This window comes from Nesoenas mayeri (genome assembly GCF_963082525.1).
Source record: "Nesoenas mayeri genome assembly, chromosome: 1".
NCBI classification, from domain to species: Eukaryota; Metazoa; Chordata; class Aves; order Columbiformes; family Columbidae; genus Nesoenas; species Nesoenas mayeri.
In genome coordinates this window covers 146,980,243-147,052,331 of record NC_137541.1, presented here as the reverse complement: position 1 = coordinate 147,052,331, position 72,089 = coordinate 146,980,243, and the positions used below count along the sequence as shown (strand labels likewise).

The 72,089-nt window shown below is 39.8% G+C and overlaps 1 protein-coding gene across 1 annotated transcript; it reads right to left on the bottom strand.

Moving 5' to 3' along the window:
* Window positions 1-18,715: 18,715 nt before the first annotated feature.
* LOC308052758 (uncharacterized protein) lies at window positions 18,716-63,234 on the bottom strand (the record flags this gene model as incomplete). The annotated part of the gene is made up of 22 exons (XM_080363372.1): window positions 62,824-63,234; window positions 61,930-62,161; window positions 59,714-59,903; window positions 58,517-58,691; window positions 57,280-57,345; window positions 52,690-52,810; window positions 49,599-49,744; window positions 48,036-48,179; window positions 46,791-46,955; window positions 45,599-45,947; window positions 35,091-35,208; window positions 32,381-32,479; window positions 32,018-32,087; window positions 28,161-28,404; window positions 27,615-27,801; window positions 26,624-26,786; window positions 24,539-24,604; window positions 23,866-23,986; window positions 21,637-21,785; window positions 21,198-21,341; window positions 19,610-19,771; window positions 18,716-19,107 (listed from the first exon to the last, which is right to left on the bottom strand). Exons 1-22 carry the CDS (start codon window positions 62,912-62,914, stop codon window positions 18,716-18,718), a joined length of 3,594 nt encoding a protein of 1,197 aa, XP_080219498.1. The 5' UTR covers window positions 62,915-63,234.
* Window positions 63,235-72,089: the final 8,855 nt, after the last annotated feature.

Here is a 72,089-nt window from a genome sequence, read left to right as displayed (position 1 = left end):
TGTAGCCCACAGAGAGCCCCTGTGGGGGCAGGGTCCTGGCAGGAACTGAGGTCATGGAGAGGAGCCCACCACTCACATTGGAGCAGTCTGTTCCTGAAGGTTGCACCTCATGGAAAGGACTCACACTGGAGTAGTTCATGAAGAATTGTAGCCCATGGGTAGAGTCCACATTGGAGAAGTTTGTGAAGGATTGTCTCCCATGGGAGAGACCTCACACTGCAGCAGGGGAGGAGAGTGAGGAGGAAGGAGCAGCAGGAACAAAATGTTTTGAACTGCCCACAACCCGTGCTCACCATCCACCTGTGTTCCTTGGTGGAAAGAGGTAGAAGGGTTGGGAGTGAAGTTGAGCCTGGGAAGAAGGGAGAGGTGGTGGGAACATGGTTTTAGTTTTGTTTTATTTCTCATTATCCTATTCTGTTATTAATTTGCAATAAATTATATTCATTTCCACAAGCTGAGTCTCATTTGCCCTTGATGGTAATCGGTAAGGGATCACCCTGTCCTTATTCAACCCATGAGCTTTTCTTAGTATTTCCTTCCCCTGTCCTGTTGAGGGATGGGGAGTGACAAAGCAGTTCAGTGGGCACCTGGCAGCCAGCTAAGGTTGACTGGCATGGCAGGGTACTACACAACAGTAGGTGAGGACGTGCATGTGGGCAGAAAAGGATTAATAAGAATTCAAGTGTCACAAAGCCATCAATATTTTCATCATACTCATCTTTCTCTTTAATCTCATCAAGGCAGAGATATTAAGTCTCTTACCAGATCTGGGCCCCTCAGTTCAAGAAGGACAGGGAACTGCTGGAGAGAGTCCAGCGCAGGGCAACAAAGATGATTAAGAGAGTGAAGCATCTCCCTTATGAAGAAAGGCTGAGGGAGCTGGGTCTCTTTAGTTTGGAGAAGAGGAGACTAAAGGGGGACCTTATTAATGTTTACAAATATATAAAGGATGAGTGTCACAAGGATGGAGCCAGGCTCTTCTTGGTGACAACCAACAGTAGGACAAGGGGTAATGGGTTCAAACTGGAACAAAAGAGGTTCCACTTAAATTTGAGAAGAAACTTCTTCTCAGTGAGGGTGACGGAGCACTGGAACAGGCTGCCCAGGGAGGCTGTGGAGTCTCCTTCCCTGGAGACATTCAAAACCCACCTGGACATGTTCCTGTGTAACCTCATCTAGGTGTTCCTGCTCTGGCAGGGGGATTGGACTAGATGATCTTCTGAGGTCCCTTCCAATGCCAAACACACTGTGATACTGTGATCTTCAGCTCCACTGAATTTTCTGGCTAGAGTACTAAAGTTCAGAGGATGTAAAATGGAGGTGAGAGTATCTTGAATGAAGCAATTGGCTAAAGTAACAAGAATTGTATCTGTCCTTGGTAATGTGGCTAGCATGTATTTAGTTTTGGGTTGCGTATTGATATGTTACTTGAGAAGTTATTTGATCACCAGCAGTTTATAGAAGATCCTAACAATGCTCTTATGTTTGTCAGGCCAAGGACAATATTCAAACAAAAATCTTAACATCATCACCAAAGCCTTTGCATCTTAAAAGCAGATTCCCTTTCTAAAGTAGTTCTGAATTTCTCTGCTCTGTGCTTTGTCCCAGAAGGAAAGCAAGTGCTCCAACATCCCACAGAGGCTGGACACAGCCAGCCAGAAAAAAAATAACAGCAGCTGTTCTGAATGTCATCAAGTCACCAGCAACATCCCTGTGGAGATACCACAAAGCCCACCAGAGAGAGGATCAGAGCAGTACATCTGTTGCTCCTATGGAAATAAAAATACTCCACAAGTCTCCAGGTGGTCCTGTCCTTGGATACCAGAATGACTTACACTACAGGGGTGAGAGTGAGTCTGAGCAGGCAAGCGTCTTCGGGCAAGAAACCTATCCAAAGTTTATCCATGAAAGAAAAGCTGAATAAACCGACCATCCTGTGTCCGAATAATTTCAGGGCACAGTCAAATTGTGCCTGAGTGAAGTCTTCCAGATTTTAAATCAAAGACCATTGGATCCAAGAGGTCATTGCTTGGTGTAACAGCATAGACTAATTCCAGAAGTTCCAGACTCTTACAACCAAGTATTGCTTTGGAGTACTTGGGAAGCTTCTTGCCTCCTTCTGTGCAGTACCCCATCTATTTCCCATTACTGTGGAAACAGAAGATTATTCAGCACATTAGTGTTGTTCCTATTTGATCTCTTCCCTGAGAATAAGAAATCATTTCTACATAATATCTTAGGAAATCTACAAATACACGCTACTCTGAAAATAATAATTCAGATGTAAATGACACAGTTCTTATAATTTACAGAACTAAACTGAATTGAGATTCTCTGGAAAGTCGTTGAAGATAATCTGTAAGATGTTGACAAAGGGTATCATTTATAATGACTTCTTGCTAAATAGCCCTGTTTGTTCCTTAATGTATAAGAATTGCTGGAAGTTAATGTCTTACTGATAAAAGAGGGTCATGACATACTGTTAGCATGCAAGAGCAGAGCTTTAGTCGTAAAAATTATTTATATTTTTGATAATACATGCTTTAAGAAAATTTCTTATTTTTTCTATAGATTATAGACTGAGTTTTTAGAACATTTTTTATTATAATTATCTCATTGTATTTATTATCAGATCTGGCTGCAACTTGGAGTTTGCATTCCCTGAAAGCTTAGAATATTTTGGAACAAAAAGCAAGGCTTCTCGTGAAAACTAGAATTTCTGAGCTTTGCCTATAAGAGGGAAATGTCACCCACCTTATTTTATCTAGAATAAAAAAGTTAACAGTTTTATTCGTTTTCTTATAGTTGAAGCAACCAGATGTCCAGACCTCAAGGACACTCCAGGTAGAGTTCAGAAATCCTTAGAGCACCTGTCAAAGCAGGGAGGGCTATGAGCATGAAAACCTTCTCTTGTCCTGGCTTCCAGCAACTGTTATAATTATATGGAAACTAGGACAGATTATGTCAACAACTGGGATGTTAATTGTAGAACTGTATGTACCCAGTTTGGCCAGCCAGCTGCAAGAAATGTTGAGAATATAGACAGTTACCTATCTCTGTAACCTGTAGAGATACCAAATGGCATGCAGAGTTCCTTTCAGCACTTATACCCTGCTGTTTCAGGCTTGTTTCCTTCACAATGAAAATATAAATTCAACATAACGTTTTTTCAGCTCCCTCACTAACCAAAACTCCTCTGTTTATGGAAAACCTTTTTGCAGGTTTCCACATTATTTCCTGGCAAGGCTTCTTGGAATATGAGCTCTTCCAGGAACGAAGCTTATTTTCACATCAATCTACAGTGATGTCCTCATCCACAGTCATCATGCCTATTCCCGCTCCACAACACAGTCTCAGTGTATTAATTGCTCAACTTTCTATCGTCCCACAGGTCAAACTCCTTATGTCTGTAGGTTTCCATGTGGAAAACAACCTGTATGTACTGTTGCAAACCCAGGCAGGTCTTCACTAGGGCTACTGCACGAGGTTTTCATGTGCAACAATTTGGCCTGCCAAGTACCAATAAGAAACAAGAGTTGCTGGGAAGACACAGGAGAAGCCCTCCCCCATCTGCTTTCCCAATAGGATGTCAGTGGTATAATACAGGCAACCCACTACTACGCAGGAATTTGGTGATGAATGGTGGAGTTACTTCACATTAGGCAAATATTTTTTAAAGCCATTTATTCTTTGGATTTTGGGTCCATGGACAACTTCTGTGAGGCAGCTCTCTGAGGCAGCAGGGCACAATCTCTCCCAGAGACCCTGTGAGGAGGTAAACCCACAGCTAATCAATGCCAACATTATAAATATGAGTCATCAGTATAGATTCAGCCACAAGTGGAGGTCAGTTCACATCCATGTTTTTATCCAAAAGTGTTCAATTAGAAATGTCTCTGTTCCATCTGATTTCCACAGCCAGCAGCAGAGCTTGCACAGTGTCCTAGCAGCTTCTGAGGACCTCCGTGCCTTCAAGAACAGCAGGTTTCAGACACTCCTACCTAATTGCTCTCAGACTCTGTGACTACAGGCCAAACTGCTCCTAAACTACTGCTCTACAACTGAAAACCTGCAGAAGCAAGTGTGTCTGAGACCTCACACTTTAGCAGCGAAGAACATGCTCTGCATTGTACAACACAAGCAGGTACATCTCCGTCCTCCTCTCACCACATTACATCCTCAAACACTGGAGCCCAACAGCCATACTAACCAGCTGTGGCTCCCAGACACACCAGTCTGGAAACAAAATGTCAGAAAGTTCCTATACCCTGTGAAACTAGTGGAAATGCAAAGGCCACTCTGTCAGTCAGTTCTGTAGCAGAATGATTGCTTTTGGGCAGTGGATACATTTTCGTGGAAAATCCCATGAGATCAGGGGGCCTCAAGCTTTATTTGGTTTGTTATTGTTAGCCACTGATCTACAGAAACCACTGTTCTTGGAGAAATAATCTTACCAACACATCGAAAGAGATCAGCTTTCCCTCCCAGCTACCTGGGAAGGCCATCTTGGGATCATTTTGCATTTTCTCTGAAAACAGTGTGATGTTCAGCAGACGCCAAGAGGGCAAACAGATTGTGAGGGATTAGTTATTAGGAAAAGAATAAAGAACAAAACAGGAAATGTTATTATACTGATGCAACATATCCTTATCTTGAGCACTGGATGCAACTGCGGTCATCAGTGACAAAAAGGATATAATAGCATGAAAAAAGTTACTAAAAAGAACAGTAGGGATATCAGAGATACAGAGGGCTTTTGCTACAAGGATAAATCAAATTGACTGGCACTCTGCAACTGAGAAAAGGGAGAAATTTCAGCAGTAAGAAAAAGTCACATAGTTAAAGATTTTTCAGTACCTCTCATGATAAAAGAAATAAGGAAATGATTAGGCATATGGTTAAAGCAGAGAAGAGTCTCTTTCACATAAATAAAACCAGAAGCTAATTACCACATGAAGTTGCCAAAAGTAAATGCACAGTTTGGATTAAAAGGCATGATTCAAATTTAAGAAAGAGTAGTACACTGATCACCGTAAAATGCTGTTGGAAAAGCTACTTTAATCTGCGGATGTCCCTCCCATGTGATTGATGCTGGCAGGGGTCATCATGCTCTCCTTTGTTTTTGATGACTTGTGCTTTCACTTAGCAACAGGATAAAGATCTGGGGATAGGGAGTGGAAGAGGTTGTGCAAACTGATCTGATAGTTCTGATTTTCTTACATTAATAAGGAAACAGAAGAAACACAAAAGTGGAGGTAACTCTTATTTGAGTTAATTATTTTTTTTTTGGTCAGTTATTTAATTTCATCTGACAAATACCGTGATTAATAATTCTGCTAAGAGAGAAAACAAAAATGTTCCTTCCCTGAAACCAGGAATTCCTGCAGAGCCTGGAGATCTGTTCTCATAAGGTCTCAGGTTGTGCTGTTTGAAAAGGCACATTCCTTTCCTCCCATTGGTTCTTACTTTGGAGCAGAAAAATCTGCTGAAAAAAAGAAGCTCACAGTAACAAAGTCACGTTCTTCATGTCTCAGAAACAGACATATGCAGATACATGGAAAAATGCTACCCAGAGAGGACCCAATGAAACTGATGGATTTTGAGCATTGAAAATAAATGTAAGGTGGCAAAGAAACCTTTTATGCCAAGAGATCGTTTCCTGTTCCAAATCCCAGCATTTTTTGGTTTGGTTTTTTTTGTTTGTTTTGTTTTTCTTGTTTTTTTGTTTTTTTGGTTTTTTTTTTAACTGATGAGTCAGCTCCATGTGTATGCAATGGGAAATGAAACCTATCTGGTGTTCAAACTGCCATTGAAATATTAAGTGAACATTTTTCCACAGAGGTAAGATCTAGACTGTAGACATATTACACAGCTTTACAGGGTCACCATGTCAACTGCAGTCACCATTTGCATTGAAGTGGGAAATGTGGGAAAAAGCATGCATACAAAAACAGCTGCTTTGGGCACTTCTAGGGCCCAGCTACACCTTAGTGTCAAAGATAAATCATATTCCACCTCCTTTATCTTTACAAAAAGCAGTTGAAACAAATAGGCCTAAAAGAACGAAAATCCAAGGATGCTTAGTTTTATTACCTAATGTGTACATATTGGTACCTATCACACAGAATCACAGAATCATCAGGTTACATAAATATTCCTAACGCAAAAGCAAAATTAAGTAATAAAAATTATAAGAAAATATTAAAAATGGATATGAGTTCAGTGAACATCTGTCCTTCAAAGACTGACAAATCATGGCAAGTAAGCCCTGATGTACTATTATTTCACAGAGTCAGCATGCACCATGTACTGGACTCCCAAGCAAGTGCCAGCCACCCCACGTTGTTCGTTCGGATAATTGCACATGATTGAATGCTACAGACCATGCCTCAATTACTGATTAGCTCAGTAATGATCTTGAGGCTCTTTTGTCTTAAACGAATAGTCTGACATCCTCAGGTGACATTACATAGGTGCACACTATGTAACACACTAATCATAGGCCAGGCCACTGAGCCAAGGATGCTTCCTGGCCAACTCAACATCAACTCAGCAACCTTAGTGCAGACATCGCCACATTGCTGGGAGTGTGATAGGACAAGTGGGTGACATGGAGGTGATTGGGTCAGAAACTGCACATCCAGACAGTAATAAGATTTGCTATTTTCTTACTTTAAACAAGTTGCAGACTAGCAGGAAACTTCTCTCCTGGCATTCATTTCTGTCACCCAGGAAAAGGGTTATCTTGGTGTATTATGAAGGACAGAGACAGTTTGCTGTTCCCAAAGGCCATTCAAGCTCAGACACCAGAGACATAGCCACAAATTGTCTACCATTCAGGCTCCAGCTGCCATGTATTCCTAGCTAATTGTTGCCTGAATTGGGACTTAGAAAAGAGGACTGACTTATGCCTCAGGCAAAAATCCCATACATCTGATGTCCAGCACTGCCTGAACTCATTCAAGGTCTCTTATACACTTAAAATACGCACTCTGCACACTCAGAACCCCATTCTCTGGAGAGGACAAGTATTTCTCTCTAATGTAAAATCGTTTACAACTCAGACTGAGAATACTCCACATTGCCCAGACAAGGCTTTCAGTCAGAACACTTACACAGAAATCAGAAGACCCAACTTCTAAGGTCTCTAGAGGCTTCTACATCACAGGAAGAACCTTCCACTCTGCCCACTGAAAGTCAGATGCTACGTGTTAGGGTTTATAAGTCATGAAGAAGACAGAGAACAGCCAAGAGTGAATTTGAGTCTAGACATGTGGCGAATGGACATTAATAAGATCTTTTTATTCTGAGGCTCTGACTCCTTTTAAGGTTGGGCTCCTTCACATTTTCTTTTTAACAGATGAAACTGCACTACTCCAGGAGGAGTTGCGGGAGCACATTCTCCTTCAGAGCCAGAGAAGTCACCAGTTTCCTGTTGACTGGTCCAACCACAAGCCTAGTATGAGAATAAAGAACAGAGCAGGGGTGTACCATGTATTCAGATTTTGTGTATCATCAGAGCTGTTTCTACCCCTTTAACATCTATTCTCAGAAGACAACCAGCTGACATCATGACTGGGGGTGGAAGTGAGCATTTCCCATTAGTTCTCTCTACTGTCAACAGCAAGGGTCAAGAGTAGCCAATTTAGAGCACCCTTCTGAAGGTCTTTGAGGTCCTCACCTTCCGCCAGGAACCAGATTAGACCGTCTCTTCTGCTTTGGGAGGTGTGTGTGTCTAAATTTGGGCAAAGACATTGCCCATAGTCACTGACATTTCTAGCTCTGCAGCATATCACAGAAGCAATACTGCATTCATGCAAATTAATTTATCCTAATTTTCTCTGACGACCAGAAGTTTTCTGAATGGGAGTGCTTGTGTGGAGAACTCTTTCCACAGACTTTCCTCTTGCTGCTGTCTCAAAGCTTGGTGATACTCTAGAGTCAGTATAAAGTTTCTGTCAGGTTGGTTTTCTGCCCCAGCAAAACCTCAGGTGTCAGATCTGACCTTTGCTTAGCCACAAAGTTTGAATTTTAAGAGCTCATCAGAAATGGCAGTCTGTCACACAAAATAAAAACAGAAGATGGGTTTAATCTCTCTCCACATCACGAGCCACTCTTTTTCTATGAATTCATATGCTAGAGGATGGAAAGACAGTTTAGAAGCAGTCATAAGTAGAACAGCAACTCTGTGGCTGATAAGCCAATGAAGGAAACATATCTGTAAAGCAATTGCTACGTTATATACTCTTTGGAAAATAGCTGGGAGATACTAAAGTCCTTGAATTATTATTCTTATTTAAAATATCCTGTACAGTTTGTGTTGTCTTTTTGGAGTAGTTTATTGTGAAGTTTCAGAAAATACTGAATCACACTACAAGAGTGTGTCAGATGAGAAAACCTAAATCAGAGAAAAATTCTTTGTAAACGCTTTAAATCTAGATGGAAACTACATACACTTAGCAAAAGAAATAGAAAAGTAACAAGATTGTGGCATGTTTTCCAGTATCTTGTTCATAGCAGAAGATTAGCATATCAACCCAGTATAGCAGCACACACCTCAACTACATTTTCAAGAAACAGCATGAGGAAAGTAGGGACACCTTGCTGGTCTGCAGATTTCAGAAGAAACTTTTAAATGCACTAACAAGTATTTCAACAAGTGTTAGCATAACCTTTTCCATCCAGCATGAAGAGGAATGAGATTATGTGCAAAAAAACCCCCTCAGACTGTACACTTCAGTAGGCATATCTTTCAGTTATGTTTCCTTTCAGTCAATCAATCAGCTTCCCCCCGTAACCATTTTTTCCATCAACTTCACCTTTGTCTCCTTAAGGGAAATCCCACCTGCCAGTAAAAATTTCCTATGTTCCAGCTAAAGTAGAATTGAGTCATTCTGATTATCTTTTTATTTTTTTTCTTTCTTTTTGTTGTTGTTGCTCTTTTGAGCTGGAGAATAGAAAACCTAGAATGCAAATCATACCACTAAATAACATCTGCATTTCATTGCTATGGACAATTCCATCTACCATCATAGCTAAAAAGATGGAATTTAAGGAGGTCGTAAGTAGTATTTGTCATAACTATTTAGAGACTCATATTTACTCCAGGAGAAGTACTTACAGGTACTATTTTTTTTTCCCTTTCGTTCTTTATATAAGCCAGAGTCAACTGAACTCACTGTAGGTTGATTGTACCCATTTGTACTCTATTACTACCTTCTATTTTTTCTGTTTTGGTCAGTGAAGTCAATCAGTGTCTGGAAAGAAGCAGCTAACTTCTTATGACTGAAATTCTGGGTAAATTAGTGAGAAGGAAGGCGCACCTAGAAGTTTCAGTCAAAATGTAATATCTAATAGGAAGCAGTAGAAGTATCACTTGCATCCAGACAAAATAAATATTTATGTTCCAAAGACTATGACAGTAGAACAGTGATGATAAAAGAAGTAGAATCTCCTCTAGCAAAATATTTCCTGGTAGTTTTCACCAAAAGGGTCCCTTCAGATGGTCCATTAAATCTTTAAAAGATAAAGAATAAATTTACTGTGACAAACAATAGAAATACCAGATCCTGAACCAACAAACAGATATTTGGGGTTACTGAAATCAGGGCAAAATCACAGAAGGATAAAAAGCAACTATAGAGCCTGTTGAGGCAATGAAATGGACAATGATGACAAACTTTGTTTACATGGACAAACAGGCAATGATAGACAAAAGAAGTAGACAATGATAAACTTCGAAGAGTCTGCAAATCAGATGAGATGATTCCTTCCAAGAGCTGCCACTTATGGAACTAAACCATTAATAAATGACGTTTTAAAAAAAATAATATATGAAAGAATGCTTGTCAACAGCATGGGTAGCAAACTTTGATGGAATAGCTCCATCCTTGTATTGCTTTTATAGTTTAAGTCCTAGAGACATGACAACAGCTGTGCTGGTTCAGACCATCCAGCTTAGTATTTCTTCTGTAGTAAGGACTGTTAGGAAAAATTAAGAGTAAGATTATATCCAGCATACACCATAACTCCACCTCAATACTCTCCTAGCCTTCAATTTCTCTCAACACCAGGAATTTTGAAGCCTCTTATGTTTTATCTGTTTATTCACCTCTTATTGGATTTCTCTTCCAGGTCTGATCTCCCCAGAAACCCATGGGGGTTTCCTACTTCTGTAGTGTCCTCTGGCAAGGAATTGCACAGTGTTGCTATCTTTTCCCTGAAGATCCACCACCTTTTTCTCTTTAAGGTGCTGGATGGCCAGCACTGAGATTGTGCTGAAGCTTGATAAAGGAATTGGTAAAAACATGAGAAAATTTGTGTTGATTGCAGAAAATACTGCTTATCAGAAGCTGGTATCCCAGACCATGCCACTTACTGTAGGATACAACCTTTTTCATTCAATCCCTTGACCAAGGCAACTGAAAGTCCATCAGATGCAATGCATAGCAAAAACCCCTTAAAATCCAAACATATGGTCAGAAAAGAGAGACATTTTCTTAGTGTGTTCCTGGCATGGTACCATAATCTGCAGAGGGAACTCCAAGGACTGTACCATAGTGCTAGAAACAGTATAGCCACAGGAACACAGACCATGTCACAGATGCTGTGCTTTAGGACAATGCTTCTCATCCCATCCTAATCATGCACCTTTTCCTTCCCTGCCTCTCCTGTGCAAAAAAAAAAAAAAAAAAAAAAATTGTGTTCCTGGATGGCAGAGATGGCAGATAGTTCAAAAACCAGATCTGCCTGAGAAATAACTGGCAGAGTGGAACAACAAAAGCAGTTTTTTTCCAGCAGGTGTGGTTCTTGAGCAGGTTTCACAGACAGGCAGCTGCATTGGCACCACAGAAAGGGCGGCCTTGAATTGGGTATAAGCAGACAGAAGGAGCAGGACAGAGAATAAGCACCTGTCAGATTATGCCACAAGAATAACAAAAAACGTGTCACCACTCTCCTGATATCCAGCTGCACTGGGTGGCTCCACCAGCACAGTGCCTGCAGATATTCTGGTAACTTCATGTTGCATTAGTATTTTCTAACCAAGGGCCAACAAAGAATGTTGTTTTCTTCAAGAGAAAATACCACTCTTTTAATGCCTCCCAGGGTCTGAAGTCACCTTAATAACGAAAGACAGCTCTATTGTTTTTCTGGGGGAGGATGTGGTTAATTGTGTTATGCAATAACAACAGACTAACTCAGCATTATTGTATCTGAATGGAAATAAGGCCCCAACAGACTTTGAAGGAAGCACAAAACCCACTTTTTCACTCTCAAGAGAGAAAGTCAACAGCCCGCCCAAGTCTAAATATTTGATGAATAAGCATGATAAAAGCATCACACTGTACATACACAACTTCATTTGACACCTATTGCTACAGGCAGTGGCAAAATGCCTTGAAATACTGGAGCAATGCAGGCCAAAAAAGCTACACAAAAGCCAGCAGGTTTCATGTGGGTTTTTGTTTGTTTCTACAGAGGGAAAAGCAAAAGACTAAAGAAACTTTGGGGACTGGGCACCAGAATGTTAGCCTGATCCCGGGGTTTCAGTGGAGCTCAGATTTCACATCTTGAGTGCTGGGGATAAAATCCATGTAGTCTGAATTAGCCATGGCCCGGCAGCTGCAGATGTGCACAGCTGCCTGCTGACATTTGTAGGCAAACAGGTAGACAGGGCACCAAAGCACACTGAGAGCTCAGAGCACCCCAAGATCTGCAGGGGTGCGTATCTGACAATGTCTCTCACTTTTGTTCAACCACCACTGTGTTCTGAAACTTGCAAGAATAAAACTCTCTGGGTAGTCTTAACTAGCATCTGGTGGAAACGAAACCCACAAGATGTCTGTTCAATCAGAGCTGCAGCTTGGTGAGGCCAGATCAAGCAAAAACAGACTTCATGTGGGAGCATCTCTGGTCTACAGAAAAGGCTCTTTTTAGGGGGCTGCCTGCTCTTGGCTGTATTCCTTGGCCTTGAGCAAGTGCATGAGAAAGCACTAAGGATGACAGGCCCAGAATCAGGCCTGAGACATTGAATGAGCAGCCTACAGGATGGTGACACAGCAGAAGTGACACAGCCATGGCACAGGAATCAAGCTGGTTTGAGCTGACAGCAATGAGAGATGCAGTTGGAGCTGGCATCTTTGGGAGACTGTCCACACAGGTGCCTTTTCCTTTGATGACAGAGCATCCTGCCAGAAGCTGGAGCGCACTGAAGCTGGGCAGCAAGGGGAGAAGGTAGCAGCCACCTACCCAGCTGCCTGAGTGACTGGAGAGTCAACCCAGCTGTTAGGACATCAGTTAGGTTTTTAGCAGCTCCTTTTACTGCTGTTGAAGACAGAATTCCTGGCTCAGTCAGCTGCTGGCCTGACTCTGCAGAATATTTCTCTTGCTCTTCTTCAGTATTTGTTATTCCTCTTTTTTTTTTTCCTAGCGGTTCTCATAAGTAACCTGAGTCCTTTGGCTGTGAGACAGCTCTTGACCTGAGGAATAAGTCAGCTAGAGCTATTGCAGCAGGCACATCTCACTCCAGCCTTTACAAGCCCCTAGCCAGAGAAACTTGTCAACTTGCAGCATCTGTAACCAAACTTCATCACATGTCAAAAGCATCATTTTCCTACCCAAGGCATTTAGGATCCCCTGCAAGTGGGTACATCCTGCACTCTGTTATGAAATACAGGTGCAGGTTTTCAGTGTAGGTCAAAAATAACTGCTTCCACTGCTGAATCCCTACACAGGCTGTAAAATCTTTGCTCCCTTCCCCCCCAAAGTGCTCTGCTTGAAAAGACTTTGCTGAGGACAAGCCAGGAGCTTTTGGGGGAGGAAAAAACCTGCTCAGCATCTGAGGCAAGGGGATTTCCACAGCACTAGGTCTTGTGAGAGGAACATGGTGATCCAGGAGGTGGCCCCACTCAGGAAATCAAAAGAAGATGACCAGACTGATTGGAGTTATCATCTTTGAAGAGAAAAGCCAAGAGCAGTGAAATATACCCACAGTAAGTACATATGTGGCTAGAGAGAGGTACATACAAAGATAAAACAGCACTCTGCTGCTTCACATGTCCCACAAGTAGCTCAAAATGCTACATGTGATCATAATCAGTAATTCTGTAGGGTGCTGCTGGCTTTATTCCTCCTCACTTCCGCCCTTCTTCTCCCCCAAGCCAGGCCACAAAGACTGCCAGGTCAAGGTCAAGTTGGCTAAACACTTTTAAAATATTACAAGGTTTTTTATTCCAATTAGCCTCTTACTCAGTTGAGATGGTGTTTAGCTGCCAAATAAAAAGTCATACAGTTATTTTTAAAAACAACATGTTTTCTTTTGAAAAACATGTACTTTGATTTAACCCCCATTATGACATAGCCAAGAATTCTCATTTTATTTCCTGTGAGAGAGCATCTTGTATTATCCACCAGGACCCCCTCTGTATATGGTAATAGCCACTACCCTATATTAATAACATCCTTGAGAGAAATACATGTAGTGATTCCCTTGTCAAGCACTCTAGCCCAGCTCCAGCCAGGACATGTTGTTACTCACAAGTGCAGGCATATGAGCAAGGTGTTTTGGTTTTTTTTTTATGAGAAGCAGCTGTGTGCCTATGAAGTGAACAAGAGGAAGCTGTTTCTGGTGGATGTTGGGGAAGAAAGACTGAAGAAGAAGAGAAAAAAGTTAATGGCCTGACTCCCAGATTCCTGAATCCCCACTGAACCCACTGAGCCCCTCTCTTCCATAATAGCCAGCCTCCTCCAGGATATACCAGTGACTGCTTGCAGCTTCCACACAGCCGGAGCAGAAAATTTCAGCATTGGCATCACTGTACACTTGAGACCCACACGAAGCATGCCTGGGGCTGCTCTTAGACCATTTAGTCATTAGATGACCTTTGTGTATGCTAATGCATATACTGCTAATAACACTTTAAGAATTTCCATCTGAGCACTCACTACAAAATCCAACTACTGTTGAGAGCTCCTTGAATTGATGATAGCATTACCAATCACTGCCACAGCCATCCTGTGCTAATTAGTCTAATTAATTTCTGCAAAGTCTCATCTTCACTATTAGTTCTTGAACTCAGAATCTACATTTTGCCTGAACTGTGATGGATCTTTTGATATGGTTGCATATTTTGTTGTTGTTGTTGTTATTATTATTATTGCTATTATTATACAGGCTTTAATCCAACTATAAAATTTTGGTCCACAAAGACTTTGGCAAAGGTTCTACAAAGGCTTTGAAACTACCCAATCACTTCAATTTTGCAAACTCTCTTCAACTTACATGCCATATGGCTGTAGTTTAATTTGGAAAAAAAAAAAAAAAAAAAAGAAAATAAAAGAAATAAAAAAAAGCTACATACCAGCAAGGAAAAGAGGGTTTGCAAGGTCCCTTGGGGCCTGGGCACACCCTCCAAGGCAAGGATCACTTCAGGTAGCAGAAACTGTGAAACTGGACTCTCAAATTGTCAGAGCCAGGAAGAACTGACCAGTGCTTCCTGCTCCCAGAAACGTTATGACATTCAGTTTTGGATGGTCTTCATGATGCACCTGACAGCTCCCCTCTGATGACAGCCCTGAGGCAATTCTTCATCAAGGACTCCAGAACTACTGCGTCTCATCTGCTGTCCATTTGCAGACTAAGGTCCCACAAACACTTCAGAATCCCAGACTCCAAGATTTTCTCACCATGTGACCAATGGATCCATTTGTTTCCAGCTCAGTGAGCTAGATAGTTAAATTAGGCACAAATTCTCCATACTTCACCATGTCAAGTGAGATGTGGGAATCTCAGTTGCCTGGGGAGCACACGGTTGGTAACAGTCTTCCAGCCATCATGCACGGAATGCAAATTCCAGATGAAGTGGTCTCCTTTTATAGTCTTTTTCTTGGAATAATCAATGGGAAGTGTTGCTCAACATAAACCAGTCAGATCTAATTGACATATGCTGGAGGCTGATTAAGAAACACAGTGCTACAGAGGACAACTCCTGCCCATTTCCCAGTTAATTCTGAGGCACTGAATTAACAGATGTACAGACTCAAAGGCCAAAAATCTCATTTTCCACTAAATTGCCTTCTAGTTCCTAGGAAGGATGGAGGAAGCCCTAAAAATAACAATTACAGTATAATTCAGAGCAGCAGTCATCAGAATATCTTCTCCTTTTGATTGCCTTGTGGTGTGGGGTTTTTTTTAGTGTTGTGCTGTGGCATTATTAGCAACAGAACTTTGTTATGATCTTATGTAAACAGAACTGCTTTTTTTAAAAGGAGAAAGCTTCATCCCACTCAAGTCTCAGGCATCACTAGGTGGAGGCATTGTACAGCACAAGACTGGTGTGGCTCACTGCTCCAGGGTTTTGGGATCCCCATAGCTGCTTTCTATGGCAGATGTTACTACTCCCTCAGCAGCCCTCACACCCTGGCACCCAGATCTTTTCCCATCCCCAGTTGTCCACTCTCTTGCACGTGACCCTTTCCTCAAAACTAAGCTCTTTCATCCCCTAGGTTAGGTACCCAACTAACTATATGGCCAAACCCTTCAAAAATGTCAAACATGCCAAAGTTAGCAGATTTTAAGAAGTGACAGCAGACGGTGATGGCACATCCTTGGCTCATTTAAATGCATCTGTGTACCAAGCCATTAGATCTAGGCTGAGGAGACATATTTTTATGAAAAACTTGGCTTTTCTTGCAGAAGTTAGCATGTGTTCTATTCTCTTCAGTCTCTAAGGAGAATCAAGTCCTGTTTACTCTGAAAACACATGAATCGCAGCCAGATATCAAGCAGAACCAGATGTCATGACCCAGAAGAGAGTGTACACAGATGGTAGGGGGACATATGGCATACAAGTTCTTTCCCACTGTGAGTGTCCCTGTCAAGACAGCTCTTTAGTTTTTTCACTATTTGTTCCTGTAGGCAATATGTAAGGGAGTTAACTGCCAATTTTTGTGTGTGTTTTAGAGGGACAGACTATTCTTACTTTTTGGAACTCCCAAAAATCCTGCTTATTTGCCATTTCATAAATGGAAGAATTGATAATCTCATTTACTTATCTGTGACTTTTTTACTCCTACAAAGATGCATTTGTCCTGCCACTTCTCCCATGCTCCATTTGAAATGATGCAGTTGTGGCACACCTTACCTGGGAACTACAGATCTAGCTGATACAATGTGGGTACACTTCTAGGATAAGAGCCCAAATTTTTTTCCTAAATCCTACTGCTTGTCCAAGTCACAGACTTCTATGGCACGGAAGAAATAGGTAATTGTGCATATTTGAAAAGCAGAAAAAAAAAAAAAACAACAACAAACAGTATGAGTATTGGAAATAACATGCTCAAAGAGAGAAAAAAAATACCTTAGGGAGTTGAAAGTGGCCCTTCCTGTCTTTCAGGAAGTTTGTATATATCCATGTTATATAAAATGAGCAAAAATATGCAAAAGGGATCAATATCTGTATTAGAGCTTGGAGGAGAGATGAGGCAACACTGTGGTGTGTTATCATGGACAATGAAGGAAAAGGAAGCACTTACCTAATACATATTGCTGGTGATACAAGCAAAAGAGAGATCACAGATTTCTAATAATTGCCAAAAGAAATAAAGCCCCTTCAAGGAAACTGCTAAGTGGGGGAAAAAAAAAAAAAAATCTGATGAGACAGTGTTCAAATTTCCCCTTCTACTACAGCCACTGCTGTGCTCAAAAAAAATTAGGGCAAGATCAAATGAGTGGCTAAGGGCAAAAATGAATCAGAAAAAGAATTTACACATCTAAGTCACCTTCTACCTTTCTTCAGGGTGAAATGCCAACTCCTGATAGTCACTGTCATTGCCAAGCAGAGCTCTAGCTCCAGCTGTAGTACCACAGTGGCCCAGGTGCTCTCTCACAGGGAGTCACACATGAGCTCCACATTTTAGCTGTGCCGCCTGGCGCCCAGCAGACATGAGACTGCTTTTTCCAATGGATTTCCACATGGGAAGCAATCTTAGAGTGAGCTGAGGACACAAGTGGTTTGTACTACTCTCTACCTCACTTTTAGTGACTAATGTTCAGTATGTCTCAACAAATGCATGAAACCCTGATTAATATTATCCCATGTGAAAAGAGAACAAGCATACACATCAAGTGGTATACTTTGCCTTTACTGTCAGAAATAATGAGCATAGAGACGAGAGGAGGGAACTCTCTTGCTCCTGTGTTGTAGCATCTATGACTAAAACACAGACATGAAAATTAGTGGCTAACAGTACCTGGGAATACTCTGGAGCAAAGCTGTTAGCCACTAATTTTCATTACTTGTATTCTGAAGTTCTACAATGTAATACATCCTCAAGTATCTATAAAAAAATGTTTCACCTTAGCATAGATTTTACAAACACTAAATGTATTCCAGCTGCTTCATCGTCAAGCTAACTGCAGCTAGGGGAGGAAAATTTTGAAAGGAGAAAATCTCCCAGAAAAAAAAAATAGCTTCACAATATAGATGGAAAGACACAGTGGAATCAGAAAATCCAAGACAAGTTAATCATGAGGCAAAAAGGAAGGGGCAGTCTGGAGTACCAAATAAATTGACAGGAACAAGCCAGTAGCAGAAATTTCATATAAGTATGGTTGATAAGTAAAAAATGATGCAGTCAATGCTTTCGATGTATCTTACATCACACACCATTCAGACTGTTTTATCTGTCAGCATAGACAATAAACTGAAATATATCTACTATATTGTGGTGAATAAATACTTTTTCACAGATTACATTGCATTTGCCTTTCCCTTCTGATGCTACCAAGTTTCCAGAAGCAGACTTCTAGCCAACTAATTTGTTGATTTTATTTGTTTTAATAAAGAACAATCAACACATCTGTCTCTAAGGGATTTAATTTATTGTACCACAAAAGTTAGTGTGTTTTCCTATGTGACTTGCAAAAAAAAAAAAAGTTTCCAAGGGGAGAAAACACAGGAAAAATTCAGCTTCACAATAAAGTCCCCACTTCATGTTGTGCTACATTCAAGCAGTTAGCCACCAATCAAACACAATAACTGAAACCTTTCTCTTATGCTCATTTTCACACAAGAATACTAAACTGCCTATATAATCATACTAAATGTGGTTGTTTAAAGAAAAGTATCAGGTAGATAAATGCTGACTCACAATCATCTATCTGTCTTTACTTGAGAGTCTTTAGGAGTCTCATTTTGTAGGAAAATGCTATTCTTGAATATTGTAGCAAACCTCTGAAAAGAACTATGAAAATGTGGCCAACAATCATAACAGCATATTCACAGAAGAAACAAAAAAAACCAGCAGCACAACTGCATGCAAAACAACGTACTTATCTGCAGTTCAGCAAATCCTAGTGTCATTCATATTTTTTCATTTCAAAGCAGCTGCAGTTTCAATTTTTAAAAATGGACTCCACAGCTGCTTCTTCAGTGGTTATTACATTTGTGTGGACTATTACTATTTAATAGTCTACCACCATCAGCAACGTTTACTTCTGATATCTGTGTGAGACTAACACAAGAAATAGTGTCACTATCCAAAACCCAGAACAGAAATAAAGTTGCACAGAGTTTTTCTTTTAGGGTGTAATTTGGGGAAGGGATGAGTAGTTTTTATTCCTTGAAGAAAACATCTACTTTGTAATTAAAAGACTTCGTGTACAAAAAATAACATTTCAGAATTACCTTCTTAGTATTATTTTAATAAGTACATCTTAACTTCTCTTTGCTGTAGAATTGTTCAGGCTTAGGGGCAACAAATACATTTCAGAATAAGATACCTTCTTCCTGGATGGCATTTGATAGCGTACATTTTTCCAGAATCTTGTATTTGCTGAACGAGATTTCTCTGAGAAGTCCCCTTTCCATTGAATAGCTCCATGTTTTTGCTTAATGTATCTGATTGATTCCGGCATGCTTGTGTAGTCCTGTATTTCATCCAGTTCTATAAGAATCACTTGAATCCCATCACGGATGAGAGCATTATACATAGCTAGCTGTTGTTCAGAAGTGTCTTCTGACAGGCAGCTACTACATATTTCTGATCCCAAAATAATCATCAGTCTTCTGCTTTGTTTAAGGGTTTCATCGGCAACACTGATCACAGCTGGAAGTAACGAAGAAACAATCAAAGTTTGCATAGAAACTTTACAACTGTTGTAAAATATTTCTTGATTCTAAAATTGCATATACATGGAGCAGTGGGTGGCTCAGACAACCGTTAGGTTTAAGATTTCCACATTGCCATTCATGATTCATTGCATAAAATTACTGATAAAAATTGTTTTCTTTAGTCGCCAGGAGCAAATATTGTTCAAAAACTCAATAGTATTATTAATTCTGCTGAATCCTCATTTGTTCATTACTAGAAAGAAAGTGCAGACTCTCATAACATCAGAACAGAATTTTTAGTAAGCAAAAAAAAAAAAAAAAAAAAAAAAAAATTTAAAAAAATTGTCCATTGGGAAAATGGACAAATGTTCCACTAAAAGTAGACAAACACAGCTTTGTTTTCCAAAATTATGTGGTTTTTAATCACATATATAATATTCTAACCCAACAACAATGTGTCAAAAGACAACTTATTAACTCTATTAACTAAAGCATACCTTCTCCCAGTAAATCATCCCTTCCTAATATAAAGAGATTATATCCACATTGTTGCTCTAAAACATCAGGGAGTATTGTACTAACAAAGGTTTCCAGATGATAGAAACTTCTGCCTCCATTGCTTTTTGGGTACAGGACATACGCATCGTAGACTTTCCCATCTAAAGCAAACACAAATGTTTCTATAAATAAATTATTAAAAAAAAAAAAAAGGCAACATCCCTTTATTGCAAGCTTTCATTTTGACTGTTAAAAATAGTAATGAGGGGCTGATTCACCTGTCTGACAGAAAAATGTCAAAGTGCCCTAAAATACTCTACAAATCAAAAGAAAGATGATCAACCACAGAACCTGACTTCCCATCACAAGGATGGATGGGCCAGCAAAGCAGCTGGATGCAGGACCTGGCACCTGCGGAAAGGAGCCCCCAACCTCAGAGGTGGCAGAACATGAAGAAAGTGTCCTCTTGCAGGACTTTCTTTACCACCTCTCCTGAAACAAATTCAACAGCAATTATCTCCACTTCTGACTAGTCACAAGAAAGGGTGGAAAATAACAATTCTTTCTTGCAAAAACGTTGTGTGGGAAAGATCGATATTATAGAAGGCCGCAAGACAGCTAAGGTTTTGAGAGTTTAAATTGTATAATAAACAGGCTTGAAGAAACCAAAACAAAATCAGATTTAACTCGACAAGTTAGGTTTAGTTCAACAAGCTAGAAAACATAGTTTCTTTGATAATTTTTTTTCCATTAGAACTCATATTAAAGTGTTCTGGGAAACCAGAAATTGAAATGACTTTTTTTAAAAAACATTTAGAACAGCCATGAGTAAACGTTAACAATCCAATACACATAATTGGTTTACTTTCAAGGTATGGGGAACTTCAGACAGTCTAATTCTGAGAGCTGCCACACAAAATATCTAGAATGTTGCACTAATGTCTATTTTTCACACCATTTGCGTACACCATAGCAATTAAAACACATAAGAAGAATCACAGAATAAAGAACTAATAGCATTTTTTCCTTTTGGCATGGCATGTAAACATCATAATTGACAGGACTTAGAAGGAAAGTGTTGGGTAAAAGAGAGAAAGAGAGAAGTTGCAAAAAAAAAAAAAAAAAAAGAAAAGGAAATGAACAAAGTTAATCTCTGAGAAAAAGGGAGTCTGGTTTTCAATATAAATATTTAATGCACGTCTTTAAACAGCTGGTTTACAGGATGTAGCTCTGGTGACACCTGTTGATCATCATCAGAGTGACCATAAATCTACATGTAAACAAACTACAGAAAAGCAAAAAGCAAAATGTTAATTTGGGAATAGCTGGAGTTCTTTTTGACCTATCTCACCATGACTGCCTTAAATATTGTGCAGCATCTATTACCTCAAGTATGATTAAATATTTTGCCCATATGACTGAAAAAAAATCCCCCTCAAAATGTCTTTGTGTGTATCTGAAAATTCTTCAAGGAAATTACACATACATTCTACTAAATAATCAAATTATTGCTAAGAAGTAATACCAAATGAAAAAAAAAAAATCAATATGCTAGTTACACTAACATACCTGGTCACACTCACATACCTTCCTTACTTGCAAAGGCACAGACAGAATTACGGTACCAAAGCACCAAGTCAATCTTGAAAATCTTGTAGATTATTAAAGTAATAAATGCTAAAATCAACAAAGAGACAAGCCCTCCAGCCAGCCACCTTTGTATATCAGGAACTGCATGAAAACATAAGAAGAATGTTTTTTAAATGTTGAATTTCTCCAAATTTCATCTTTCACACAAATACAATACAAATTTGAGCATTACATTTTTCACTTCCATCTACCCTTTTTAAAAATAATGATAAATACACTACTACAGTGACTCCTTCCCTGTGGACAGGTACATGCATACATACTGCAAACTGTAATCCATCTGTCTTCTATCAACATTATATGGCCATTTGGTATCACAACCCCTTCTGGGGAATCCAAGACAAACACTGGCCTCAAAAAGAACAGTATTTCTTACCTCTGTGTTTTAATATAATATAGGAAGCAGCCTGCCCAAAGGCATTTGAAGCTTGACAGACAAATGGCTGTTCATAATCTTCACTATTCACTTCCGAAATTATTAGCTTCACAGAATGCACAGGACGTCCATCATGAGAAGTTTTCTCCCTATCCAAAAGGTGACAAATAGAGCCATAAAACCACAGCCCTTTCTGGAGTGGCTTCATCACTGACAGCTGCAGCACAACAATGGCTGTTTCCTTCGACAAATGTCAACAACACTTCAGAATAGATGAGCAACAAGAGTATATGAAGGAAACCCAAACAACAGTCTGGCCTCTTCCTGGCATTTAGCATAGATGTTGGAAAACATCAAAATGTTGTCTTAGTGTTTCCCAAAAGTAAAATAGGTTGAAGTACAGAAATACACCTTAGAAACCTAAGCAAACCCTTGTTACAAGTTTCCCAGCCCCTCTAAGAGCAGGTGGAGAGAACTTCCACAATGTGATATGACACAGAAAGAGGCCCTGATACAAGAGCATCATTTTGCAGTGAGCAGCTCTGGGAGAGGGGGACATCAAAGTCGGTGACCCACAGCAGATAACACCAACTCACAGTGTGAATCCAGCTGCAGGGCGTGGAGTCTAAACTGCTGCTTCACCCCATGGATCAGAACAGACTTGCAACAGTTAAAGCATCAGGCTGCATCATTAAAAGGCACAGATTAACTCCCATATCTTGTACAAGGGCACAAAAATGCTGATTATGATGCACATTCAGTTAGTTATGTGTACTGTGATGTGTGACCGATATGTGAACTAAACAACTTTTTAACCAGCAACAAAATGAGGGACACCACTACCTTGTTAACAATAGATCTCAAATCCAAAATTAACTATCTAGTCTGCTCAGCCAAGCAGTATTCTTTCCTGAAAACATACTCTAGTTACCATTTAAAATGCAAAATAAAAGCTTGAAATATGTCATAAAGGGCATTTTTTGGACCAGATGAATCACTTTCTAAGCAAAAGGTTACAGTAATTTGAACACTGTAACAAGGAATAAATGAATCAACATCACTAATGCAAATGACTAATGGTTGCTAAGATGACCATTTAAGTGCTAGGAAACACAAAAAATGACATTGCTTTTATGATATTAATTCAGTGACCACATGCCTCTGCATTATGGCCCAATAGTTTATGACATGACATTCTTTATTACTTTTGTATAGAGTATTCTCTTGCTGAGAGCTTAAAGAATTCATCATTTTATTTACCCCTTTGTTTTATGATGAGGACTTATTTCTTACAATATTCTTACTTTGAAGATATCATTCTCATTTCTTCATCAGTTTCACCCCCATAGGTAGTACAAAATTGATGACATTTTTTTCTTCTTAGCACCACCATGAGATGAAGGCTGACAAAAAACCTGCTATTTTTAGTTCCCAACCTATCATACCTAAAAAGCTTTCAGATCGCCTTCTGCTCCCATTTATTTGTTTTTTCAAGTCAGGTCTAATTTCTTCTGTCCTAACTCCATTTAACCTGCTTTTCACTCTCACCTTATTTCCAAGTTGTCCTCATGTTTTACTCAGTTCAAGCCCATATTCCTCCCAAACCTCAAGTCTTGACTGGAAATCAGTCTCCCTTTTCTCATCTCACCCCACTAAGCCTCAATACAAATGTCCTCAACAGAATTTTCCATTAGCTCTTCAGCTGATCTTTGTTCTTCTGTGATCTCTCTCTTCTTTAGCTCAAGGTTCTTAAATCTGGAAGTCTCAATTTCACCCATGAAGCACATATTTGATCTCTTGCAATCTCTCAGAGAGGCAGATGTGGAGAGAAAGGGGAATGCAGAAGAAAGAGACAGTCTGAAGATCATGTGCCTGGACATGCTTGATCCAACTGAAAGAGGACTCTATCAGGCCAGAGTCTGCTTAATAGAAACTGTATGACAGTTATGAGACTATAAGTCTACAAAACACCTTTTCCCAAGCTTGGAAATTGAGAGAGATTTCTACGATGACCAAAAAGAGCATGATCACATGTGAAGTCCATGTGCCTACTAGGTTTCAAGTTTCTACTTCAAAGCAGCAAGTGAATTGGTAGAGGCAAGCATTAGAGCCTTTGAAAAGAAAGCTATTTAAGCAAGTGAAAAATGTTGCTAAATATTTTAATGTCAAAGGGAGAAAGTTCCACTTTCATTGCTGACATGGTGTTTTCTAACCTGAAAATATACTTACTCATAGGGACTTGCAAAAATTCTGCTCACATAAAATACATCAATATATACACCGTTGCCTGTCCAATACACCTCATACCCATCAGCACCTGTTGTATTGCAATCCACTGTAACCTGTGAGCCTATAAAATTGTGTTACAAAGTGAAAGGTTAATTTTCATAATCTAGTTAAAGTCCATACAATTCTGTTCACAGAGTCCCACAGGGAGCAGCTAAGGATGGTCCCACACCCTTTCAGAAGAGTTACTCTAACAGAGGGCCTATATACTCAGTCATCTCCAGGTTTCAAAAGAGACTGGTAAGATTTAAGAGGCTAAATCCAGGAAAAAGGTGCCTATCTCTGAGGCACCATTTTCCCTGCAGATTCAAAGACAGTTCTGTTCTTAGAATCTCTCCCAGAGTGATGAAAAGAAACAGATGTGACACTTGGGTTCCCTACAATTTTGTTTGCATCTGAGAAATAGCCCCAGGCTTTGTAAGCAACATGCCTTGTCTCTTTCCCTCTCAACCCCAAACACTCCTCTTTCAGAAGATGAATATGCAGAAACTAAGCTGGTCACTCAACTAGTTTTTGTCAAAAAATAATAACAAGAAAATACAGAATATGGTATACCTTGAGTATAAATTTTCACCAGGATACAAAATAATATTTTCTTATCGAGAAAACTACTTACCAAGATCCACTTCAATAGAGTTGTTTCTTGGATAAGATATTTCTGGAGGCTTTTTTGGTGGACTCACTAATCAAAAGAAAGAAAGTGCTTTTCAGAAAACCTGGGGCACTTGCAGTGTATTCTATGCTCCATAACCCACATATGACCTAAAAAACCCCTGTCCTATGGACAAGGTGGTCAGCAATTTTATAACAGGCATCACTCAGTACTGAAAGTACCATGTCTCAGGTAGTTATCACTTCTGAAGAAGCTATGCTATTCTTTGCTCTGCTTCTTCCCAAATGTAGTGCCACAAATCTCCACACACTCACAGTGGTCTGGCTGTTCCATGGCATAAAAATCATATAATATTGCACTCACAGGCACTGAGAAGAAATGGGTAAATATCTACTTGATTAGGCCCCTACAGTCTGGATAGCTTGTCAGCCAGCACCCCTTAGATACAAACTGGACTCAAATACCTAGGAGTGCGAATCATCTATTTTAGATGTTTACTATCATAAAGGAGAAATTCCATTTCTATACTCTAGTTAAATGCCTTACAATTCCTCCCACAGCTCCCTGTATAAGGAAATATAACACCAGTGGCCCCTTTTAGATGTTTGCATTAGGACTTGATTATATGACACTCTGGAAAGCTTATTTCTCTCTACAGGTTACAGAGGGAGAGTAATCAACAGGTGGAGACCTAGACAACCACATTAGAAATATCTCAGTGTGGCTAGATGAATCCCAACTTAGAGGGTCCCTCACTAAACACACATACCATTTCCAGCTGTCTCAGGCAGCTGTAGGAAATTTTAGGACATTTCCTATCAGATATTCAAATTCAAGGAAGGTGCTCCAAGGGCTCAAATTAACAAAAAGAAATCACAAAGCATCAAGCCTCGTAGCGAAGCACACAGGATCCTCCAGATATATCCTTCCCTTTCGTTTCCAAAAACTGGGCCTGCAGCACTGTTTGGACCCCAAGTCACACATTTTAATGTAAACTTCTTCAGCTGGAGACTTTAAAAACAACTGAGCTGCCTTTGTTCATTTATGGCAAAGGAGTGTATTATTTTGCTTCTACTGAATAGTGGGAGCTGAAATTATACTAAGAAAAAGGTTCTATGGACAGATTTGAAGACCAGAATTATTATTTCATCTGATCTGACATTATGTTCCTCATATTTTGTTTATCCACATCACATACATATGACATGATATTAATATGATACATATTCATATCATATATATATATACACATGCACACATATATAAATATCTATGCATATAGACACACACAGACAAAACAGACTAGCACAAAACCGGACCATTAAATAGTAATAAATTCTATTAGTAAACCTGAAAATGTCTTTCATCATCTGGAATGTAATAACAGTACTGGTATTTCATACCTTGATATAGCACAGCCTTTTCAATCTCATAATGTTGTGCCAGCAAGGAGTTAGTGTTTTATAGTTAGGCCTTCTTCTATATTTTTTGTCATGCTAGTGGTCCCCCAACATAAATCAGGGTCTACTGAGCTAGACATATGATATCAGAGATCAGCAGTTCTTGGGCTGGGGAGCTTAAAACCAAAAACAGAGAGACAAGAGTTTGAAGGAAACAGGACATATAGAGTCAAGATACTGCTGCAATTTGGGCTGGTTTACTTCACTGTTCTTGCAGCAAGAGGATAACATGAAGGAAGATGGGCAGGATAGAGGGTGCAGTTATAGAAGAAAGTATTGTGCCTACTGAGCCTTACAGGGCACCTGTTTAGGGGTGCTAGCAGCTGATCTGAGCAGTAAAGCTTTGACAAGCCACAACTTTGAACTGGAGAATACATCTTCCACACAGTGGCAATAAAGCTTTGACAAGCCACAACTTTGAACTGGGGAACACATCTTCCATACAGTGGCAACAGACAAAAATATGTAAACTCTCAGTCAGCATTTCTTTTCCTCATATTTAGGTGAAAACTAATAGCCCTAAGCATGCCTATACACAATTGGGTCGTTTAGCTTTAGTCTTTAGAAACTTGGACAAAAAATTGAAGTCCTCATTATGAACAGAAACGCAGTGAAATTATCTACTTACCTTCTACAGTCAGTCTGACGTCTCTTGAAATGTTATAATGTTTTCCATTGGAGGTATACATTGTTTCACATGTATAGTTTCCTTGATCATGTAGACTCACATTGCAAATTATAAGATCACTGTTTGAGAAGGCAAACCTTTTCCCTTCCAGCAGCTGGCAGTCCTAAACGTGTGTAGAGAAGTCTTGTTAATTCATTCTGCTACCTCTTTGCAGGGTTTGCCTCTATTTAATGCAATTGGAACTTTCAGTGTACCGCAGCATAAGGATGGGTGCCTTGCAGAGGCTGAGGAAGAGTGAGGGGAGTGGAATAACAAGCAAAACATACTTCATTTTGACTCTGAGTTTTTAATTCAAAGACACTCCAGATCATTTCCTATAGAAAACAACCTTCAGTTTTAGACAAATAAGGATGTGAAATGCAAGTGTCAAGATTTGTAAAATATTCATCAATGAAGAACTGCTCAAAAATTAGACTTAATTTTTTTGAAGTATTTAAATACTCTTGGTACCACATGGACTGAACAGCCATGAGGCAGGGATGCTACAAAAGGCACTACATTATTCTAACAGAAAGAGACTTTAAATAAGCATGAGCAACATGAAATGGCATTTATTTAGTGGAACAATATTGAGCACATAATGGATATGCCACCTCTCACAAACGACATACTAAATCTGTTTCCACACAAATGAAATTCCCGACTGTGCTTCGGTAGCAGGTAAGAAGATAGAACCTGGTGGATATGTGGGTCAACAGCTCCTACATCTAAGCTGAATTTCTACCCCTTAAATTTAAAAAAAAAAAAAAAACAAAAAAAAAACATACACCTTTAAATATAAAAATCATTAATCCTCTCCCAATTGATTTTAAAGCTTTTTTCTCCTATTTACAATAAATCTTTAGTTTTCCTCTTCCAATTCACAAATATCAGTGATTCTTATTTTAAATAATGAACAGTTAGAAGACGGAACAAAACACAGCATTCTCACCTTATACCAACGAACAGGCTGAATATTGTTCTCATTCTTGAAATAATCCAAGTGTGGACACACAACCTTTGCAGATGATACTGTAAATACCACCTCCTCTACAGCAAATTTTTCATTTAAGCATAAACCATCAGTCCTCTCAAAAACTGTTACTTTTGTACTCATTTTTCTATGGCTTGTCGAATTCCTGCAATTAATATAACATAATTAAATAAACCTCTTTGGCATAGTTTCCAACTCAAAAATATATGATATTCATTCTGGAGAAGAAAGAGAGGATGAGAAGTTTACAGTTTCTCTAACAGATTTACCTTTGCTGGGAGAAAAAAAGAAAAAAAGTAAAATAAAATAAAATAAAATAAAATAATGAATGAATAAATAAATACATAAATAAAAATACTACTTACTTTCCCCAACCTAAAGTTAGTTTTTGTGAATGCACTCTCCCATCTTCATTAGTATTTCTCTTTTCCCCCCAAATCCTACTTGTTTTCTAAAAGTTATTCCCTTTGCAACTTATTTCTGTAGCATTTTCTTCAGTTTTACCTTATGACACATTCATAATCTCCAGAGTCTTCTAAAATTGCAGGGAGAAACCAAATAAAATTCTTCTGCTGATGAATTCTAGAAAGTTTGTCTCTAGGCACAGCTGTCTGGTTACCAACTTTATACCATGTTAAGTTGTAGTCTCCACTTTTCAAGCTCTTTTCCAGTGAACACTTAATAGCAAGAGGCTGCCCATCAGGCACAAGACTCTCCCTCAACATGACATCATATGCATCACATTTCGCTAAAGGAAAGAGATAAATATTAAAGAAAACCTCAAACACTGTAAAAGTGATTTCTTGTTTACATTTGAAAAGTTCATTAGAGTTTCCACCTCCATTCTTAAGTCATCTACTAAAAATACAATTATAATCTCTTATCTTCACAACTGAAAGTACTACTCAGTTATACAAAGCTATCATTGTGTCACTGAAATGAAATGCTGTTTTTTGAATGCAGACTTCACACTCAACAGAATCTCTTCATTTGGAGCAGTTTTCATATGTACCTTTTAGTTCAGATGCAAATTACTAGAGTACTTGTATTTCTGCAGTCTGCTTCACATGCATACACAGAAACACACACACCCACACACACAAATTTCACTTTTAAGGTCTTCATTTGTTAACTTCACTTATCTGTAGTCAAAGTAAGTCTTCAAGACAGAGGATGCTTTCAGTATTCAAATGTCCTAAGAGGACACCGAAGTTAAAGTTGCTGTTGCACAAACATTGAGTTTGCTATGGAAATTTCAACTCACTCCTTGATTTTATGAGCATTTAGAGAGGAATTATTACAAACACTTAGCAGTGAGCTCATTTTCTTGCCCCTAGATCCAACGAGATTCACATGGGAAAAGGCAACATCATAAGATATTTTTTTTTGTCAGTATGGCAAAAGTGGCACAAGCTCAGGAATGTGACCCTGCTATCCAGAGTCAGTATTCTATTTACCTAAAATTCCTTGTTTCATTAGAATATAAGAACAGCCATACAGAGCTATGCAAGTGTCTGTGTAGCCCAAAACCTTGTGTCTGATATCAACCAGTGGAAAATGTGTAAGAGGGTGAGACAGAGCAAGTACAATAATGTTTTGCTTTCAGCCCCTTTCTTTTCTCTCATGTTCTCCATGAAGAGCTATTCATTGGATTTTATAATTTCTTTGGGTATCACGTACTTCTTGCAATGAGAAATGCCAAAATAAACATTTCTTCATCTGCATACTCTATGATATTCATTCTTTTATAGACCTTCATCACATTTTGCCTCAGTCGTCTCTTTTTCCTTCCTCAGAGTCCTCATTAATTTAATGACTTCTCATATGAAAGCCATCCCACAACTGACAACACTATCACTCATCTCTCTACCTTTTTATGTAGTCTTTCTGAGATGGAATGACCAGAACCACAGAGTTCAACTGATTCACATTTACTATAACATTACAGAGCAGCACAATGAAGCTTTCTGTTTTCTGCTCTACTCCATTCCCAAAAATTCTGTTTTTCTGACCACCACTGATGACAGAATTGATGTTTCCAAAGTTTATCCAGAGATGTCAAAGTAGCATTTTTCCGAAGTGGTTATTACTTAACTTAATGTTCAAACCACACACATACAGTGTGTTTGTTTCTGCTATATGTGTTATGACCCTTCTGTGCCCCTACGTACCCATTTGATGTTACTTAATGACATTCTAGCACTAAACCATTCAGTATCCAGATATCCTCTTTGTAGTCAACATTACTTTTAACTATCAGAGGTAATTTCATATCATACACAGTTCTCACCACTTCATTGTAAATCTTCTCCAAACTACTTCTCAAAACACTGAGCTACTCAGAGAGATTTATTGAACTCTGATGGTTATGAAATGTTACAGCCTCAGGAACTGATAACCTTTTTCTGCCACTACATGCTAATACTCTGAAATAGTGACTTTTTAAAAATTATTTTACACACTTCTTGCCTCAGTTTCTCTGAAGCTCCCAGCCCCCAACCCCCTCCATTATTTCCATGGAGTGGGAAGGATTTATAAAGTAACACACATAATTAAGCCAAAAACAGGACTCTCTATTATTGGAGGGATGGCAGCCAAATAATCACCTTTCCATATGACTACTTAGTTAGCCAAAAAACATATTATCCAATGGATTAGTGAAGCTTGCAGCTTGTCCATTCGTGGGCAAAAAAACAAAAAAACAACCAAAATCAGAATTCTTCCAACAAAATAGCTTGCTAGAAATTCAAGGAACAGAAATTCCTGAAGTTTTTTCTTTTAACAGTCTGGCACTGCTGCAAGATTCCAGGTGGAATGACAAGATTATGACAGCAACTCACTTGAATCATTTGAAATGTTTTAAACATAAACTGGATTGTTGGTTGGCAGCTGAAGGACAGAAATAAGCAGTTGCAATGAGTAGCCCAGCAATTTTACAAAAATCTAGATGTGCTATTATTATCAAATGGCTATATTTTCCAACATGAAAAAATCCTAAGGACACATTCTGTAAAGTTAAAACTACAATTCATTTCATCATTTTATACACCAGAGGGTTGTACTGCCATCCAGACGGACCTTAATGGGCTGGAGAAGTCTGCTGACAGGAGCCTCATGTGGTCCAACAAAATGAAATGCGAAGTTCTGCATCTGGTAAGGAATGACCCTGGGCACCAGCACATGCTGGAGAACATTTTGGCTGGAAAGTAGCTCAGCAGAAAAGGACATTGACGTCCTTCTTGACAATGAACTGACCATAAGCTACCAATGTGCCCTCACGGCAAAGAAAGCTGATGGTGCCCTGGACTGCATTAGGACTTGTTAGTAGGTAAAGGAATGTGATCCTTCCCATCTACTCGGCACTGGTGAGGCCACATGTAGAGTGCTGCAACCAGTTCTGTGCTCCCCAGTACAAGAGTGACACGGATTTGCTGGAGAAAGTCCAGCACGGGGCCACAAAGATGATTAAGGGAGTGGAGCATCTTTCACATGAGGAGAGGGCAAAAAAGCAGGGACTGTTTAGACTAGAGAAGCCTTAAGGAATGTGAGGGTGGATCATATAAATGTGTGTTGACACCTGATGGGAGGGAATGAAGAACAAAGAGTCAGACTTTTGCAAGTGTTGCCCGCTGACAGGACAAGAGGAAATGAGCACAAATTGAAACACACACACAAAAAAAATCCATCTGAACACAAGAAAATATTCTTTTATTGTGAGGGTGATCAAATACTGGAACAAGCTTAGGAGGACCTGTTGCAACAGGACGAGAGGTAATGGTTTTAAGCTGAAAAAGGGGACATTCAGACTAGATAGAAGGAAGATATTTTTTTACACTGAGGGTGTTGAAACACTGGCCCAGGTTACCCAGAGAGGTGGGAGATGCCCCATCCCTGGAGACATTCCAGGCCAGGCTGGATGGGGCTCTGAGGAACCTGATCTAGTTGCAGATGTCCCTGCTCATTGCAGGGGCTTGGACTAGATGAGCTTTGAAGGTCCTTTCCAACCCAAACTATTATATGATTCTAAGTTGCCCAGAGAGGTCATGGGGTCTCCATTTGTGGAGATACTCAAAATCCAGCTGGACACGGTACTGGACAAACTTCTGTAGCTGATCCTTGGGGATCAGGGAGGTTGGACTAGATGATCTCAAGAGTTACGTTCCAACCAATGATTCTGTGATAACATAGTACACAAATTATCACATAAGTTTTATAGGTTCCTGCTTTTAGAACTGCTTAAAAGAACTCATTGGCATATGCACATATTTGACTTTTACAGTAATTTTCACATAAAATTAGTATTACTTGTGTGAAAAAATGAGTTTCAGAACAAGACCTTCAATAGCCACTAATAAACTTACCTGCAATAATTAGAGACAGAAATGCTGTGGTGATATTGCATGTAAACGATGTTTTTGCTGTCACGTTTCCCTGCAGAAATTGAAAAAAAACCTTCAATTAGTGGTTTCTAATATAAACTTCCACAATTTAAAGTCAGCTTTTGCATTACAGAGTTAGTACAGGATTTACACAGTTAATACGGGACACCGGAAATATAGGAATTGTCTTTGGCTTATTTTGAGCCTGTTGCCTGTTTGTTTTACCTGACAGCTCCTAATTATTACATCAGGAAAAACAAAAACAAAAACAAAAACATTTCCTATTCAGCTTGTCAACCACTCAGGAATTTTTACATCTCTAGCACTCTCCTCCCCAGTTCTTACTTTCCCAAGCTGTAGTCTTAGTCTCTCTAATCCAATTTCATATTTCTGAGCATGTTTGCCACCCTTTTCTGTACCATCCTCAGTTACGTTACGGTCTGTCTGAGGTGGGAAGGAGAGAAGAGAACTTGGATACAGTCTTCAAAATACAGGTGCATTACAGATTTATAAACTGAAACAATTATTTTTTCTGTTTGTTTTGTTTTCCACAATAATTTCTAACAATCTATTTGTTCTTTGAGTACTATTGAGTATTGACCTGGTATTTCCATGGCCATATGTAGTAAAATCCCAAGATCTCTCCATTGAGTGTTAAAAATTGGGTAAACTCAGCCAGCTGCTGAGCACATGATGTTAGGATTTTGCCCATATGTTTTCATCTAAAATTTTCTTTGTATTTCTGTAAAACAAATTTCTTCTACTGCTATTACTGAGTCATTCACTATCATGACATTCTTCTCCTACTCTTTGCAATTAACACCTCCATGTTCTAGCCTGAAGTTTTGTATTGTTTGCAAATTCTGCCACTGCAACAGCTTCCCTGACTCCAGATTATTAAAAATATATGCTGAGCAGAAGAAAGTTGTTTGAGAATCCAGTAGGGATCTTCCTTCACCCAAAAAACTGAGCATTTATCTTTTACCTACATTTTTATACACGTGAGAATAAATATATTATGGTGGTCTGGCTTCATTGACAGCCTCTGCTGACTGCCTTTTGGAAATTAAGTCATATTGTATCAACCATGTCTCCTATATGCAATGTGTTCACATACATTTGTACAATTCCAACACACTTGTACCGTTTGAGAGCCATGACTTCCCTTTACAAAAGTCACTGTTGACTCCTTCCCTACATAATTTATCTTCATTTCCACTGGTCCTATTATTTCAAGCAGTTTCTATTCAGATGTCTGCTGCACACACTAGGTTCACAAGGCTCTAATTTCCTGGCTCTCTTTTGATCACTTGAGGAGGATAAAAATAAGTTTATCACTTTCTGATCTTTTGGTCCCAAAGCTGCTTTAAATGAGACATTTACAAGAGAACACGAGAGTGAGTATCAGTCAGTCATGGTGCTTTGTTAATTTTTATAACTGCCATTTACTGACTTTTCAATCTGAGACAGATCCTTCCATGGAAGATTATCATAGGAAAATGTACTAGCACTGAAATCTATACTCTTCCAAGATGAACACAAATGCAAAAAAAAAAAAAAAAGTTTTTTCCCCTTGCTATGTTCATAACTTTCTATAGCCCATCCCACAGGGGTTTTGTTATATCTGAATGATCAATTGGCTCTCAGGACTCTTTGGTAGGCTTCTTATCCCTAACATGTTTGGAGAAGGATCTATTAGTTGCATGCCTTTGGCAAGTTGTTCCTTAACTTGGCCTTCCTTACTGCTTTTTTTCTATTCAGTCTATCAGAGCTTTTAGAGCACTCTGAAAGGACAAATGCAATTACTCAAACTGAATGATGAGCGGGAGAACCCCATCCTGTTGTGACGAATCTTTAGCTGATCACCAATTTCTACAACAGTCAAAGATGACACTTCCTGCTGCTCTGCTTTACATCACCAAACCGACTCAGAAGCATGTCGTATATTGAGTCATCCACACTGCTTCTTGCAGTGCCTGCTTTCTTCCTTCTTCCCCTTCTCTTCCCTCCTCCCTCATTGCAAATTTCCGCTCAAATTACCAGGCAGGTCTTTTCTTGCCTAGCTGCAAGAAGGAACGAGCCCTGCAAGAATGCTGGGCATAAAAAGAAATACACAAAACTTTAAAATCACTGAAGGGGGTTTATGTGTGTTTGTACAAAACCTCCAACTTCCTTCATTAACTGTGATGGACAGTAACTCTTAAAATCTCTAGTTTTCAATTTTAAAGAAGATGAAAATATTATAATGGAAATAATTTTAAGAGAAAATGGGACTGAATAGACTTCATTTATGACCAGGGGGTTTTTAATGATTTTTGATGACTCTGAATCACTGTTTTTTCATAAGCTCTGTTCCATTACAGCATAACCTTACTGTACTGTTCTGTCTCATATATGCTCTCTCAGACAGTTTTTGCCTTTATCAGTAGATTCAGTAGATACAGCAGAAGCATTTCACCATGTTCTGAAATAAAATCTTCCAGAATCCTGGTTCTCTATAAATTAAATGTTCTTTCTATCTATTTAAATTTAAAACTTGTCCTTTTGCCAACATGGAAGACCTGCAAATATCTATAGCTCTGTGTAAAATTAAACATATGAACTGCTCTGAGGAGACTCCTTCTTGTCTCTGAGTAATCATGATGACAAAAGTTAGATTTTTGTGGAAGGTATACTCAACAGCAAAATTAGGCTCTGCTCTGTGTAGGTATTCACATAATTCATGACAAAAATAGCGAACATATGTCTGCAGAGTCAAGCGCAAATGTTTTTCCTACCACATTCCACCATGATAAACAGCTACATTTCTCCCTTTTTGCAGCCATTTTGTCCACATCTTGAGCCTCCAATTGACCTGTGGAACTTCACTACTCAGGACAGTATTCAGCTGGAGTTATCTTTGTCCAAATTTTCCAGAGTGGAAAAAATTCCATGTATCTGAGTCCATGTCCATAAAGTTCCACCCTGAAAGAAAATATTTCTGTCAATTTCAGATTGAAAAAAAAAAAAAAACAAAAAACAGGTGTCTGAAAGATATCTTCAGTGATACACGCACCTGAATTACAATTACAGCATCCATGATAGCACACAGTAAAGCATAATTCTCATTAAAATCTGTCATTGAATTTATACGGGCACCTTTTTCTCTGCTCTCTAGTCCTTTAAAAGTTGATCTATCAAAAAAAAATATTAAAAAAATAGTCTCATCAGAACTTTGAAGAATCATGGCTTTCACTAATTTTTGCACACTTGTGGCACATTTTCTTTCAATGTCTTATCCAAAACATGGACGAATCAAAACATGCAACAGTCCTGTTCCCAGAATTGAGGGAACTGACAGAAAGTCAGAGTGAGTATTGTTTGTTTTTTCTTTTATTGTTTGTTTTTTCTTTTATATCAGCCCACAAACATTTTAAATCATAAAAAATATATATTCATATTAGCTTAAACACTTCTGATAACTGCAAGGTATGCCATGTCTCTTCAAAAGAACTTAATCAAGCGTCCCACTTTAGATCTCCTTCTCTGGAGACCTTCCAAATCCACCTGGACACATTCCTGTGTAACCTCATCTAGGCGTTCCTGCTCCGGCAGGGGGATTGGACTAGATCATCTTTTGAGGTCCCTTCCAATCCCTAACATTCTGTGATTCTGTGTTCTGTGATTCTGTATGATCTAGGAAAAAATATTATCACAAAACCACATATTCCTTCAGTGTTGAGGCATATCCAACCAGTGTTGAAGAGCTGGTTTAGCTTCTGTATCAGTATGTGGTTACAGTACTGAGACTATCTCAACAGTCATTTTTCTGTGAATCGCTGACATCCCTCAGCAGGTACATCAGAATTTTTTTTCATACTCTTTATTTAAATTCTTACGTATTCCTGGAAGCATTGATTGCAAAGGGACTGCAGCTCCCAGCAGTGTAAGAATCGTGCTTCCGGTCACTGCTGAGGTGCCCATGGCAGGGCGAGGTGCACCGGTGTCTGTGCACTCTCTGGAGACCCACCAGACCCGAGGGCTGAGCTTTATTAATAACTTCAAACAAAAGGTGCTCTCACGTTTCCTCTTAGAAACCCAGGCACATCACACACACGGCTTGCAGAGGAAAATGCTGAGCTTTGAAAACAGATTTCACTCGTCCCCAGCCCTTCGTTCCCCCAAGAGACACCACCTCGGGCTGAGCCACCTCACAGCCCCAAAAATGGGACATCAGATCAGAGCACAACTATGGGCACATCTCTACGTATTTTTCCCCCAGGTTATCCCAAACTGGCTTACACCAAGCGCCCTGTTACACGACCGATGGAGGAAAGCACTCCCTGCTACCATAGACAATTCCCCACCATCCTCAACCCAATGCCGCCCCCTCGCCCCCCGCCCGGCCGGCATTGCCACGGCGATCGCCCCCACCCTCGCCGGCTGCCCCCGCCGCGGAACCCCCGCCACCCGCATCAGTGGCAGACAGCCGGCGCTGAGAGCAAGCGGGTTCCATCAGGCTGGTCCAGCGCCCAGGGGAATCCCCGCGGCTGCCTACCTGCTGCGGGGTTGCTGGCCCGGCCAGGTGAGGGTGGAGCGAGGTGGGGGGGCCCCCTCCGCCGTCTCTTAAAAGCCCTGGCAGCCCGCGAAGCGCGACGCCGCTGCTGTCCCTGCCAGCGAGACCTCACCCTCTCCGGCTGCCGCTTGAGGACCTGAGTGTCCCTGAGGCGGTGAGGTAGCCCCGCGTCAGGTCCGGGCCGCCTCCCCACCCCGCCCCAGCGCAGGGAGGCAGGTGTCCCGGCGCTGGCAGGCGGTGCTGATTAAACCCAGGCTGAGAAAAAATACGGCTTTTCGGCAAGAGGCACTTTCTGTTGAAAAAGGTAGGCGCTGGCACCAGGTGAGGCGGCCACCTCGCTTCAGCCACCGTCTGACCTGTCGTGTCCCCTGCCCTGCGCTGCCGCGGCCAGGACTCGGCCTCCGCCCCAGGGCAGGCGAGGGGGGAGCCGGCAGGAAATCCTCAAAAGATTGCAAGATTTGGCGTGACTTTCTTCTTTTTTGCTTTGTTTTGTTTTGGTTTGTTTTTTGGTTTGCTTTGCTTTGCTTTGCCTTGCCTTGCAGTACAGGCAGCTGCAGACTTCTCTAGCTGAAGAGATAGCGTTACACTGGAAAAGAAAGGTTCCCTCAATGCTACAGAGCCTGTTGGCAGGAGCATATCAGGGACATAAACAGTTTTACTGGCTTCTTCAACAGGCTGCTTTGACAGCTTGGTCTAAATTCCCCAGACAGCCACACTGAATCACAGAACAGCTGGGGTTCAGAGGCACCTTAAAATATCACCTAGTCTGACTCCCCTGCAATGAGCAGGGACATCGTCAACTAGATCAGGTTGCTCAGAGCCCCGTCCAGCCTGACCTTGAATGTTCCCGGGGATGGGGCATCTACCACCTCTCTGGGCACCTGGGCCAGTGTTTCACTACCTTCATCATAAAAAATGTCTTACTCATTTCTAGCCTGAATCTGCCCTCATTTAGTCTGAAACCATGTCCCTGGGATATTTTCCCTGAAGCTTGAACTTTAACTGCTAAGTTTTTGCCAGAAAGCTTAACAGCTCTTAAGGAGCCCTGACACTTTGCAGAGCTTACGTAGCTTGTGGCTGTTCTGGGAACATTACGTTCTCTCTGTGCTGGTGTTTCTTAGTTCCCTGTTTCACTTGCACGCCATGGCTGGAGTCAGAGTTCTTTGAAGCAGACATTCTTCAAATGTGGTGTGGCAAACACAGAATCGGATATGAGCATTTGGGGCTGCATTGTCACTTGTTGACTAACTACTAAAATAGACAGTAAGGCAGAGGAAAGCTGTTTTATAGCTTTCGCCCAAAGTAGGCAGAAGTCATGGACCTTTTAGAATTATCAAGGTAGATATTCTCATTATTGTTAACAATACATCATAAACACATTTGCTAAGCAAATTGCAAGTATTTTGCAAAAACTGTGGGGAATGATCCAGACATGTCCTGCTCCTTTCACCCTGGTTTTTCATTCTACTTCTGGTCCTTCTTTCATTCCACTTTCTGGTACTATTGTATTTACTGAATTGAAACATGTTCAGCCATCCTGCCCAACGTGTGGTAGCCACGGATAAGCAAAGATGAGATCACTCTCTGCTATGCCTGCATATATTGTCCTCCACCAATTCAAGGTACATAATGCTGGCTGGAGGCATCTTGTAGGAGCTTCAGGCATTAGCCTGTTGGGAGGAACACAGAGAATGGATTTATTCATCTCAGCAAGGACAGCAGGATTTGTGCAGTCAGTTAGCCTCTCTTCAGTCAGCAATTATATCCATATTTCATTTTGGAAACCTTTCTTATGAACTCACTGTGTTAGGTCAAATATTTTTTATGCAAAAATTCTAGTTTCTGTAATATTTTGCACCACGAACAAACATCTATGAGTTGCAATAGATCTAGTTACCATAAACACGAGTGAGGTGTTCCATAATCTGATCGACTACATTTTTCTAGAAGCACTGATTTAAAAAAAAAAAAAAAAAACATTCGCTTTTGAAGAATTCTTTCTGAGACATACATGCCAGAGGTTCTACTGTATGTAGTTGTTTGTTGTTTGGTTTTGATTGTTTGTTGTTTGGTTTTTTTTTCCTGTCTTCATTATAATATTACTAATCGTGAAAAAATGTTTCCAGTAAAAATGTGTTTGGTATAAAAGGTATTGTTAAAACTGTACCAAACTGAATAGGCAAAATGAGAACTATTAAATCATTGAACTATTCAGCGGCTGATATGAATCAGAATTTAGAAAAAACATGTTACAGTAAAGCTGAAAGGCTGGATTTCATGAGACAGAAAAATATACAGAACATGAAAGTCACAAAACAAAAATTGCAGGGAAGAGCAGAGAAGTGCATTGTCCAAGGAAAGTGGACACTGACACCGGTCTGCATGAACTTTTAAGGTGATCACCAGGGATACCCTAAAGCAGACCAGGAACCACCAGCTCCAGCAAAGAGGGTGATGCTAAGCAGAGAGTTATCCAAACAACGCCCTGATCATATCTGTGCAGTGGTTTTTCATTGGATGGTGGCATGCATCTGCTTTATTTATTTGATAAACATTACGTAACCAATGAAGGGAGAATGTTACCTGCAGCAAATAATTAAATCCTTTTGAGTTATTCATGGAAGGAAATCAGAGTGAGAGCATGCACTTAGGTAGGGATGGGATTGAAGTTGCCTGTGGTGAATTTAGACCATTGCCTTTCATTACCACAAACCTCTAGATTTTCTGCATCCCGCTGTAGTTTTGTTCCAGCTTTCAAAATCAATTTGTGTTCCCTGATTTATAATACTGACAACTTTCCCTTTTCACATATATAAACCTCCTTCAGGCATATGCATGCAGTTGCATTAGCATTTTTTGTTTGATCAAGAGAGTGTTTTTGAAGCTGATCTCCCTCTCAAGCCCACCCCAAACACTTTGTACCACCAAACAATGTTGGAGCCCATGGAACAGATGTAACATAGAGGATGTAAAACTTGATGACAAGCTCCAGCTGCTTGGCCATGCTATCAACAGTTCTTGACAGCAGTTGCTCTGAAATAAAGTCTCTTGAAACATGCATTGTGTGGACAACAGGTTTGGCACATCAACTGATTTACTCTGCAAAAATCAGGGCAACACTTGCTCTGATTTTTTTTTTTTTTTTAAGGCAAGTGACAATGACAGGCAAGCATACTTGCTACTTTTGTAAAGGAAATTATAGAATTTGGTAATCTTCTGTGTTACCTACTCCTGGTAAATCATCTCTTCTACGTGGAAAGAGACACTAGTCACACCGTGTCTCTAAGACATCCGGACATATATTTGGGGCAGAACTATGTGGTTTGTAGCCACAATCATATTTTTTGGTTTTGGCTGCAATATATATTCATCACATATCTTTTTTTTCTCTGAAGCTGAAAAGGGCAAATAAAAACGTAACAGAATTTTAAAGCCCTTTATATTTATTTTTTCTGCCATTTCTACTTCAAGCTTTGTTGCACAAGATAACTTTAAAGAAGACATTAAGAATATTGTAGGTACAAAAATCTTAAAGCTACAAGAAACAATATCAAGAAATGTAATTGCAGCTAATTGTTTAGGCACTGTTAAAGCTGCATACAACAGCCTATTTTGATACCAGTCATCCCAAATGGCAATACTAGGAATGTCAAGGCTGAATGTGCTTGCGGTGCTGAGAATGTATAATTCCATTTTACTGAGTAATCCCATTTTGGTTTTAACACTGAGCAACTAGCTTAGCATTTACATCTTGCAGACATTCATCTTACAAGAATTTTACTTGTAAGTGTGGTAATCAAACATCTTGCAGTTATAAATTATTCACCAGTAGAGCACAGGAGATAATTTTTACTTCTAGCAGGTTTCTAGTAGAAAAGTCAGGCACAGTTTTTATGGCAAAATTTATCCTTTTTTCCCCCCAAGAAAATTATTTATTGGTTTTCATGCTTCCAAGAAATTAACTTTCTCCTACATTATCTGCAGGAAGGCTTAAAACTCAGCTGGGGGAATCTGCTTTGGCAAAAAACATAAGAGAAATGGGACATGGGACTGACCAGTAAACAAAGATCTGGTTTTAAGGTCATAGCCACGAGCACTGGCAAAAGTGGGATAGAATTTAGATTCACAAGGTAAATTTAAATATTGAATGAAATATTCTTTAGCTATAAAAGTGAGCAATGAAGGAGGAATTCAGTGCAATCAGAATAAGCAAAAGAATTACATGTGGCCACAAAACCACATTAATCATCGCATTTCTTTTGAGAAAGTGAATGGCAATTATGGGAGGGGAAGGCAGCAAGACTAATAGAAGTAAAGATATGATCCAAGAAACTATAATAACTAAGAAGAAAGCAAAATTTGTAAGTTTTCTGCATATTTCACTAAGGCAGTTTCTATGCTAAATTCCAGAGTAACTGGTGTATGAAGTTGCAGGCTCAGTAATCTTGAAGCATGTCAAGAGCTGCTGCCAGATGTGATATCTTCTTCTTTCCATCTGAAATAGATGGAGGAACAGAAAAACTATTCTGCAGGAAAAACATTCTAACTTATTTTTTTAAATGTATATATTATACAATCGGAGAACAGAAAAAAATTCTATTGAGGAAGAAGTATTCAAAAACAGTCAACTGCGGGGTATGCAAAACTTTTGATTCAGAAAGGTTAAAACAGGAGTGGAAAACTGGAAATGGAAAATGCAAAAAAGTAGTGTTGTAGCATTCAGTTACATCACATTATTCTGTTGGTTTGTTTCAACAAACAAAAAATCGCCTTTAGCTTGGAAGCTTATTGTCATGGTAGAGCAGAGAAAGCTGAGTTACATTGCAAAACCAGAATTACAAGGCCGACTGGAAAGCCAACTAGTGAAAGATGACAGCAGATGCTTGAAAAGGGAAGAGCCAAGGTGTGGCAGTAATTACAGTCACAGAGGGAACTCACCAGGGGATCAGCCATTGCCTTCATATTGATGTTTTCATCAGTGCTGTCAGCACAAACAAAATTAAGTTTTTATATAATTTACCAATGGCACAACAACTGGAAGTTGTGTATGTGACCCAGAGGCCTGGCTCACTACAAAGTTTACTTGTGCTCCTTGTGCACTCAGAAATTACACCACTATTCTTTAATTCTTTTTTTTTTTTGCTCAAAATTAACAGTGTGCCATCCCAAATCACAGACTAAGGAGAAGAATTTGGTATCAAGATTCCCATGACTTACCAGTATATCTGTTAAAAAAAAAAATATTAAGTGCTGTCTTGAATCAGGTGAACTACTTCCAGTAAAGTTAGAGAAGTACCTAAGGCACCTGTAATGCACCGCTGCAAACGTTCATTATAGATTCCAGTGAGAAAGGTGCTCAGACTCCATGGGATATTCATTAAAATTCAGGTTATTGGAGATAACATAAGAAGGTAAAAGGAGATAGTACAGAACTAACGTCCTGTAAATACAGTTATTGCCATGGAGATCTCTCAAAGGTTTTATTTGCCCTTCTGCATGTTCCCAGAAGACTCACCTGCCTGGACTTGCATTCCCAAAGTAATGAAGGTGATATGTCATGCTAGGAAGGTTTCCAAACCACCCACATTCATGCTCCATAGCCTGATGAACTGCCACTAGTGGTGACCTGTCTGTTCCTCAGCACACTTGCCTTCCAAGAAATTGCAAGTGTCAATATATAGAACTTCCCGGCTGGTGGTTTCCACCACCGATTTTCACTCTTCACTCATAGCCAACATCATTTGACTAGGAAAGAATAACTGCTGACAGGAGCACCAAGTAAAGAGTAACTGGGTAATGGCTGTGCTCCTGAGCTCTGAATTTAAAAATTAATATGCTTCTAAGCACACAAAACTATTACCAGATTTATAATAATTCTATTGTAAATTCATATTTTAGAAAGCATCACTATAATTGAAGAAAAACATTCTTTTGTCTGTTCCAGTTCAACATTCCTTATGAATACATAGAATCGTCACGTCTAAGTTTTGGATTTAGATAAAGAAACGACAGAAAAGCCATAAAATTGCATCACTTAATTACACAAAAGACTAAAAAGTAGACTAATAACTTTTACATAAAGCTTACATTGTTTTTCCAAATAATAATGTTATTTTGCATAAGTAATTCCCTTCATTCCTTTTACAGTAATAACAGTTAGTACAAGTTCCTCTGTCAATCTAAGAAAGACCTTTTGTTCTTAAACAGATTATATTCCTAAATGCAATAAAAATTAATTGTTAAAACAGATAATACAAATAAATAACTTAATTCAAAATCTATAAAATCCCTTCTCAATAATGCTGAATGCTGGTCAAAATATTCCTTTCTCATTAAGACATCTCTGAAAACTTTATTTTCCACTTGACGTAGCATAGATATCTGCTGAGTTTGCTGATGATGTGCTGACAAGCTCTGGCTTTCTTGGAGCATATTAGGAAGTCAGGACTTGCCCAAAGAGCTACACAGAGCATGATGCCTCCCCATGACTGCTGAGAAACCCTTCACATCCCTTCTATTTGAGGTCTCCTGCATTTCTCCCAGATCTTGGGAAGCTGCAACAGAAGGTTGCTCAGTGGGGCACTGCTGAGGACTGTGCTGGTCCCAGAAGCCTTGGGGCTGCTCTACCTGGACCTCACTGCAAGGAGAGGACAGGACAGAGTCAAGCTCACAGCTGCCACTTGCCCAGGCTTGAAGTGGTTAGTGCTGATGTGCCAAGACCAGATTAACACAATGGTTAATGAGACCTTTCCCCCAAACACACTTAGGAACCTGAACACAGATCTAATGCAGCAGTCTTGCTTAAGACCCTTCAAGTCAAGACTGCTGCTTGCAGTTGTTCATTCTCAGCATACTGTAGTGGAGGAATGGGGAGAAAGCAGAAAAAAAAAGCAGCGCAGTAAGAAAAAAAACTGTAGTGCTTTATTGAATTAAAAAATGGACATTTCTTCAAAGTGTCTTTACAAAAAACACATGAAGACTTTAGCATCAGTTGTATAAATATATCAAAAGGAACAAATATTTTTTAAAAACAGTATTTTGGCTCAGTAAAATAACTTTCCACCAAAGGTAGGGATAACAAGTAGCAGTTTTTCATACAATCTATTCCAGTCAGCAAAAAAATAACTCAGGAGGCCTGAAATTGCTGGAACTCTGTTGGCCTGCACACTGCAAGTGCAAAGTCAGTATTACACCCTAGTCCTCAGAGTACAAACACCGTACTGCCAGTGTCTAGTCCTCACATTTGATATAGGGATCTTCTTACAGAAGAGTTCTGTGATCAAACCGTACAGCTTTTGTCCCACTAAATTCTTCTGTTGATGTGAAACATAACATTTAGCCTTGCTCAGATGGGTATCAGTAACATCAGGTGGATCTCCAGGCTCTTTTACATTACCAAACACACAGTGCATTTAAAAGCTGATGGTGTGCAACAGCTCAGTGAATGTGGCACTTCACAGCCCAAACTGTCCCTCCCTTGACACTTCTGTCTTGACTATTCTCTCCCGCAAAAAAATAATCTAGCATTATAAACTACACCACTGCGAATTCACAAGTCAAACATAACTTCAGAGTTAACAAAACTGTATCATAGAAAACACTGGGTGGGGAAGAGAGAGGAAAGATTCAATCTGCACAGTAGCTTTTAACAACCTTCTCTCCCAAACAGCTGTATGGAAGCTGCAACTGCAGCCTCAATTCATCTAGCCCCAACCAAATCAGGTAGACAGTCACCTCAAATTCCTTACATCATCAGGGGAAATGAGAAAAACAAGAAGCTGCAGAGGGTAACTCGGGGCATCTCTCACTTTAAGGAGTATGGGGCAACAATCTTATTTTAGCTCTGTTTTCTAAACATACCCGGAGCAAAAAAGCATGGCCCAGCTACTGCTTTTCTTCTCCCATTGCACTCTGAACCATCTGGGAACCAGATAACCTCACTAAACTAGGAGAAAATTATTCTCAGGAAAATAACAATTTCTGTCACATAAGTCTGTTCACTCAGGCTCAAGTTTCAGAGCTGACAAATGCAAGAGTGAACACCCTGGCTGGGAAGAAGAAGAAAGACTTGCTCTCCTTCAGCAACAACAACCCATGAGAAGTGGGTGCACTGAAGCTCCTTGATCTGGTCCTTAAGGTTGAGGCAGATGAAGCCAACCATCCTGTACTCCCCATGAGAGAGTCTGTGTCATTAACTAATTGTTCCACTTGGGTAATAAGGACAAATGTATTAAACCACTTAACTAGAAAAAAAATCCTCTGGAGATTTTTCTTTTTGAGTCAGTACAGCATTACAATGGAATTTTTACAATGTCTGTGTGGGACAGTTCACTAAAAATGGCACAGTTCTTTAAAATGTAAAAAAAAAAAAAAGATGAATGAAGTATATTTATCCTTTGTCAGGTTCAATAGCACTTTTGGAGGGCTGGGATTGTCCTTAGCTTTTCTCTTGGACAACACCACACTGATACAGTAACACGGAGGGATTTATCTCTGAGCAAATAACAAAATTCTAACAAATAAAGGTTTTATGCCATTTCATTAAAAAAAAAATGAAACAAAAACATTTACTGGCATCAGCCACACCAATTACACAATGTCACAATTATAATTAATATAGTTCCCTTCATATTCGACCATTAATTGCAGAAAAACAAGTTTTCTGGGTTTTTGATAGTTTTTTTTCCCCTTCCATTTTTAATACCAAAAGAATTCCACAGTACAATTCTTGGAAAAGGCCTCATGTACCTTCTTACAAGTTTTCCATGTCACCACTGTGCTACTGACAACATTGCAAGGTGTTCTGTTGATCTGTCCAGAAGAAAGGATGACTCATGTCTATAGACAAAGCTGTAGTACCTTCAATCCAGAAAATTCACGTGAAATTGTCTGCACAACACAGATACATGTGACCTTCAATCCATCCATCACCAACCATGTGAACTAGATTGGTCAATAAGTATCATTCTTCTGTTGTTATTTAGGGAGAATTAAAGTCTCTCTGTAACAAATGCAATCCTGATGAAGGTGCATTTTTTCTGGATGGCATGTGGTAACGCACTTTCTTCCAGAATCTGGTATTTGCTGAGTGAGACCTTTCTGAGAAGTCCCCTTTCCATCGAATAGCCCCGTGCTTTTGCCTAATATATTTGATGGCTTCTGGCATGTCCGCATAATCTTGGATTTTTTCAAGTTCAATGAGAATTACTTTAATGCCTTCTTGGATAAGAGCATTATATAGGGCTAGCTGCTTTTCGGACACATCTTCAATAACACTGTAACAGGAGGGTTCTGGTACTAAAACAATTATCACTCTTCTACTTTGACGGATTTTTTCATCAGCAACGCTGATCACAGCTGTAGAGAAAAAGGTTGTGCAAAATTAAGGCTCTGTGTTTCTATTTTATGTCACCAATGTGTTATCTTGCAGCTGCTTCATTTACTGTCTGATATTTGAGACAACACACTTTACCTCACAAAGAGGGACAGGTAAAGAGCGTGCAAGCAGCTACATTGGATTAGCCAACAAATAAAGATTTGGCCAATGTAACACAATCCAACCCCATCAGACTGCATGTCTGTATTCTTGTTCTGCATAAACAAAGAAGTGCTACCAACTATCTACTAATCTTGCTAATGCCATTTTATTAGCATCATAGGTGCAATTGCAAAAAAACAAGTTCAAAAACCACAGGGCTGGATACAACTGTGACCTTTTCCTTTAAATGGCTTGTACTGATATGATTAACTGTTTTCTGTTACATGCAAGCAGAAGAGAAAGCAAAGAATCCTTCATTCAATGGCATTTCAGACAATTAACTCTAAAACAGCAAAATATGCTAAATGCCACACAAAAACCATACGAGTTAACCCTGAGAAGAACCCTGACCCTTAGAGATCATCCACAACCACAATTTCAACTCTTCTTCCCCTTGACATCTTTCCATCTCCCAGAAATCTAGGCTAGCCAGGCACTGAAAAAAACCTGGAAGAGCTAAAGAATGACAAGGGAAAGGCTAAGATAAACACCATGGGAGTACCCAGTGCTGTATTTCTCATTCTCCATCAGAGAGAATAACAAAATCGTAGCTTATTCAATGGTGAGAGATATTTAGAATCACAGCTGATTGCCCATTTCTGAGTTGTATTTGCAGCTGCCAATGAGAAAACTCAGGTGTAACTTGTCTTCAGATATCTTACCTTCTCCTGGTAAATCATCCCTCCCAAATATGAACAGGTTATATCCACACTGTCTTTCTAAGACCTCTGGCAGTATCTTCAGAGCAAAAATATCTGATGAATACAAACAGCTCTCTCTGTTCCTTGGATACAGAATGTAAGCATCGTAGAGCTTCCCATCTGAAACTGAAGAGTGAGCAAAAGGAGTTACATAAAAGTGGATTCTAAAGACACAAAAACAAGTAAGGAAACAAACAACGTAAATCTCTAAACTCAATTTTTTCCCCACTTGAATCATTGTTTCAGGTCTTAATCCTGCTATTATCTAAGCATGTACAGTTATAACAAGCCTGAAATATTTGTGGAAACAGGCCTTCTAGAATTCCATATGCTGTACCTGAATAGGCAAAAGAGACCTGCAAAATTAAGTAGGTTTGAATATTATTTTTTGAACTCTAAATAGAAAAATGTTATTACTGAATTATCTGGAAAATAGCACTTCCAGTAGTACCACTGAATACTTAAAATTCCAGTTGTCTTGTAACTCATGGGTCATTTTTGTAACCTAGAGTTTCAAAACACAGCAACCATTTAGACAGGAAAACCAAAATGAAGTATTTGGCAGCTTCCAAGATCTGCACTGTATTAGATATCTTGGAACAAACTTTTCAGAAAAAACAAATTTAAAAGACTTCAAAGAAATCTAACAGAACCTCAATATCTCTACAAAATATTTTCTCTTTCTCTAGCCGTGTACCTCCTCTCAGATGTTTGGAAATGACCCATACTTCAGCACACTCTCATAGACAACACGCCTTCAACATTTTCCTGACTGCCAGGAATTTACAGAAAGTAAAATAATCAAAAGTGCCTTCAAAGAGAAAACAAAAGAAAGTGACATTTGTCCTGGTTTGTCTATGTACAACTAAAAACACCCAACAACTCCACTGTATTACTGCTTTCTGTAAGAACAGTAATTAAAAGAAATCTGAACAACTGCTGTCTGGACAACTGCTGTTAGAACACCACTCAAACCACTGAAGTGGGTCTTCAGGGAAAGGAATGGTAGCACCGGATTCATGGAAAGTTGCTGATTCTTCTCTTGTAGATGCTTTTGTTATCTGAACTAATTCTAAACATCCTAAAAAGATGTTATCCTTTCAAAAATCCCAAGGAAGACCAATCACACTCCATGAGGTTAACTCATTGCTTTGCAAGGGAAGGTGAAGGCTCAAGACAACACACAGTACTGCTACACAAACATACCTTTTTCACCCAGGAAAGGGTGGCAGGAGTCCCGATACCAAAGAACAATATCAATTTTGAAGACCTTGTAGATAAATAATGTGAAAAATACCAAAAATGTCAAAGAAACTCCTCCTCCAATTAAGTAACCCTGAACGTTCCTAACTGTAATAGAGTGGAATAAGAAGAGAAAAAAGAAACAAAATACAGTTATATGTTAGAACCAGATAAAGACAAAAAAGATGCTTGAAATTGTTTAGTCAGTAAAATATTTAAAAAAAAAAATATTCCAGTGCAGCAGTAGAGTGAGAATTCTTGTACAAAATTTTACCCATCAGAAAGCAAGAAAGTCAGAACTGGGGAAGAGGTTTCCTGAAAAGGCTATTTTCCCAGACCAACCAGCTTTCCATTTTCTCTAGCTTCTTCAAAGATCTCTCACTGAACCTACTAATTTGTTGTCCTTAACAGATTTGTTGTCCTTAAAACGCCTTTCACAAACTGCATTTTCAATTCATGCATATTCAAGGATTTCTGAGGTTAAATCCTACCTTGATAATCTTTATAAAGAATTTATATAACAAGCAAGAGCTCAGATCCACTTTCAGTCAAGTATTTGTTCACAATGTGGCCAGTTAAAGCTAAGTTTGAGAACATTTGTCAAAGGCTTGGCTCATAGTTGAGAAAGCCTGCTGAATACAAGCTCAACAGACCAGAGGCTTTTCTGCTGCCAGATTTAAATTAAATGGGCACTTATAACATCTAGTTATATGCTTTTCTGTGTATCTGCTTATAAATAAAAAGGATTAACTTCTTCAGCCTTGCAATTGAGTTTTAAAACTCACTTTACCTTTAAGTTCATCTACTAAAAAGAAAACTTCAGGTTAGTCAACAATAGATCAAACATCGTTGTCTCTGAGTGCAAGACTGGGGCAGGATGCTCCCAGTGGCAGGATGCTCCTAATCAACATGCATGAGCCTATCTAGAAGGTGATAACAAAGTACGTGCATCAGTAATGGAAAGTCCATAATCTTTCCATGCAATTTATTTCATTCTTTCACTATCATCACTGCTAGAGTTTCTCCTACTATATGAATAGATTTTTTTTTTTCTTCTTTCTCCTGGCAATCTGAGTCCATTATTTGTTACTGCAGGATAGAACAACCAGGTCCACATATACATTCATGTCCTTTTGACAGTCCATTCCATACTTTGTTATGTTTTCCCCTGAGCTTTTTTAGAGAATTGGCCATTTTCACTGCTCTTCTAGACAGTCTTCTCTGACCCACATGCTTCTTTAAGTGTGTAAAATGAATGACAGTATTCCACTGAGGTCTAATACTTGCTTCAAATAAATTGGAGTCTTTCATTATTGTTTTCTAAATCACTGAAGGAGAAGATGAAGCAAATTAAAATACCTATTTTCTTTAATTTTGCTATGAATATGACAAAGAAAAATCAGAAAGAAAGGTATTGAGCTGCACTGGCCAATTTGCACAACAGTACATCACACAGCTCTAAGTAGGGTGAAGTAACCAAGAAGTAAGCATCATAGATCACTATTTTATCAAGATGAGATCTCTTACTTGGGTATTCCAATTTGATGTAGGCTGTAAACTGTCGAGAACCATATATGACGTGACAGAAAAATTTATGAGCATAATCCTTTACTTCCACTTTTGAAATGGTAAATTTTGTTCCAGATAGAGCAACTCCATGAGGCATCTTCTCTCTGTCATTAAAAAAGCATAAAAAGGAAACATCTGTAGAGAAACTGAAATATCAGTGCTCAATATGAGAGAGATTCATCTATCTACAAAAACAGTATCATTCTTTTTTTACTTCTATAAACCTAAGAAGCCAGAGACGTACAGTTAATACCATCCTGCAACAAGCAGCCTCATGACCAGAGGTGACTTGGCATTTTCCAAACATATTGGGTTGTCGGGGTTTTTGTTTTGCTGGATGGGACAGAGTGCACCCTTAGTTTTCTGTCATCTGCACAAGAGCTCAAAGGGGTGGCTGGTACACCAGAGGGTCATGATACCATCCAGAGAAATCCTTGAGAGACTAGAGAAATGGGCTGACAGTAATCTCATATAGTTCAAAGCGATACGCAAATCCTGCATCTGAGGAGGAATAACCAGTCCCCTGACATCCTAGACTGCATTAGGAGGAGTGCTGCCAGCAGGCTGAGGGAGGTGACCCTTCCTCTCTGCTCAGCACTGGTGAGGCCATATCTGGAGAGCTGCAGCCAGTTCTGGGCTCCCCAGTGCAAGAGATGTATGGATTTACTGGAGCAAGTCCAGGGCAGGGCCATGAAAATGAGTAAGGGAGCAGAGCATCTGCCATATTCAGGAGCAGGGATTGTTCAGCCTGGAGAAGAGGCTATGGAGTGGAGGAAACGCGGTGGAACTTGTCAATGTGTGTAAATACCTGATGGAAGGGACTGGAGAAGAGAGAGCCACGCTCCTTTCAGTAGTGCCCACTGACAGGACAAGAGGCAATGAACACAAATTGAAACACCTTCCCATCTGAAATTCCATCTGAACACTTTTTTACTGTCAGGGTGGTCAAACACTGGCACAGGTTGCCCAGAGAAGTTGTGAAGTCTCCACCTGTGGAGATATTCAACACCTAGCTGGACACAGCCCTGAGCAACCTGCTCTATCTGACCCTGCTTGAACAGGGAGGGTTGAACTAGACAGTCTCAAGAGGTCACTTCCAACCTAAATGATTCTGTGAATAAAAGATTATTCAAATCAGTAATAACTAGTAATAAAACTGTCAAGAGAAACATCATCTTCCAGAATTCTTTATACCGATGATGAACCAGGAACCTTTCCAAGCACACTAGAAGACTCCCCAAGCCCACAGTGTTCACAATCAATTGCACCAAACAACTTTGGAAATAATGATGAACAAAATTCATAAGAGCTGGGTGACCCTGGTGTCAAACAACAACAAACATGCCTTTAAGTCTGATATCTAGTGTCACAAGAGGCTTGGGACATAATATGCTACCCTGTCAAATACTATCTTGCTCTAAGGTAGATTTACAAGTATAGGGTGGGAGGACCCACAATAAGAAGGTACCTACAAACTGGCATCCTACCCCGTATACCAAAGTGACGTGACCTTATGTACTCAAGGAGGGAACCTCATTTTGCAGAACACCCTGAAGAACCAGTTTCTGTTACATATATAATTGCCAGCAACTTCTGTCATGGAATGTCAATACAAACCTCATCATTTTGCAACATGTTCAGATTTGTTCAAGTCGGTTTAACTTTTCTCCCAGCAGAGGAAAGAACTATCTCCTAGCTATAAGCCCTCAAGTCCACAATGTTGGCCATGCCTACAGTGTGTTTTGGTACTAGCAAATGCTCGGCAAATTTAATTGCTGAGAAATTGCTACTATTTTTTGAAATAAAACATTATTGCAATTAGATTTATTTCTCTGATACTGGATAACTTATTTTGAACTATTAATCCTAATTAGAACTTGAACAGGATGTATTTTGCACATTGTCAACTCTGGCATGGGAAAATTATCAGGCAGGGTAGTGATGAGAAATGGAGTTCCCTTCCAAGCAAGCCAAAAATCTTAACAGAGAACTGCCTCAAGTTAAATATATTAAATGCTTTTCAGGAAGATGTGTTTATTAGCAGCACTAAGTTGGTTTCAGAAACAGCTGCGGTTATAGAGTTATAGTAACTTCAAACATAGCTACACAGAGCTGCACATGTGTCTTAACAGATGAAGGTGAGAAACTTCATGCCCTAAAGAGTAACGGACTTTGTTGTGCCTTAGAGACATAAGTTGGGGCCCTAATATTTATAGGAAAACAACCGAGTATACAGATCTATAATGAAATCAATAGTTCCCCCTAAAGGAACCTGGGGACAAACTAGAACTAAGATTTCTTCTTGTGGCCAAATACAGATGAATGAAAAGGATAATTTTAAAAGCAGTCTGCAACCCAAATCTCCAGCCATACTTTGATGGCACTTTGTGGAGACAGCAATGCTTCTGCATGAGTGTGAACTGATCAGCTGAGATTCTTTTTTTTCCTTTCTTCTTTGCACTGCTTTTTAAGGGTTATGTTTAACAGCAGTGATTGGTACAATGAAGAAGCAAACAGTACATCCACACTCTGCTATGGAATAGACCAGTCACTGAGTAACAGAAAACCAGCAATTTCTTTTGAGAGAGCAGGACTTCTGAGCCTAGTGTGTTTAATTTTCCTGAACATTAACAAACCCTATATGTCCCACAAAAAGAGCTTCTGCTTTCTGTTCTTGAGGATTAGAAGCTGTCTCTCTACTTTGAACAGGATCAACTTCATAAATAAGAGTAAATTGGGTGATTTTTCATCTTGGAACAATCTGTCCTTCCCATACTAATGATAGAGAGCAGGCTTTAATCTATTAGCAAAAAAAAGATTGCATAAGAACAAATGCATAAGTAAACCTTACAAAATTATATGTTTCACAACAGCATTAGAAAAACCTACATATGATTGCTTCATTACTTTTGTATCAGACATATCTAATCTGTCTTTCAATTACTTTAACATTTGACGAGTAGTCAACTTTATGGTGAATTCACTGCAAATTACTGCAGATTACTTCATCTAGAAACATACTTACAATTCAATGTATAAGGATACTTACTCATAAAACTGTTCCCTGTAGGTGCTATCAAAGCTATCAACATCCTCATCATTAACTTGCCAGAATGGAATCAAGCCATTTATGCCACTTGATACATTACATTCCATAACTATGTGAGAACCTACAAAAAAACATTTAAATATGGCAATTGAATGTCTTGTAACAGAAATAGCATAAAGTGATTAAGGAACACCTGGGAAAAGGAGTGATATCAAAAAAAACACTTACCTTATGAAAAGCAGAGTCCTTAAAACTCAGCCATTTCTAATCCACACTTGGGTGTCTCCTAACTGGATACAAATTCCACCCTAAATGTAGGCATCTAAACATTCATGTCCACATGTGAGCTAGATATCTAAACTAGTAACAGAGTTCAGCTCTGCTGGAGTCCACTCACATTAGACACCTGGACTTTATTAACTGAATGTCTCTCCAGAGTCCACTGAAAGAACTCAGGGCTCAAATCAGTTGGAGGTGCACAGTATGGAGACATCTGAGATGCTCTCTATCATCCAAGGCATCTGTATTGAGCTGGCAGATAGGACTCCACATCTTCAAGAAACCTGCACTGCTAACATAGCCAGACCACCCAAAACCACACTACACATCTATGTGCAAGCAATTGAATTAAGCCCTCGTTAATAATAGTATGAATTAAGGCTCATAGCTCATATGCAGATACCCATGTCTCTCAGGGGTCCATACTAGGACCAGCACTCTTTAATATCTTCATCAATGACACAGACATGATCAAGTGCACCCTCAGCAAGTTTGCAGGTGACACCAAGCTGAGTGGTGCAGTTGACACACCCAGCGGATGGGATGCCATTCAGAGGGACCTGGACAAGCTCAAGAAGTGTGTCCATGTGAACCTCATGAGGTTCAACAAGGCTAAGTGCAAGGTTCTGCACCTGGGTCAGGGCAACCCCCGATATCAATACAGGCTGAGGGATGTGCTGATTGAGGGCAGCCCTGCTGAGAAGGACTTCGGGGCACTGCAGGATGAAAAACTGGATATGAGCCGGCAATGTGCACTTGCAGCCCAGAAGGCCAAACATATCTTGGGCTGGATCAAAAGAATTGTGGCCAGCAGGTCAAGACAGGTAATTCTGTCCATCTACTCTGCTCTGGTGAGACTATACCTGGAGTACTGTGTCCAGCCCTAGAGCCCTCAGTACAGGAAAGACATGGACCTGTTGCAGAGGGTCCAGAGGAGGCCACCAAGATGATTAAGATGATTCTATGTGTAGACATCTATACCCTGGAACTGGATCCTATTCTTAGTGACCACACATATCTCCACTCCACATCAGAGTCTTTTGGCCAACACTATCTACTGGGATTCTGAACACCTTCACACTCTGCTTCCAGAGCAAGCTCATCTGTCACTCAGCTCCAGATCCTACAGAATGCCTCAGTATTAAGCAAGCAAGCCAAGCTGCAGCATATATTAATTTCCAATGTAACTCAGAGGACTCATTTTACAGAAAGGTAAGCAGCTTCCTTGGAGTCCTTTCCTTCTGTATTTTGCACATGGAATTTATGATTTGACAGGAGAAGGTGGGCTCTTAGTTCATGTATGTAAAGATCTCAGTGTTTTGTTTCCTAGAACCACATCAGATCTGAATGCTTCCACCAAGGGGTAGTCTCTATCGAAAGTATGGTATAAACCTTTAGCTCACATGCAAAGCAGTCACTTGAACAAGAGTTCACATAGAAATCACAGATGCTTCCCAATCTCTTCCCTCATGTCCTTCCACCATAAAAATGATTTTTTTCTAAGTATGTGGTTTAGTACATTGCAAAACTCTTCAAAAGGCAGAAAGTCTCTTAACTGTTCCATGCCTTTGATTTCTATGCATTCATGAATGTGCTGTTAAGGTTCTGTACAAACTTCTCCTGCCATTTCTCATTCAAAAATACAGGTGTTTCCAGGTTCATACAGGTTTTTCCAGGTTCTGTCCTACAGGCATTTAACGGGAGCAAAAATTTTTTTCCAGCATGTCATTAAAGGTACCAGACAGAATATATTACTATTGAATGGCAGTGGCATTTGTAAAAAAAATAAAAATAAAAAATAAAACAAACAACAAAAACAAAAAAACCCAACAACAACGAAAAACCACAAACACTTCACCAACTTCCTTTAAAGGGTCTCCCTGTAGTAAAGAATCATTTGTAGCTGTTCAGTAGCCACTTGTTCAGTGGATAAAGGCTTTGTGTCTCTTTTTAGTTTCACATGTGACTGTTCTCCCACTGTCTGTAAGGCAAAGCTGTGTTTGTTCATCTTAGTGGGTCTAAGGCATCTAATCAGCAACTTTTAATTAATGCAGTGTCTAAGCCATGACACACGTGGACCAAATGCTGTTCTAAAATAAGGAGTCTAAACAAGTTGTCGCGTAACACATCTTAACATAGGTGGAGAGTCATGGGCATCCCCTGGACTAATTGCTCAATTCTCCATATTCTAATCAATTACTACCAAGGATTAAGAAAATTTTTAAAAAGTCTTCATCAAATTAAAGAGCCTTTTAAAGGCCTATGTGAATCGGACTCCTGAACAGAAGCTGCATTGGTAAGAGTTTTTCTGAATTAAATGGGAAGTTTTAACTAATTACCAGTCAGAACCACAAATGAGATTTACGTTATATTTTAATGGATAAGAGATGCAGTACAGGGAAGCCTCACCATACTATTACTTAATTTCTTCCACAGTTACTATTAAAAAGGAAAAACAAAGTTTTCAGGCACAAGAATTAGGGTTGTGTGAGGTAAAAGGAATGATAATGGAAAGTCTCCTTATTCCAGTCTAAGATCTGGTGAACAAATTCCCTTATTAATGGAAGCGCACAAATAAAGCTCTACAGGCAATGTAAACATAATGAAGCCAGAGAATATGTAATTACCAGAAAAGAAGCAGCCTCTGAGCCATTTCAGAGTATTTCCAACAGAATTAAGTAACCATATGAAGAGTGCCAGACTGTAAACTTGACAAAGCAATACTGTTCATATCAGATCCTGAATACTCCCCATTTAAAACAAAGCCTTCTGGACTTTGGAAGAACATAATTTCTATTAAAGCTCATTCATTATTCTGGTCAAAATCTACTCATCCTCATGAAAACCTGGCAACTTCAGAATGAGATATCTTTCACAAGCTCTTGAGGTCAAAAAACAAACAAACCACCTCCAAACAACTGCAACAAAAGCCAGCCCCAAACAAACAAAACCACAAACCCATCAGTATTTCAGTGCTGTTCACTTCAGTTTAATACCATATGCTAAAAGCTAGAATTTGGGCCAGACAAAATGCTTCACATGATGTAAAAAGAAACATGAAGCCTCAACATGAGAAAAGAACCCCTGATACACAAAGTATTTACAAGCTGAACATCAGAAAAAGCAGCAGCAAAAGTAGACATGTTACGTGGGACTACCATCAGTGTGTAATACTTAAGAATAATCCACAATGCTCTGGCCTCAGTTCCTGTGTGGTGCCAGAGCCCAAACACAACCTTCCCTCAGAGCTTCTCTAATGAACTAACTAGTAAAAATCATTCCTCAAAAGATTACAGAACAGCTTAGATTCTGTACTAGGAAATTCTGGAATATCACACTTCTTCAAAATCAGTTAATGCTGTTTTTAATAAAATACTTTGTTTGAAGCAGTTCCCCTTGGTGCAAAACAAGAAAAACATTACGGCTCAAGCAGCCCCAAAACTCATTCTTCTGGACTACATTAGTAGGACACAACTCTGTCCACTACATGGTGCAATCTAAACATGTATAGGTTTGCTTAGGAAAAGACTTACAAAACATATACTTGACCCATAGAATCACGGAGTAATTGAGGTTTGGATGGGACTTTGGGAGGTCCTTAGTCAAATTTTCTGCTCAAAGGAGAGTCAGCTGTGAGGTCAGAGCTTTACCAGGTCAGGTTTTGAAACTTCAAAGGATGGAGACTGACAACTCTGGGCAGCCTGCTGCACTGCCAGGCTGCCCTCACTGGGAAAAGGTTATTCCTTATATCCAGAATCTCTTGTTTAAGAAATTTCTAAGATGAACAATACCTAGGATATCCATCAACTAGCAGCTCACTGTTTCACAAAAGATCAGTATCTGAAACCTTTCAATACCTTACAACAAGGAATAAAATCCAGGCTGTCAAGAGGGAAGTGGGACAGGAAATATACAGGAGGAGGAAAAAGCACCAAACTGGTCAACTGGTAGCTATCCTAACATGTTACATAAATGTAACCATATTTCCACAGATACTGAGGATATGTCCAGGCATAGACACTGAGAAGTGGTACAAAGGACAGACAGCAATAGCAAAATAAAAAAAAAAAAAAATGCATACAAGGTGACACTGCTGATCAAGAGACTCCAATCTCAGCCATACAGCTACTCCCCCTGCAAATTACTTGCAGGTATCATGTTCTGTCATCTGTCTTACGGATATCCTCAATTCACTTGCCTATCTCCCAATCTTGTTCAAGTCAGTGGAACTGTTCACAGATTACTTCAGGAAGACCAGTACCTTATTTATTTTACTGAATGTTGATGACTTCTTAAATACTCACTACTTACCAAGTTCTACTTCAATTGTGTTGTTATTTGGATAAATAAACTCTGGTTTCAACTGCGGTGATCGTTCTAACAGAAACAAAGAGAAAAATAAAATCTTCAGGCAAGAAGAGTTCCACAGCTTACTTCATTAAACAGTTTTACAATGGCTTTGCTTTATTGTTTGGTACTATTGTAGCACCATACTTACTACCAGTTTCAAATTTACAACAGAAAATATCTCATGAGATTTGCTGTATTTTATCCAAATTATTCTATTTTAGCTTCCACATTAACAAAAGACTTTAGTTCATATTAAAAATACTTCCAAAATATCTTGAATTTACTGGCAGTTGATATAAAAGCAATAAAAAAAAATGAAAACAAAAACAAAAAAAACATGATTAACTTTGTCAGAGAGATGGATAAAGAAGAGAAATACCTCCTAGTATTTAAGTAAAAGAGTAAACAAGCACACACTTAAACTGGGCTGGAACTGCACCCTTCTGCACGATACATAGACCCACTGCTAACAACTCACTGTTCTTGTATCACCTATCTAAAGTCAGAATTTCAATTTAATCTAAAAAGATGGACACACTCCCTCCAGCCAGCTTTTCTGATAGGAATACTATTATGGTATTGGTCAGGTCATCAGCAACACTGCCTACGAAGATGCAGTTACCACGATCACAGAAACAAGTGACAGTACTAGGAAAGTGTGACAGTCAGTTCTGCATCCTGTTAGATGCAGAAAAGCACAACCCAGTGCCAACAGTAAGCCAGTCTTTTCCAAAGGAAGATTTATTAACTTTATAGTACTTATACAGCTTGTCCCACCTCCTTTCCCATCAACTGAGATTCTAGTGAACTTTGTGAGTTCACCAAGAGAACCACAAGTAAGTGTTTTGCTGTGACGATCTCAGCAAAAATGCCTTTTTAAAAAAAAATATTTAATGATGCACTGTCTTAGCATAAAACACCTCCTCCCCACCCTCTGTAACCACTGCTTCCTTCTTATTTTCATTCCTATAACCCTGCATTTCTCATTTCCCCATGACAATTCTTCTTCAGAAGCAATGCTCAAGGGTAGCAACATGCATTATTGTATTCTAATTTTTGTATTTGGGGAAAGGAATAATTTTAGATTTGCAACTCTAATTTCACTGAGCAGAAAAGTAACACGCCAAATAGCTTATGCCTGCATGCAAATATTTACAGCAGAACCAAAAAGAGAAGCGAGTAACCTCAATGCACTCACCTTTAACCTCTAGACTTATGGTTCGTGAAACGTTGTATTGTTTTCCCATATATGTGTATACCATGCGGCACGTGTAGTTTCCTCTGTCTTGTACAGTTGGGTTGTAAATCAAGACAGCATTATCAAACTCTGACAAAATAAGTCGCTTGTCTTCAAGAAATCCAGGTTTACACTCCTAAACACATAAAAAAATACTTGTAATTTAAGGGAGCTAATAATCTGATATCTAAAGAAGTTACTGAACTCTACTGATTATTAAAATACCTGCCAACTACTGATTTTTCTGAAAGCCACAATGTGGCTTCTTATCCAAGCATCACAACACTCTAACATGAAGCCTGATGACGTCTTGTTGCATTTGCACTTTTTAAAAATCACTGCAGCCACTCCTTTAAGTTTCCAAATGCCATGCCTTAGTTCATTGCCTTCATTTAACAGCTTGACAGTTTTCTATCTCAGGTGTAATAAAAATTATTACACATGTAGCAGAGAGTTTATGAGAATATGTGCCTGCATTTCTGTTTCACTGAGATGAACAAGAGCTGCAGTAGCAGTGCCTCATGCTGTTGCATTCATTACCATTTCTGTGACAATGCAAATACAGTGAATAACTTCCCACTCTTCCCTGATCTCTTCATCTCAAAGAAAGATGTATAAATGCAGCACCAAGGTTATTTTACATGTACAGGCCCATGTAGCTACTTTAATATCAGCATCAGAATTAAGAATTGAACTCCTTTAGAATTTTACCTTACCACAGGCAAAATACATGTTTGTAAGCTTGCATAGCCTACATAGTGTTTTGGCAGAATCAGAGCAAGAAGTATAAGAATACCACACCATGATCCACAGATAGGACAAGCCTAATATTCTTTGAAAATGTAATAATTATGTAGATTATTGTATTTAAGGAAACAAAAGTTTTTAAACTGATTATCTACATAAAATAAACAAAGGATAAACCAGATTTTCGTAAATCAAAAGACATGTTTTTTACTCTGGAAAAACTTGCAATCCATACATGGACAATTGTTTTTTTTTAAATCTGCCTCCCATATCTCCTTACACCTTCCCAACAGTGTAGCAAGACAGATGCCTTATTCAAACTCTCGAGAAAATAAACCTTCCCTTCCAAAAGCTGTTTTTCACAGTTACTTCATAACACATTTTAAATAAAATATTTCCTATGCACACTACCTTATACCAGTGTATTTCAGGCTGATTATTTTCTTCATCTTTAAAATGTTCTAGGTCTGGGCATATAATCTTTCCAGTATTTTTGGTCATCACTTTTTGTTCAAACTTCATTTTTCCATTGAAGCACAAATTGTTATCATTCTTAAAAACTGTTAAATTTATAGTTTTTGTGTTGGATTGGTTAAGTTTCCTGTGAAGAGAAGAGCAGGCAAATCAGGTCATTAACAATTTTGTTGTTTCCTGCAAGTCAGGGAGTTTACAGAAATGGACTTCAGCATCTCCACCAGTCTTGCTTCTAACACCCCTGATACAGCCCCCATAGTTCTTAACCACCCCTCAGCTTCCCAACCCCTGTTCAAGACCAAGAGATGGGAGTAAGTTCTGATTTTGTGTTGTGAGCAGAAGCGGGATCTGCTCTGGAAGCACTCAGACCTGATGCTCTATGGAGTCCACAGCACCAACCCAGCCTTGCCATTGTCAGCGCTATGTTTGCCAACACATGGTAGTGCAGAGTAACCCAAAACATATCTGCACTAGAACATCCTTGGTGCCAAATGAACAGGAGAAGACAGGTTCATCTCAGCAGTCCTTGGAGGGACATATCAAGAAAAACAGACTTTAACTCTTAGCAGAAGAGAAACAGAGCTTCCGAATAACATGTACAGTTTTGTGCAATATTAGTGGGAAATCACTTCAGACCAAGAGCTCACAAGAGCCTGTGGTACAGCAGCTCTGCAGAGGAGAGATGGCACTAGCAACTAGAAGCCTAAGCCAGAAGTAAAGGAATACTCTCTATTTGCTCAACTTTTAATTTCTCAATGCTGTGCTAAGGGAGAAGTTTCCAGAAGACTGAACTGCATGTTTTGACAATCCTGGGCTCAGCTTCTATATACTGCACCTTGACAAGCTGTGTAATTAAAGTGACTGATGTACAAAATGTAGCCTACAGTTAACACAACTGAACTTTAGCAAGTTTTTTGTCCTGCTGACATTAAGCAAGCCAGAGATGTGAGGTGCCCACAGGAACATATCTCATAGCTGGAGTAAGTAGAAACAGAACAGGAAGGACTAAATTAAAATTATGTTTATTATGTAACTGGGTAGCTCTGAAGAAATTACATTTCTTCTGACTTCCAATTATAGCTTCATTATCAACTATGGAGAAGGAAGGTCCAAAGGCCTGAGACCTCTGCCCACACTGGAAGTTTCTGCTGATCACTGTTACTACATTCACAACCCAAGCCCCTTCAGCATAACTGGTGCACTGTGTGCACACCAGTAAACATAATTACACACTACTAAAACAAATTTTGGGTTACTCAAAAAGCCTGCATTGGCTCTTCTCAGTGTGCTTTGGCGAGACCACAAGGAAAAGAAAAACTTCTGTGCTCATGCTCAAAATTAACTTCCTGCTCAGCAATTTCAGCCACTACAAGTAAGATTTGACCACCTGAAGTGGTAAAGTCCAGTGCGCTAATCTGACCTTTTAATATGGCAAGAGCTTTAAATAACCAAAGAGTTGAAAATAATCTATTTTTTTCTACTTCTCCGTGCACTGACATCTTTTGAGCAGTACCAGGGACTCATTACTTTTCACTGTCTCTAAAGCTGTCTAGCACATTGTTAACTCTTCACACGCATTCTCATTTTTGACCAGTAATGTTTGGTAATGTTTTAAAATAATATATAAGAATGTTTTTATGACTTTTAGTTTATAAATTGCTAAAAGAATTCCCAAAAAGTTGCTAAGCTCTCTGGAAAGTCTGTATGTGGTGATACTGCAGAACTTGTAGAGTTTGCTCCTCTTAGATCCTTCTTCCAGTTAACCACATCCAATGAAAAAACCAAAGTGTTCCTCTGATCTGTCAGTATCAAACAGCAGTTTGAGCACAGGAAAAGCTGAAGCAGTTAAAACTTTTCCCTGTGACCTTACACTTCATCCAAAACAAACAAACAACCCACACAGACCATGGTTAATATTATCCTGCTTTAACATGAATAGTCTTCTGAATGAACCACTTTCGTAATGCTACATATGTGGAAGAAAAAGTTTAAAAAGGCAGCAGGTAGAAACAAGGAGCATAGTCAAACCAGTGCTTTTAATTGATCTAAGCTCTCTACCTAAACCAAAAAATTCTGTACACTCAAGTTCCAAGAATATATTATCACACTTGTAAGCATCAGCAACCCAGTTGTTTCCCTTCTCCCTTCCTTACCTTACAACACACTCATAAAGTCCAGAATCTTTCAGCGTTGCAGGGATAAACCAAAGCAAACCCTCTCGCTGATGAATCCTGGCATCTCTCTCTGTGGGTACTGGTGTAGCACTACCATTTTTATACCATGTCAGATTGTAATCAGACAGAAGCATTGGCAGTGTAATTATTGGACAAGTAATAGCTGTAGGCTCTCCAACAAGCACAAAGTAATTACAAATAACACATTCTTCTATTAAAAAAAAAAATAAAAGAGAAAAAAAAAAGTTAAGGCTTTTAATCTGTATACTTTTATGTTGTAGAAGTATTAATATCCATTCCAAGTTACAAAGAATTAGAAAATAAACTGTCTGTAGGAAATTACCATTAAAATATTGCAAGGCTACAATTTTTTGTTTGTTTAGCACCTTCTGATTGAGGACCTAACCACACGTTTTACAGAGCTTAAGCCACAACTTCCTTCAATGAAGGTAGTCAGCAACAAGCACATGTAAGTCCAATGGCCTCAGTGCAAACCAGGACATAAGAAGATACAGGGGTCCACCAGGCAACAGAAGCTGGAAGGCATTCAACAGTTAACTTTAAGTCAAGGCAGCCAATCTCTTTGGACTTTCTTCAGAGGAATCAGGGAGTGGCTAATCAAAGCCTCAGTGTTCTAAATTTATGTGCCTGGATTTAAAAATATTTATGTCAGTTTGCCCATTTCATCCCAAGTGTAACTTCAATCCAAAAAGAGGCATCCAGCACATCTTCAATAAGCTGAAGCAAAAACAACCCCAAAATCCACTATTTGCTCTCAGTAACTCTTTTCTACTAAATACACACAACTCGTCTCCTTCAGGTATTTCTTTTTCCTTTTTCCAAATAGTAATTTCAACAATGTATTTAACTTACCAGCACTGAACAGAGGTATCAGTGGAATGAGATTACCAATGAGCAAAAGTATAGATGTCATCTTTTGCTGCAAAGAAGAATTTTTTTCCATCAATATGGTAAGTGTTCAAGCTGCACTATCCTCCGTCCTCTGCGTTACTCCTTTAAAAAAAAATTAATAATAATTAAAAAAAAAAAAATCAGAAGCATTAGTCATCTTTGGGAGGGAAGAAAAATGGGTTTGGTAATTTAGCCTCAGCCTTTGAAGACTTCAACTACAGCAACTGTTGGCCTTCACAGAAGGCTGTTCAGTTTTCAGCTTTCAACTGGAATTTTCCCAGATTTCTACTGAAATAACTTTTGCATAAAGTGTAACTTTCTTTTGCCAGCCTAGTTAAGCCAAAAAGAAAAAAAAAAAAGGCAAACCCTCTAGCACAGACAAGTTGTCAGGAATTAGCTCAAGGAGCATGGACACGAGTCCACCGAGCAACTGTACGAGCAGAGCCCGTTCTAGTTGACATAAGTAGGCCTTAGATTGCTTTAAAGCAGGGTCAGCATGTCCTTTGAAGAGGTGATAAACAACTTGAGAAAGTAGGAGTCAGAAGAGTGCGGAATGTGCATAGTTAGCTAACTGCAAGTAGGTGGAGTAAGTGAATGTAACCTTTTAGTGCTTAGCCTATTAGATAGAGACAAGTATGCATAATTATGGTATTTGGTATAAATAAGTGCTATCTCGGGCAATAAAGTTGAATCATGCTTTATCACTCACATTGAGTCGGCCTGCATGTTTTCCTCAGCTGCGAACTAGCAACAAGTTATGATAGCATACAGTGATTTAATCTATACCGTATAATTTAGATACCAAGCCTGATTAAGCTATTCTCCTTTCCACATGTTTAGAAGAGACACAGTTGCAGAGATGGATGAGATTTTGTTCTTTGAACTGTGCTTGTACAGTTGAGGCAGCACAGCTTTTAAGAACAGATGAGATGGAAGTTCTTTGCAGGAGAACAAGCACACTAACTCCAGGGTAATCGAGCAGGCACTTAAATTTGCTACTAAAGTCAAACGTGTGTGGAAACTGCGGCTAATATGAATTGCTGTGGTCAGACACAAAACAAAGTGTTCAAGAATTGTAGTTTCACTTCACACTTCAGGTCTTCTTTGCAGCTTTCTCCAACAAAGACATGACTGAACAGACACCCGCTGTCCTCATGGCCCACAAGTGGCTTCCACAAAACCTCTGAATCTTAACCAAGTCCTGCTGTCCTCTCAGATGTGGCTGCTCTGTCTCAGCAAGATGTCATCAGAGCCCTTCCCAACCCATCTACTGTCAGACAGCTGGTAAACACTTAACCACTATTCCTTCTGACAGCTTGCAGGTTAAGGTCTGCATGTAGCCATTTTGTCTTTGTTCAGTTCCTGACTATTCTGCATACTGCTCCCTCTCACTCTAAAGCAGTCTGATTTCCCATGTAGCCCTCCATTGCAAAACATTCACTGCACAGGTCCTAGTTAATATTTGCCTTCTACCCAGCTAGAAATGGCTGTAAGAAGAGACAGTATTCTCTGAAAAACACACATGGCCTTGACTTTTTTAACCAGTGTAGTTCACTTCAGTGACAAATAAGCCATATCAGCTCCTTCTTCTGAAACATTTCATACATGGAAGTGTTGGGGTAGTTGAGAGGGACACACAGAGCAGAGTTCAATATTTATATTAATGTAACAGCCTCCAAATATTTACATCTGTTGGACAGTTTATCTGACAGAGCACTCATACCATAGTCTTTATTTAGTTGCCTTGTATGTGGTTTTCCTGTAACTTGCCGATGAGGTGATCATCATGCTTGAAGATTCAGTTTACCTGTAAGGAGTGGAGAAGGGGAATGGAGAAAGAGAAAAAAAGGATTTTAAAAACACATCATTTGAACAGCAACACACACATACAAAAACAGATTTTCCACAGACATCTTAAGTATAAATGCAAGAGCACACATTTGCCTACACTAGAGAGACTCCTTAAAACAAAAGAACAACAACAAAACTTCCAGTAAAGAATGACCAGAATTCTAGCAAAGAACTTTGGAAAATGAAGTTTCTGTCCAACACAAGATACTGTTACACGTGTCAGCAAGCAACAAAACCCAACCTAAGTAGCCACTTTGTAAGATAGATTTAACCACTAAAAGGAAACAAAGAATACTTAAATCTAGGGCAGGATAGGAATAACTAAGCAATCCAACAGGTTAAGCTTTACATTTTGCACCCATTACTGGTCTCCATTACTGGTCTCCCATTACTGGTGGATGTCTTTCTAATATTGTAGGCTAAAGCTAAATATTTTTAAAGTTCTGTGCTTTCAAAATGCACACACACCCTACCAACTCCCTTCAAATATTGCAGAGGTAAAACTTAAAATCTCCAGTTGGAAGGAAAGAAGCCTCTAGCTTTTTAAGTTGCAATACCTGGCAGTATATGGAGCATTTCTGTTCTCGTCAGTATAGCATCAAGTGACCACACAAGGTTTTTACATTCTTTCTTAAGCAGAATATACAGAGAAATATTATCCAAAATCTGTAAGTGTGAAACAGCTAACTTGGTTTAAAGAGCAGATGTTTGCTCACGTACTTAACAACTTCAGTCTTGTAGTGGCTTCTATCCTAGTCTCAGCAATATGAAATCCCCCTGTGATACAACCAGGGAAGCTCAAAATCTCACTCATGTAGTGAGTAGTGGGTAGTGAGGTGGACTGCGAACTGGCTGAAGAAAAGAAGCCAGAAAGTCGTGGTCAGTGGGGCAGAGTCTAGTTGGAGGCCTGTATCTGGTGGAGTGCCTCAGGAGTCAGTACTGGGACCAATACTATTCAATATATTCATCAACGATTTGGATGAGGGAATAGAGTGTACTATCAGCAAATCTGCTGCTGACACCAAGCTGGGAGGAGTGGCTGACACGTCAGAAGGCTGTGCTGCCATCCAGTGAGACCTGGACAGGCTGGAGAGTTGGGTGGGGAGAAATGTAATGGAATATAAAAAGGGAAAGTGTAGAGTATTGCATCTGGGCAGGAACAACCCCAGGTTCCAGTATAAATTGAGGAATGACCTATTAGAGAGCAGTGTAGGGGAAAGGGACCTGTGGGTCCTGGTGGACAGAAGGATGACCATGAGCCAGCACTGTGCCCTTGTGGCCAGGAAGGCCAATGGCATCCTGCAGTGTATTAGAAGGAGGGGGTTAGTAGGTCGAGAGAGGTTCTCCTTCCCCTCTACTCTGCCCTGGTGAGACCGCAACTGGAATATTGTGTCCAGTTCTGGGCCCCTCAGTTCAAGAAGGACAGGGAACTGCTGGAGAGGGTCCAGCGCAGGGCAACAAAGATGATTAAGGGAGTGGAGCATCTCCCTTAGGAAGAAAGGCTGAGGGAGCTGGGTCTCTTTAGCTTGGAGAAGAGGAGACTGAGTGGTGACCTTATTAATGTTTACAAATATATAAAGGGTGAGTGTCACAAGGATGAAGCCAGGCTCTTCTTGGTGACAACCAACAGTAGGACAAGGGATAATAGGTTCAAACTGGAACATAAGAGGTTCCACTTGAAATTGAGAAGAAGAAATGTCTTCTCAGTGAGAGTAACAGAACACTGGAACAGGCTGCCCAGGGGGGTTGTGGAGTCTCCTTGTCTGGAAACATTCAAAACCCGCCTGGACACATTCCGGTGTAGCCTCATCTAAGTGTTCCTGCTTTGGCAGGAGGATTGGACTAGACGATCTTTTGAGGTCACTTCCAATCCCTAACATTCTGTGATTCTCTGAAAGAATGGCAATTTCACTGATGACACTGCCTACATACTTAGTTCAGAAAAATGTTTCAGCTTAAAGCTTGTTGGGCTCGAAGGAAAAAATGTATATGAAGTCTTTTAAAAAAATAAGGAAAAAAAGTAATAAAAGAAAGAAAGAAAAAACACCACCAACAACCAAACAAACAAAGCCCCACGCCAATAACCAATTTGTGGTTCAAGTTACTAAAAAAGTTTTGATTTCCAAGTTACTTGCCTAATATTTATCTTCCCATATTTAAATTATAACTTTATAACTTACTACTTCTCCTTCAAAATTCTAAAATTACCACCTTGAAAACAGAAATAGAAAATGTGGACCTAATTTATGATATTGACATTTTGTTCTTTGCAGGATGTCTGTCTTTGCAGAACATGCCCTTTGACTTGCCTTAGGCACACTGCCAATTTTAAATGCCATAAGAACAGATTTTAAAGACGTATTGTGTCCCTAGGTCCACATGCAGTGTAATTAGCAAACTTGTCCTTCAGGAAGCTGGGCAAAACACATAACTGTATCTTTGTTTTCCAAATTTGCTGTCTCTGATTTTTAAAATATTTTACTTGAAAATAGTTTATAAATACATGGACATGGCAGATCCTTCCAAAGGCCAACACGATGAAAAATGCTCAAGACAGTAGTATAGAAAGCATCTAAGCCCTTCAGCTGTATCTCAGCACATCACTGTTAATTTATTTAAGTGGCTTTCAATATTGATCACTCCCTACAGGGGCTCATTACAGCAAAAGTAACCAACAGATCCTTAGCCTTTAAGCCACAAAGAACAACACAGAAATTGTGATTCAGGGCAACTAGTTATCATCTCTGCAAATAACAAAATAGATAGAAGTGTAAAGTGTCCCAACTTAGTGGCATACCTGTATGAAAGAACTGCATCAATTTAAGTAAAACTTTAATACAGTTTAACTGAAATCGGATGCAAGGGTGGAGAACCAAACCCACATATGGTGACGTGCTCCAAAATACAACCACCAAGACAAGATTCAACCCACCACAACAATTTATGAAGCTCACACCTTGTTCCTTGCTGTGCTTACTCCTATCAATAGGCTTCTTTAAACTGCCTACCAGGGTTAAACCACAATAGCAAAGTAAGATAATATTTCTAACAGACTGAGCCTTGCTTCCAACTTACCACTGTCCTGAGGTCCCAACTTCCCTGTCTAACGTGCTCAATATATCAACAAAATGCAGCTGATCATTTTACGGGGGCATGCATGAACACTGACACACAAAATGATGCACAAGCACCTTCTAGAAGCAAATCTCTTTATCCACAGTGGTATTCTGATGCTGAAGTGGTAACCACAAACTTTAGCTTTTAAATGTCTCCTTTCCAGACAATCCTGCAAGATCCAGCACTACAGAAAACTCATAGCTGTAAGGAAAACCTGTTATCCAAGACATTCTGTTGAAGCTACAGCAAAATGAAGCCATAGAAATAAAAGAGTAGTACCCACGGAGAGGACTGCAATGGTTAAATCGTTATAAGCTTAATTCCAGTTCAACTTTGAGACAAAGTTATTAGCTGCTCTAAATCTAGAATCTGAAGAAAATGTTTGTTACAGGTACTCCATCATATTTTGCCAAAGCACAGGAGGCAAGGAAAAAATATATCTGTAGCTCTTCATAACTTGCCACTGGTTGATTCCAGCAAGGTGAAGAGTTACCTATACAGCCACCTCCACCTCACATCAAACTGAAGGCAAAGAGAGCATCCAAACAACCTTGAAAGGAGTGGTCTTACCAGTATTCAGATCAATTGAAAACAGTACCTCCTTTCAGCATCAAGCAGAGGTAGTTCATTTTGCAGGCAGCGTTTGGAGAACTTTTCTATGTCATTTCAGCTCCTGATGCCTGTCAATATAAAGTAATGCAGACTTTAATGGGGAATATTTCTTATTTAAGTCTAAAGTTGCCATTTTTCTACTAATATTTTCAAAGTACAGTTAAAGAGGCTTTTAAAAGGACCAGAACAGCTCATGAGGATAAAACTACATTTATCAAAAATACAGTGATGCAAAGTATTTAAAAAAATAATGTATTACTCGGGGGGGTGGGGGGGGGGGGTAGAAATCAGTAATATTGTTTTCTTAAAAATATAACAGTTATTTCTCATTTAAGGATGAATTTAAAATATCTGAATTAAGGATTCTGTGTTATAAAACTATTTTTGTACAGGAGTTTCATGCCAATTCCTCGGCTTTTCCAGCAATCCAATTTTGCAATCTATCTGAAAGGTGAACTTGTTCATTTAGCAACTCCAAACTGTTTTCTGAGAATTTAAGTACATGCAAGTGGTCCAAGTCAAACAAGCATTCAGCTGCTGAATTTACAAGAAAGAAAAACAAAACACATCCAGCACTTTGCTCGAGTCCCTGATGAAAACTCTCCAAACTTATGAGCTGCTGCTGTAAACAAACCTGAACCTGATTCAGCTCAGTAGATTTTCACTAGTAGCCAAGTCCTACCAAGCTGTGGCTCCACAGGCTGCTGCCAACCATCTGGGTTGTGACCAGCTGAGTCCTGGACTGTCAGAGCAGCTCCCCACTAAGTTTGATACCAATATTTCTGCAGGCACCTCTTTCACCTCTTGTCATCATATAAATAGTTAAAAAAGATCCCCGGTTTGATCACAGTTATGCAGTAAATGCTTTCTGCAGTGTTTTACTGAGTCAAGAAGATTTATGCCAAGCTTTATCCTGCTTCCTGTTACAAGTACTGTAAAAATGTGACAGCATTCAGGACTCCGATAGTTTTCATTTCTATACCGTATATCCCGCCTGAGTTTGTATAACACCATACAGAACGAGGAAGTAGACACAATTGCAAAATTAAAAACTACTTCCAAGTAAGCCATTTGGTGCCCTAAGAGCAGGAAAACCGGCAGCTGCACGAAGAGGTAGCAGGACTGCGCAAACACAGCGTGCATCAAAACAGCCTCAAAACACAGCTAACACTAACAGAAACCAACTTTGCGGGTTTGGTGGGTTCTTTTTGGAAACCATCAGCACTGCAGTCTGCCTGCCAAGGAGCTGACCCCAGCCCAACCGCAACCCGCGGACACTCCGACCGGCCAGGGGACGCCGCGCCGGGGAAGCTTCCCCGCCACCGTCCGCTCCCCACGCCGACAAACGCGGGCAAACGGGTCACGGAGAAGCGGGGAGGAAAAGCCCGGCCGCTCCAGGACACCCCGCTGCTGCCCTCCCCTGCCACGCCGGCGGCGCTAGAAGCCAAGCCGAGCCCCGGTAGGGAGCGGGGCGCCTGCCTGCCCACCGCGCACCGCCCGTCCTCACCTCCGTCCGCTCTCCACGCTTCGCCGGCTGCCTCAGCCCGTGCCACATAGCGGGCGGGCGGGGCCCCGCCTCGCCCGGGGAATCGCGTCCGCAGCCACCGCCTCGCCTCTCCCCTCCCAGCACCCGCCCAGCCCGAGGGCCAGCCCGTTGCGGCTCGGCCGGCTGTTTCAGGATAGCAGGAATGGCTGTGGGGAGCCTGGGGAACCGGCCAGTGCTCACTGACCCCCGAGGGTGCGTGTCCACCCTGCGCAGCCGAGCTGGCCCTCATGGTGGCCTCCTTTGGGACATCTCCCCGAAGTTTGAGCTAGCCCTTCTTTCTCTGACATCCACCTGCCTGCTTTAGCCACCACGCCTGGGTTTAGTTCTCCTTCAGGCTGTGATCTCAGAGCGGCGAGTTGACTTTGAAAGACATTGAGGTGCTAGAGTGAGTTCAGAGAAGGGCAACGAAGCCGGTGAGGGGTCTGGCGCACAAGTCTGATGAGGAGCAGCTGAGGGAACTGGGGCTGTTTAGCCTGGAGAAAAGGAGGCTGAGGGGAGACCTTATCGCTCTCTGCAACTACCTGAAAGGGGGTTGTAGCATGGAGGGGGTTGGTCCATTCCAAGTAACAAGTGATAGGACAAGAGGAGAAGGTCTCAAGCTGTGCCAGGTGAGGTTTAGATTGGATATTAGGAAAATTTCTTCACAGAAAGGGCTATCAGGCATTGGAACAGGCTGCTTAGTGAAGTGGTTGAGTCACCATCCTTGGAGGTGTTTAAAAGACATGTAGATGCAGTGCTTAGGGACATGGTCTAGAGATAGCATTAACAGTGCTAAACTCTATGATCTTAAAGGTCTTTTCTAACCAAAATGATTCTATGACTTCAGTGCTGTGTGGACAGCAGTTTTCCCTCAGGCTGTCCTCAGGGCTCATGGCAAGCCCTGACCAGGCTGATCTTGGAAAGCACAAGAGCCCCATGGCCAGCTCAGTGTGCCAGCTTTGCCATGGTGAGGAATAAAGCCCGTTTGGCAGCTTGGTGGGAGTGGCGATATTTCAAGTCTTCAACCAACCATATCCTTTCCATGCACTGTGGTGCATCCAGGACATGCTGGACATAACTGCACATGGCCTGGGGACCTGTGTAGCATAGGTGAAGCCAGTCCTTGGTGAATCCACCACCCCACTTGTGAAATGAGTACAGGGACCCCCACTTCTGCCTGGGATTTTCCAGGACAGACATGTGAGTGCCCAATGCCACCATTCTCATATTCCATCGCCTGGAGTTGCTCAACCTCTCTATTTGGAGCAGAGTTTTGTTTGCTTTCCATCATGTAAGTGTTTACCTTTGATCTGATTTGGTCAGCTGTCCCTTCTGCTGTGCCAGGGTATCACTTTTTCAGCTCAAACAACAGTTTATTCCTTCAGGGTTTGGTTAGTATCTCTATGTAGTTCTCATTCTTCAGTTTAATAATGAAATTAAACACATTTAAACATAAAAATGCAAATTTTTCCATACAGGGAGAAGTTTCTCTGGAATTGTTTCCTTGTCCAACAGTTTTCAAATAGTGTCTTCTCCCCCTTGAGTTTGCCTTCACCTCCTCCATTTTGGTTCCTATAAACTTACTTTTGGTCACTCCTCAGAGATATGACTGCAGGGTACTTGGATTGATTGTTTATCCCCACCTCTATTTTTATTCAAGATCCACATGAATTAACTTTATTTTTGTTCCAATTGAGGTAAATATCCATGTACATATGAATTATACAAATGTAATGTAAGAAGGAGCTTTGCCTTGGGGGTTGAACAGTTCCCAAACCAATGTGAAGGCGCTGTTAACTTGTTAAGAGTTTGAAAAAATTAGGGAAGACATGTTGAAACTTATTGAACAGTAGAGGAGATCCTCTGTTCCTGACTCAGAGAACAATTACTGCTTCCCAAGAAGGAAGCTTGGGCTTTTGGGGGTAGAAGGGATAGTTTTCTTCCCTCTTGGTTTCATTAACACTAATTAGAATAAAGGAGGGATTCTCATACTGGGCTTCCTCCATGTTGACAGTGTCAGGATGGAGAGCTGGACTGAGCCATGGAGCTCTCAGAGGGAAAAGCTGTGAAATGTTTACCAGCTTACCCGATGATATAGAGGTCGAGCTGGATTTATGAGCTG